The 71,467-nt window shown below is 43.7% G+C and overlaps 2 protein-coding genes and 1 non-coding gene across 3 annotated transcripts; 1 reads left to right on the top strand and 2 right to left on the bottom strand.

Annotated features, from left to right (window-relative positions):
• Nucleotides 1–5,782: 5,782 nt before the first annotated feature.
• Nucleotides 5,783–5,844, top strand: LOC115934444 (U7 small nuclear RNA). The gene has a single exon (XR_004070239.1). It is a non-coding gene; the product is annotated as a U7 small nuclear RNA (small nuclear RNA).
• A 24,108-nt stretch (nt 5,845–29,952) lies between these two features.
• CHRNA9 (cholinergic receptor nicotinic alpha 9 subunit) lies at nt 29,953–44,720 on the bottom strand. Its single transcript, XM_004038593.4, has 5 exons — nt 44,522–44,720; nt 44,081–44,226; nt 42,678–42,832; nt 35,762–36,294; nt 29,953–31,191 (listed from the first exon to the last, which is right to left on the bottom strand). Exons 1-5 carry the CDS (start codon nt 44,583–44,585, stop codon nt 30,650–30,652), a joined length of 1,440 nt encoding a protein of 479 aa, XP_004038641.4. The 5' UTR covers nt 44,586–44,720; the 3' UTR covers nt 29,953–30,649.
• A 4,188-nt stretch (nt 44,721–48,908) lies between these two features.
• On the bottom strand, nt 48,909–52,522 carry LOC101145662 (uncharacterized). Its single transcript, XM_055384819.1, has 2 exons — nt 52,412–52,522; nt 48,909–49,168 (listed from the first exon to the last, which is right to left on the bottom strand). The coding sequence occupies exons 1-2, from the start codon at nt 52,520–52,522 to the stop codon at nt 48,935–48,937; spliced, it is 345 nt and encodes a 114-aa protein (XP_055240794.1). The 3' UTR covers nt 48,909–48,934.
• Nucleotides 52,523–71,467: the final 18,945 nt, after the last annotated feature.

Genomic DNA, 71,467 nt, shown 5'->3' with positions numbered 1-71,467 from the left:
CAAAAAATTAACCAGGCATGGTGGCAGGCACCTGTAGTCCCAGCTACTCGGGAGGTTGAGGCAGGAGAATGGTGTGAACCTGGGAGGCAGAGCTTGCAGTGAGCTGATATTGCGCTACTGCATTCCAGCCTGGGCGACAGAGCGAGACTCCGTCTCAAAAAAAAAAATTTTTTTTAGAGATGGGGATTTTGTTATGTTCCTCAGGCTGCTCTTGAACTCATGGCCTCAGGTGATTCCCCCACCTTGGCCTCCCAAAGTACTGGGATTACAGGTATGAGCCACTGCACCCAGTCTTACTTGGGTTTTTATTCTGTATATGTGAGTATTTAAAAATTATTTTTAATTTTAATTTTTTTATTTTTGTGGGTACATAGCAGGCATATATATTTATGAGAGTACATGAAATATTTTGATACAGGCATGCAATTTATAATAATCACATCAGGGTAAATGGGATATCCATCACCTCAAGCATTTATCCTTTCTTTGTGTTACAAGCAATCCAATTATACTCTTTTGGCTGTTTTTAAATGTACAATAAATTGATGTATTATCAAATACTAGATCTTATTAATTCTATGTAACTATATTTGTGTATCCATTAACCACCCCACTTCCCTCTTCCCTCTATCCCCACTACCCTTCCCAGCCTCTGGGAATCATCACTCTATTCTCTATCTCCCTGAGTTCAATTGTTTTAATTTTTTTTTTTTTAAACAGAGTCTCGCTCTGTTGCCCAGGCTGGAGTGCAGTGGCGTGATCTTGGCTCGCTGCAACTCTACCTCCCAGGTTCAAGCAATTCTCCTGCCTCAGCCTCCCAAGTAGCCGGGATTACAGGTGCCTGCCAACACGCCTGGTTAATTTTTTGTATTTTTAGGAGAGATGGGGTTTCACCATGTTAGCCAGGATGGTCTTGATCTCCTGACCTTGTGATCCGCCCACCTTGGCCTCCCACAGTGCTGGGATTACAGGCGTGAGCCACTGTGCTCAGCCCTGATGTTTCTTTGTGGATTTTTCTGTCTGAATGATCTGTCCAATGCTGAAGGTGGAGTGCTGAAGTCTCCAGCTATTATTATATTGGGACCTATTTCTCTCTTTAGGTCTGATAATAATTTGCTTTATATCTGAGTGCTCCAGTTTTGGGTGCATATATATTTGTAATTATTATATCCTCTTGCTGAACTGACCCTTTAATCATTGTATAACAAACTTCTTTGTCTCTTTGAATAGTTTTGTCTTGAAATCTATTTTGTCTGGTGTAAGTGTAGACACTCCTGCTCTTTTTGGTTTTCATTTGCTTGGAATATCTTTTTCCATTCCTTTATTTTCAGTCTACATGTGTCATTATAGGTGAAGTGTGTTTCTTATAGGCAACACATCCTTGGGTCATATTTTTGTTTTAATCTCTGCAGCCACTCTATGTCTTTTGATTAAAGAGTTTAGTCCATTTACTGTCAATGTTATTATTGATAAGTAAGGACTTACTCTTGTCATTTTGTTGTTTTCTGGTTGTTTTGTGGTATCTTTTCTTCCTTCCTTCCATTCTTCCTGTCTACTTTTTGGTGAAGGTGATTTTCTTAAGTGGTATGTTTTAATTTATTGGGTTTTTGTTGTTTTTTTTTTTCTGTTTGTTTTTGTTTTTGAGACTGAGTCTCACTTTGTTGCTCAGGCTGGAGTGCAGTGGCACAATCTCGGCTCACTGCAACCTCCACCTCCCAGGTTCAAGCAATTCTTGTGCCTCAGCCTCCCAAGTAGCTGGGATTACAGGCACCTACCACCACACCTGGCTAATTTTTGTATTTTTAGAAGAGACAGGGTTTCACCATGTTGGCCAGGCTGGTCTTGAACTTCTGACCTCAAGTGACCCACCTGTCTCAGCCTCCCAAAGTGCTGGAATTACAGGCATGAGCCAACGCTCCAGGCCTATTGTTTTTTATTGTATGTTTTTTGATTTGAGGTTACCGGGAGGCTCGCAAATAAATAATATCTTATAACCCATTATTTTAAACTGATGACAACTTAACACTGATTGCATAAACAAACTAACAAACAAAAACTAATACAAATGTTATACTCTAACTTTATCCCCCACTTTTTAACTTTTTGTTGCTTCTATTTATATCTTGTTATACTGTCTAATTCTTGAAAAGTTGTTGTTATTATTTTTGACGGGTTCACCTTTCAGTCTTTCTACTCAAGATAGGAGTAGTTTTTACCCACCACAGTTACAGTGTTATACTGTGTTTTTCTGTGTACTTACTATTACCAGTGAGTTTTCTACTTTTAGATGATTTCTTATTCTCATTAACATCGTCCTTTTCTTTCATATAGAAGAATTCCTTGTAGCATGTCTTGTAGGACAGGTTTGGTGTTGATGAAATTCCTCAGCTTTTGTTTGTCTAGGAAAATCTTTATTTGTCCTTCATGTTTAAAGGATATTTTTTCCGGATATACTATTCTAGGATAAAAGTTTTTGTTTTTGTTTTTTCCTTCAGCACTTTATTTATTTATTTATTTATTTACTTTTTTTTTTTTTTTTTTTTTTTTTTTGAGACAGAGTCTTGCTCTGTCACCCAGGCTGGAGTGCAGTGGCACGATCTCAGGTCACTGCAATCTCTGCTTCCTGGGTTCAAGTGGTTCTCCTGCCTCAGCCTTCCAAGTATCTGGTATTACAAGTATGCACACCACATCTGGCTAATTTTTGTATTTTTAGTAGAGATGGGGTTTCACCATGTTAGCCAGGCTAGCCTCGAACTCCTGATCTCGAGTGTTCCACGGGCCTCAGCCTCCCAAAGTGCTGGGATTACAGGCGTGAACCACTGCACCTGGCCCTCCTTCAGCACTTTAAATGTGTCATGCCACTCTCTCCTGGCCTATGAAGCTTCCACTGAGAGTCTACAGCCAGATGTATTGGAGTTCCTTTGTATATTATTATTTATTTTCTCTTGCTGCATTTAGGATCCTTTCTTTATCCTTGACCTTCAGGAATTTGATTATTAAATGCCTTGAGGTAGTCCTCTTGTCGTTAAATCTTCTTGGTGTTGGCCAGGCTGGTCTCGAACACCCGACCTCAGGTGATTTGCCCGCCTCAGCCTCCCAAAGTGCTGGTATTACAGGCATGAGCCACCATGCCCGGCTGGCCCAAGGGTTCTTTAGGCAGCTTGTGGTGAATGCTGCCAGTCCTGAGTCTCTTCTTTCAGTTCAGTGGGTTCCCCTTTGGCCCAAGGCAGGTCTGTAAGTGCTACCCAGGAGCCAAGGCCTGGAACTGGGGCCTAGAAGCACCTACTTGGTGCTCTATTCTACTGTGGCTGAGCTGGTACTTAAGCTTCAAGACAAAGTCACTTTTACATTTCCCTCTCCTTTCCTGAAGCAGAAGGGGTCTCTCCCTGTGGCCACCACACGTTGGGAATGAGCTGGGTCTCACCTGAAGCCAGAATGTCTCTGAGTCTCCCCCCAGGCCTGTGATGAGTCTTGTCTGGCTACCATTACTGATTACTCAGGGCCCAAGGGCTCTGTAGCCAGTAGGTGATAAATTCTGCCAGAACTGAGTCCTTCCATTCAAGGTAGTGGCTTCCCTTTTGGCCAGGGTCTGTCTAGAAATGTTGTCCGGGGGCTAGGGCCTGGAATGGGGGCCTCAGGACTCTGCCTGGTGTCCTCCTGGACTGTGGCTGAGTTGGTATCCAACTGGCAAGATGAGGTCCTCTTTACTCTCCCCTCTCCTCAAGCAAGGGGAAGGATCCCTCTTGAATCTGTGAGCTGTGCTACTGGGGTTGGGGGAGGGGTGATGGAAGCGCTACCTTGGCTGCCCCAGCTGATGTCTCACTAGGTTATGTGCATCCCAATTTCACTGGCTCCAAGCCCTGCACAGCAGGAGAAGTTGCCCAGGAATTGCAGTCCCTGTGGCCTGCACTGCAAGTTTATTTAGGACCCCAGGGCACTTTAGCCCAGGGTGGCAGGGTTTGCTGGAGCTCAGGTTCCTACCACTGGGATAGATGATTTCCCTCTGCCTAGGGCTGGTGTAAATGCTCCCCTGTGGGCACCAGCAGAGTTCTGCCCCTTGTTTCTTTTTGCTGTGACAGGGCAGCAGTGAGTGCCAATGCAACATCCCATAATCACTGCACTGTCCTCCCCCAAGCACAGATTCTCTGCACCAAGCAGCTGCTGCCAGCGGATGGGAGTGGGTGGTGTAAGTGATTCAAGAATGTCTTTCCTACCCTTTTCAGTGCCTCTTTCCTTAACATGATGTGATTTCCTTAACATATGATTACTCACCTGATTTTTCGTCCTTATGAAGGTAGTTTTTTGTGTGGATAGCTGTTCAATTTGGTGTTCCTGCCAAGGGGATGATCACTGGAAGCTTCTTTTTGGCCACCTTGCTGCAAGGTTCATTTTGTGAGTACATCTTTAGGCACTTAAGAATGCTTCAGAGATCATGATGATGATAATGACGGTAGTGATGTCATTGCTCTGTGCAGCAGTGCCCAACATCGACTGAACATTCCATTCACTGTGCCCAGCCACTGGACACACATGTTACTCTTGTTAGCCCTCACAGCTAGCCTATGGGAGTAGACACCACTATTATACCCATTGCACAGATTAAGGAGATTTATGGGAGGAGGCTTGATTTGGGTCACCTAATTTGTAAATGTCAGAGCCACACCTAGAGGTCTGTCTGACTCTGAAGATGATGTTCTTAAACCTTCCCCAGTCTTTTCAATGTGTGTGTGCTAAGCATTCCTAACATTTTACTCTTCCAGGCTCACCCATTCCTTTAATAACACGATAATAATGATAATATCTTGAAACCACATTCTATATATTTGCCGGAAATCTATTCCCCTAACAAAGATTTCTCAAGCTCTTGGGGAATGCTGCATTACTGTGACTCCTTGTATAAATGGTGGTTCCCGGTTGCTTCGTGGATTGGTCTTGCCTTCTGATAACTTTTCTCCAGGTGGCAGATTACCCTAAATGCCCCTAACACTGCATCTTTTCATTGTGTGCCCAGCTTCGCTCTTCCCTCTCACCTTCATGACTCTGCTATACACAGAGGTGAGTATCAACCTTTCAACCTGTGGTGAGTCATTTATTTCAGCTTTGCTGAAGGCTTAGGAGGAACAGGAAGAGGTTCCTCAATGGCACAGGAGAGTTTGAAATTGGCTATCAGGCTTCTCTGCTGTGAAGTCTAGTGATGAGACAGTATAGGGGGATGCATTCAAGAATAGAGGCTGCCAGGCTCCTGGAATAAAGCCTGTTCTTGGTAGTGAGACCATACTGGTCATTCACAGCTGGCCTCTGTTCTGACTGGTTAGAGTTCATACTGGTGTCTGTTCTGACTGGTCAGGCTTTTTTCTTTTTGCTGTGTGTATGTGTGTGTCTCTATTCTGTTTCCTAGCAATATCTTGCTAGTTTTAAATGTTTTGAATATTGCTCTCTTACTCAGTATGTAAATTTTAGAACGTTGCTTAAACATTTTTGTGCCTGAGTTTCCTCATCTTGTTGCCAGAGGCCTGGAGGCCCTGTGGGATTGGAGTAGAGGAGGCTACTAATTTGGTGACTGGCATAGGAGGATGGATGGGAGGCGCATGGGAAATTAGACAGCCCTGTACGTTGCTGCTGCGATAGACCATCAGCCATGTAACCCAAGGCCAATCCAGTGGGACTGGGCCCCGGATGGCACCAGTAAAAAAATCCTAAACGCACATGACTGTTTGCTGACAATTACAATTTCATGAGGGTAAAATCCATGTGTGGTTACCACTATAAAAACTCACACTCTTTGTGTTACAGCTGTTTTAGAATTTGTCTAGCAGGCTTTCCTGTTTTTACCAGAAAGCCCCCCAAAAATTCTTTAAAAATAAATAAAGAAATAAATTGCACTCTGTATAGAAAAACAGCTTACTGTTGCCTGTCCCAAGTGAGTGAGTTTCAGATGAATGAGCATCAGAGGAGTCTCTGGAAATAAAATACCAGGAGATTTCTTGGGAAATTGACACAATTATTAAAAGCTGCTGTTTTAAGACCAACCTCACCTCAGAAAAAGTACTCGCAGTAAATTTAACTACATAAAAAATATAAATTATTTTGTTGTAAAAAATCATGAAAAGGCTAACCACAGACTGGAAATATTATGTTATAAAATATGGCAGAGAGAGGGTTTAATCTTTTTAATACATAACTCGTACTAGTTAGTAATGTTCTAAGGAGAGGCAGTAGCAATATAGAGAAAGCATTATCTTTGGACCCTAACTTTTTTTTTTTTTTAAGAGACAGGGTCTTGCTCTGCTGCCCAGGCTTGAGTGCAGTGGCACAACTGAACTCCTGGACTCAAGCAATGCTCCTGCCTCAGCCTCCCAAAGAGGATTAACAGGCACGTGCCACCACGCTTGGCCGATTTTCTACATTTTTTGTAGAGATGGGGTCTCACTAGGCTGCCCAGGCTAATCTCTGACTGTTGGCCTCAAGCGATCCTCCCACCTCAGTCTCCCAAAATGCTGGGATTACAGGCGTGAACCACCATGCCTGGCCTGGACCCTAACTTTTAAAATAACTGAAGAACATGAATAGACAAAACCTAGAGTAAAATTACTAAAACATTTTTGGAAGAAATGGTCTGCATCGTTGATAACTAAATAAATTTACATTTGCCTGTCAAATCATGTATTCATTTATGCAAAAAAAAAGTTCAAAGAATGTATTAAAGAACTTAAGCATTAACAAGGAGAGAAGTGGGAAGCCACGGAGGGTTTTGAGAGACGATGGTGTAATCTAATGTATTGGTTCACTCTGGCATTAACAAGGAGTGAAGTGGGAAGCCACGGAGGGTTTTTGAGAGACGATGGTGTAATCTAATGTATTGGTTCGCTCTGGCTACCATAACAAAATACCACCTGCTGGCTGGCTTAAACAACAGATATTTGTTTTTTCGCAGTTCTGAAATCAAGGTTTCAGAAGGGTCCATTTCTCTGAGGCCTCTCTCTTTGACTTGCAGACTTTATGTACTTTGTGCAAGACACTGTTCAGACCCTAGGACATCTGCAGTGAAAAAGCAGACACAAATCCCACCCTCTTGGAAAAGTCATTCTAGTGCAAGAGGCAGACAGTGAAAAATAAATAGCAAAATACATTGTATGTTAGATGGGTGATAAGTGCTAAAAAAAAAAAAAGATAATAATAACCAGCCTAGGCAACATAGTGAAACCCCACCTCTACAAAAAAAAATTATTCGGGCATGGTGACACAGGCCTGTAGTCTCAGCTACTTGGGGGCTGAGGTGGGAAGATCACTTGAGCCCAAAAGGTCAAGGCTGCAGTGAGCCATGATTGTGCCACTGGGCACAATCCAGCCTGGGCAACAAAGTGAGATCCTGCCTCAAAAAAAAAAAAAAGAAAGCCAGAGAGAGGAAGGCATTAGGGTTGGGGAGTGGGGGTGCTCTTTTAGATAGGGTGTCCAGGAATGAGTGAGTGCCTGAAAGAGGTGAAAGAGTGAGCCAGGTGGGTATTTGGGAAAAGGGCTTCTCAGCAGAGACACCAGTGCAAAGGCCCTGAGGCAAACATGTGGAGGTTGTGTAAACCAAAAAGTATCTGAGACGGGTCTCAGTCCATTTAGAAATTTATTTTGCCAGGATTAAGGACACGCCTGAAAAACAGGAACACAAAATCACAGGCACAGTCTGTGGTCCATGCCTTTTTCCAGAGATGATTTTGAGGGCTTCATATTTAAAGGGAATAAGTGGGCTGGAGGGGAAAGAGGATGAGTATGGTCACGTTGCTGAATCCACCTGTTGCAAGAGGAAAGGAGAAGGCAGGGGAATGGCCAATTGTGTATTCATCTCGCCCTCAGTAAATTGGCACTTCAAGGTAAAGTGAGCATACCTGTGGAGATACCTGGCCTTTCATCTGTCGCTATCTGCTTAGGAACAACAGCAAAGGCAGCTTCTTGCATGATTCAACTTTCAGTTTAATTTTTTTCTTTTGGTAGAGTGAGTTGGCATCCTAAGTTTTATTTTCCTTTCACAGTTGCACGACTAGCACCGAATGATCCAGAGCAGCAGGAGATAAGGTTAGGGGAAGAGAGTGGGGCTAGATGGCCTAGCGCCCTGAAGGTCATTCAACTTTGACTTCAGAGAACTGATTAAAGAACTTCAGGTTTAGCAAGGAATAGAATGGGAAGCCACGGAGGGTTTTTGAGAGACGATGGTGTAATCTAATGTATTAGTTCCCTCTGGCTGCCATAGCAAAATACCACATGCTGGGTGGCTTAGACAGCAGAAATGTATTTTCTCGCAGTTCTGAAGTCTAAGATCAAGATGTCAGAAGGGTCCATTTCTTCTGAGGCCTCTCTCTTTGACTTGCAGACTTTATTTGCCTCCTTGCTGTTCCCTCAAATGGCCTGGTGTCCCTTCCTCTTCTTATAAGGACACAAGTCCTGTTGGATTAGGGTCCAACTGCTAGGACCTCATTTAATTTTTTTTTTTTTTTTTTTTTGAGACAGAATCTCACTCTCACCCAGACTGGAGTGCAGTGGCGCGATCTCGGCTCATTGCTACTTCCACTTCCAGGGTTCAAGCGATTCTCCTGCCTCAGCCTCCTGAGTAGCTGGGACTACAGGTGCCCGCCACCACACCTGGCTATTTGTTTTGTTTTGTTTTTTGTTTTCTAGTAGAGACAGGGTTTCGCCATGTTGGCCAGGCTGGTCTCAAACTCCTGACCTCAAGTGATCCACCTGCCTCTGCCTCCCAAACTGCTGGTATTACAGGCACGAGCCCATGCCAGGCCTTCATTTAATCTTAATTACCTCTTTAAAGTTCTTATCTCCAACTATAGTCACATTCTGAGGTACTGGGAGTTAGGGCTTCAACACATGAATTTGGGGAAGGGGGTCACAATTTGGTCTCTAACACCTGGTTTACATTTAACAGCATCTCTGGGTTGAGAATAGATTCTAGATTTGCAACATCAGAAGCCAGGAGACCAGTAACCCTGTAAAGACTTCCAGGTAACAAGAAGCTGAAGGAAGCCTCCAGCCAACAGATAGCAAGGAACTGAGGTCCTCAGTCCAACAACCGTGAGGCAAGTGAGCTTGGAGTAGCTCCTCTTCTAATTGAGTCTTCAAATTAGACCATGACCCATGGTGCCTACAGCCTCCTGAGAGCTCAAAAATCAGAGGCATCCAAGCAAGCTGTGCCTGACCCACAGAAACTGTAAGATGATAAATGTTTGTTGATTTAAGCTGCTAAGTTTTAGGATAATTTGTTACTCAGCGATAGAAAACGAACATCACCCAGAACCCAGAATGGTTCTCTGTAAATACTGGTTGAATAAATGAGTGAATAACAAATACATAGAGATATGCAGAGGAAAAAAGAAAGAAGATACTCAAAATCATTGATAGTGATTCTCTCTGGATAGATTCATAGGCACATAACTGATTATTTTTAAGTGTTTATCATTCCCAAATACGGTTCCAGCTTCTTATTGTGAAATATAACGGAGACATAAAATTGCATAAATGAAGAACCTAATGGAATATTACAAAATCAACACCTACGTAACCACCATCCGGGTCAAGGAGTAGAATATTGCCTGCACCCCAGAATTACGAGATTCTTTATAAAAACACTTTCTTCATATTCTATGCTTCCAAACCCAGGTATTATCTTTCTATTAATTACTACTTTTTTCATTTTTTATTGTGCTAAAATATACATTGCATAAAATTTACCATTTTAACCTTTTTTTTTTTTTTAAGATGCAGTCTTGCTCTGTTTCCCAGGCTGGAGTGAGATGGTGCAATCTCGGCTCACTACAAGCTCCACCTCCCGGGTTCAAGCAATTCTCCTGCCTCGGCCTCCCAAGTAGCTGGGATTGCAGGTGCGTGCCACTATACCTAGTTAATTTTTGTATTTTTAGTAGAGACAGGGTTTCACCTTGTTGGCCAGGCTGTCTCAAACCCCTGACCTCAGGTGGTCCGCCCACCTCAGCCTCCCAAAGTGCTGGGATTACAGGCGTGAGCCACCACACCTGGCCCATTTTAACCATTTTTAAGTGTACAAATGAGTAGCATTAGGTACATCCACGTGGTTGTGCAGCTGTCACCACCATCCATCTCCAGAACTGTTTTCATCTTGTCAAGCTGAAACTCTGCACCCATTAAGCACTAACTCCCCATCTTCCATTCCCCCAAACCCCAGCAACAACCATTTTACTTTCTGTCTCTATGAAGTTTACTCTAGGTACCACACATAAGTGGAATCATGCAGTATTTATCCTTTCAATGAATTACCTCTTAAATTAAAAAAAATAGTATTTAAAAAATAAGATTAAACTAATGAGAACCAGTTCAGCCTTGTTAAATCCCATGATGCCCAACAATAAACAGTTCAGACGTGATTTAAGCAGCTCACTGGATGTCTCAACATGACAAGACTTAGCAATGTCTTGGCAAAGACTTACTTTTTCACTTCTTACCATTCCCAAGTTTCCTCAAACCAGTTTGGGTGGGAGTAGAGCAGAAGCTAGAGAACAGGAGGAAGGTTTAGGGATGTCAAAACATCATTCCAGGTGTGCCTGCCACCTCACCCCACTAGCCTTTGCCTGGGAAATGTTTATAGCAGAACAAGAACAACAATGAAACTACTAACGATTAATTATACCAGCTGTCATCTATTAAACACCTTCTGTGGGCTAGGTCCCATTTAAAGTCCACTATGTGTATTATCTCATTCAATCCTCATAGCAGCTCTATGAGTTAGATATAACTATTATCCTCATTGGGCAGATGGGGAAATTGAGGCACGGGGAAGTTGGATAACTTGCTCAAGTTCACACAGAGAGTGGGAAGGCAAGATAATTTGAACCCTTGGCGGTCTGGTTTATTGCCCATGTTCCTCACCAGTAATTCTCAAACCTGAGTACATGTCAGAATCCCAGGAGGGCCTGTGAAAGCTCTCCCCTCCAGGGTCTCTGATGCAGTGGTCTGGGGTGGAGCCCCAGAATGTGCAGCAGAGCATTCTCGCTGTGCCGATGTTGCTGGTCCGGCGACCACACATTCAAAACCACTGCTCCTAACAAACTTAAAGGTAACTGCCATGTCTTGAGGACTTACTACAAATCAAGAACAGAAGGACTCTGAGAGAGGTTGCTTCCATTTTGCAGCTGAGGATTTGAGCACTAACAAGACTGAGGACTCGTTCAAGTTCACAGCCTGTATTCCAGGCCAGCTTCCTGAATGCCAAAGCCCCTGTCTCTTGCATCCCACTGCCACACTGATAGAACGAGGATAGGTGCTGTAGGCAGGGTAGTAATAGGGCACCTCTTTAAAGCAATGTTCAGTAAATATTTGTTGTTTATTTTAGTGGAGGCAAGAGAAATTGAATTTCTGTTAAGAAAATTATACATCTCCGCGAAGGCCCGCGGCGGGTGTTGACGCGATGTGATTTCTGCCCAGTGCTCTGAATGTCAAAGTGAAGAAATTCAATGAAGCGCGGGTAAACGGCGGGAGTAACTATGACTCTCTTAAGGTAGCCAAATGCCTCGTCATCTAATTAGTGACGCGCATGAATGGATGAACGAGATTCCCACTGTCCCTACCTACTATCCAGCGAAACCACAGCCAAGGGAACGGGCTTGGCGGAATCAGCGGGGAAAGAAGACCCTGTTGAGCTTGACTCTAGTCTGGCACGGTGAAGAGACATGAGAGGTGTAGAATAAGTGGGAGGCCCCCGGCGCCCCCCCGGTGTCCCCGCGAGGGGTCCGGGGCGGGGTCCGCCGGCCCTGCTACCATCAGAGTGAACAGGCAACCTACAACATGGGAGAAAATTTTCGCAACCTACTCATCTGACAAAGGGCTAATATCCAGAATCTACAATGAACTCAAACAAATTTACAAGAAAAAAACAAACAACCCCATCAAAAAGTGGGCGAAGGATATGAACAGACACTTCTCAAAAGAAGACATTTATGCAGCCAAAAAACACATGAAAAAATGCTCATCATCACTGGCCATCAGAGAAATGCAAATCAAAACCACTATGAGATATCATCTCACACCAGTTAGAATGGCAATCATTAAAAAGTCAGGAAACAACAGGTGCTGGAGAGGATGTGGAGAAATAGGAACACTTTTACACTGTTGGTGGGACTGTAAACTAGTTCAACCATTGTGGAAGTCAGTGTGGCGATTCCTCAGGGATCTAGAACTAGAAATACCATTTGACCCAGCCATCCCATTACTGGGTATATACCCAAAGGACTATAAATCATGCTGCTATAAAGACACATGCACACGTATGTTTATTGCGGCATTATTCACAATAGCAAAGACTTGGAACCAACCCAAATGTCCAACAATGATAGACTGGATTAAGAAAATGTGGCACATATACACCATGGAATACTATGCAGCCATAAAAAATGATGAGTTCATGTCCTTTGTAGGGACATGGATGAAATTGGAAACCATCATTCTCAGTAAACTATCGCAAGAACAAAAAACCAAACACCGCATATTCTCACTCATAGGTGGGAATTGAACAATGAGATCACATGGACACAGGAAGGGGAATATCACACTCTGGGGACTGTTGTGGGGTGGGGGGAGGGGGGAGGGATAGCATGGGGAGATATACCTAATGCTAGATGACGAGTTAGTGGGTGCAGCGCACCAGCATGGCACATGTAAGCATATGTAACTAACCTGCACAATGTGCACATGTACCCTAAAACTTAAAGTATAATAAAAGAAAAAAAAAAAAGAAAAAAAGAAAAAAATAATAATAATAATACGTGACTCCCTGGGTTGTTGTGAAGATTAGAAATCACACATGTACTTTTTGCCACATAGTAGGAATCTAGTGACAGCTGTAATCATGATGATGATATTTTCTGCTAAAGGGAATAGATTAGCAATTTCCTGATTTGAAACTGACATGTTGTTAACTGGCTCTTAAATTAATGGTGCCTGGAGTTAATAGCTATACAACAAGGATGATGAGCTTAAAAGGAAGTAAAGATTTGGAAATTCCACAGTTATTTGATTTCTCATAGATAATCCAGATAATTTCAGCACCCAAACTGCAAATAAAAACCCACTTTGGAGACAAAAAAAAAAAAAAAAAAAGAAAGAAAATTATACATCTCACACATGTATCTTTATGTTCAAAAATAGAATTAGCTGGGAGCAGTGGCACATGCTTGTAGTCCCAGCTACTCAGGAGGCTGAGCCAGGGAGGAATGCTTGAGCCCAGGAGTTTGAGGCCAGCCTGGGCAACATAGTGAGACCCCGTCTGTTAAAAAAAAAAAAAGAAAATAGAACTACTCACCATAGCCTAACTTTTTAACCTCTGTAGCAGTGTCTTTTGCTTTATTTTATTTCTGTCACTCGTAGTTGAGTAGCATTTGGCCATTCACAGTCATTAAGTTTCAAAGTTTTGTTCAAAATTTACTAAGTTTGCTTTGTCCTTTTTGATTCTGATGTTGGCATAATAGCTCCTTGCCTTTTTTTTTTTTTTTTCTTTTAGACAGAGTCTCTCTCTGCTTCCCAGGCTCGAGTGTAGTGGCTGGATCTCGGCTCATTGCAACATCTGCCTCCTGGGTTCAAGAAATTCTCATGCCTCAGCCTCCCAAGAAGCTGGGATTACAGGCGCCCACCACCATGCCCAGCTAATTTTTGTATTTTTTTTAAAGGCGGAGGTTCGCCATGTTTGCCAGGCAGATCTCAAACTCCTGGCCTCAAGCAATCTGCCTACCTCAGCTTCCCAAAGTGCTGGGATTACAGGCGTGAGCCACTGTACTGGCCAACATCTCCTTAATTTCTAAAGTTCTTTTTCTGCTTTCTGTGCTGTTTTACAGTTTATCAAGCCAGACAAATTCTGAGAAAAACTAGTAAAGGATTTAAGTTGGAGACTTTCAGCCAGCTCTAGGAACCAACCTTATGTTACTGTTGGCCGCTTGACCTCAGAGTTGATGATGGGGCCTATAATTGTGCTACTTGCAGCATACATGGACCTAGAGAAGAGTTTTTACTCCCCATTCAAGGTTGATGTCTACTTTGGCAAGATAGGGACAAATTTGTATTTGTCCTGTTACATAAAGAGTCAGGTACAGAGACCTGAATTAAATGGTCCCCTATTTTTTGCTTTTTTTTTTTTTCAGTGTTGTTGAGGTCCATTCTGTTGCTACCCATCCAAAGTCTTCCTTGCCTACAGAGCCCTGCTGTTATTCAGGTATTGGGAGTGCAGCAATGTGATAAAGGAAAGCAGAACCCTTCCCCAACTCCAGGGAATCAATTTGATTGTTCTCAAGCGAGTCATGGTAGTCTACACCTTTGTCAGTGATTGAGCTAGGAGTGCACATGTGACCAAACTCTGGCCAATGAGATATAGAAGGAATACTGCTGGGGCCTCTGGGGAAGATTTTGCACCCTGATAAAAGTAACAAAAGTTATTCTACTTCTTTTTTTTTTTTTTTTTTTTGAGATGGAGTCTCGCTCTGTCGCCCAGGCTGGAGTGCAGTGGCACAATCTCGGCTCACTGCAAGCTCCGCCTCTGGGGTTCATGCCATTCTCCTGCCTCAGCCTCCCGAGTAGCTGGGACTACAGGCGCCTGCCACCACGCCCGGCTAATTTTTTGTATTTTTAATAAAGATGGGGTTTCACCGTGTTAGCCAGGATGGTCTCAATCTCCTGACCTCGTGATTCGCCAGTCTCGGCCTCCCAAAGTGCTGGGATTACAGGCGTGAGCCACCGCGCCCTGCCCTATTCTACTTCTTAATTCTTCCTTATTGCTGATCTTTTTTTATAGCACTTGTTTCTTTTGCAGAACATTTTTCAGGATACTATAAGTTGCTATCTACTTCTCCTAGAAAGGATTGAAAAAAATGTTAGAACTGGTTCCCATGAAAAGAAAAAACTCCTGTAGCTTTGACCCTATAGCAGTTGCCCAAGATGGGGCTAGAATTGGAATGCTCAGAGTCCATTCTTGGGGACAAAGAACACCTGGATGTCAGCCATCTCTCTCCTACAAGCTGGTCTCTGGACTTTGGCCCAGTTATCTAATGTGAGAATCTCAATTGCTATATGTTTTACAGCTATATTACTTATGAAGGCTCAGATAGTCTTACAGCTTAAATTACTTCCTGCAAAACCACCCATTCAGAATTCAATATAGCTGGTGCAGAACAAGACAAATCCCTTTCTGTAGGTAGGGATTTTCTGGGTTACAGGGACACCTGTGGGCTGTATCTGAGCCTTTGCAACTGCCCAATTATTACCAGTCATGTACCACTTATTAATTGAATTAATTAACAAAACATGGATGATGGCATCAACTTTGGTTTGGAATTCATTTCAACCTGGCCCAAGACTCTCAGGGTTAGAGATAGACAGCCCTGCTTCAAATCTCCAAGATCAGAAACCAAGGCCATTTACTCACTTTGGGTTTCTGTATCAACCTTCGAACCTTGGGGCCTGCAAGTAGAGTCACTATTCTGTAAATGACTAAACCCAGAAGGCTCTAACCATAGTCTTTGGGCCAGAGACGGAGTAAAGAAAATCCTTCTTTGGTTTGTAGCCAGAAAGGGGGCCCTCCCACCTCCCAGCCAGTATTTGTCAAAATGCTGTTTTTCCAGACCCAAAGAAGAATCAGGCTTTCATTCTTTCTATGAAAATATTGAATTGTTTTACAGTTCACATGTCTGAATTACACCATTGTCTCTTCTTCTTGACTAGAATTTCTCAATTTTTTAAAAACTCAAGTCTCCTTGAAAGCTTTCTCATACCAAAGTCTATATATTCCTGACAGTCAAGATTGACACAGCTTCATTTCCTGCGGTTTGGTTAATGAAAACAATCACTATGTAGAATTTATTTTTTGAACCAAAGGCACTTCTCTGGTCTCCGGGGTCCCCTAGACATAGTGACCTTTCCGTGATTTGAGAATGTGTGTTCTAGTCCTGAATAATCCTAATCTTTGCACTTTCAACCTGTGGTGAGTCATTTATTTCTAAATGTAATTAAGGTACAAACCGTGTAAAGCAGGAATTTATTTTATTTGAGCTTCTGTAACCTGGATAAGGAAATGTAAAAAGGAATGAGATCTTCTATTACATCTCTCACAACCCCCATATTTACTTATTTTATTTATTTATTTATTTGTTTGTTTGTTTATTTATTTTGAGACAGAGTCTCAGTCTGTCACCCAGGCTGGAGTGCAATGGCGCGATCTCGGCTCACCTCAACCTCCGCCTCCCGGGTTCAAGCGATTCTCCTGCCTCAGCCTCCCAAGTAGCTGGGATTACAAGTGCCTGCCACCATGCCCAGCTAATTTTTTGTATTTTTAGTAGAGACGGGGTTTCACCATGTTGTCCAGGCTGGTCACAAACCCCTAACCTCAGGTGATCCACCCACCTCGGCCTCCCAAAGTGCTAGGATTACAGGCGTGAGCCACCGGGCCCAGCCTACTTATTTTATTATGATTACTTCACTCCCTGCAATTGACATGAATTGTTGGCTACGTATCAGTGTACATTTTGCTTTTAGTATACTTTCTGTTAGATCACTAAAATTTTATAGCTTGTTACAAGTTCTATAAATTTTTCTTTTTTCTTTTCTTTTTTTTTTTTTTTTTTTGATACAGGGTCTCCCTCTGTCACTCAGGCTGAGTGCAGTGGCACAATCGTGGCACAGTCATGGCTCATTGCAGCCTCAACCTCCCCAGACTCAGGGGATCCTCCCACCTCAGCGTCCCAAGTGGCTGGGACTACAGGCTCGCGCCATCACATCCCACTGATTTTTGTATTTTTTGTAGAGACAAGGCTTTGCCATGTTGCCTAGACTGGTCTCACACCCCTGAGCTCAAGCAATCCGCCCACCTTGGCCTCTCAAAGTGCTGGAATTACAGGCATGAGCCACCGTGCCTGACCTTAAATTTGCAGGTGTATTCAAGTTAAAATGAGATCATGCTGTATTAGGGTGGGCCTTATTCAATCCTAATTAGGATTATTCAGGATTAGAACACACATTCTCAAATCAGGGAAAAGGCACTACATCTAGGGTACCCGGCAGACCAGAGAAGCACCTTTGGTACAAAAAGTAATATTCCACATGGCGATTGTTTTCATTAGCCAAACGGCAGGAAATAAAGCTTAGTCAATCTTGACTGGTAGAAATATACAGACTTATGAGAAGAGAGAAATTTGAACACATAGAGAGATGCACGCATAGGGAAACCCCATGTGGAGACAGAAGCAGAGATTAGAATGTGGAGGAACATCAAGGATTTCAGGGGTTCCCTAGAAGCTGGAAAAGGCAAGGAGGGATTCTCCCCTAGAATCTTTAGAGAGAACACGTCCCTCCCAACAACTTCATTTTGGATTTCTAGCCTCTAGAACTGTGAGGCAATATGCTTCGGTTGTTTCAAGCCACCTTGTTTGCGGTACTTGGTTGCTACGGCCCTTGGACAATGTCCACCGTGATGATGGAATGTGAAGATAAATGAGACACAATTCCTGTCATCACAGTGGCCACAATCTAGAAGGCACAGCTGTGGACATTTTTAAATTACAGATTTTTAGTGTGTCATAAGTGTGAATATAAAACTCTGTCCACACTATAGAGACAATGCAAAAAAGGGGGTAACTAACACACTGGAAGTACACAGGAGAAGCTTTGTGAAAAAAGATAATTTTTTTTTTTTGACGGAGTCTCGCTGTCACCCAGGCTGGACTGCAATAACCCAATCTTGGCTCACTGCAACCTCTGACTCCCGGGTTCAAGAGATTCTCCTGCCTCAGCCTCCTGAGTAGCTGGGACTACAGGAGTACTCCACCATGCCCGGCTAATTTTTGTATTTTTAGTAGCCTGGGGTTTCGCCATGTTGGCCGGGCTGGTCTCGAACTGCTGACCTCAGCTGATCCACCTACCTCAGCCTCCCAAAGTGTTGGAATTATAGGCATGAGCCAACGCGCCTGGTCAAAAGATGAATTTTTCCAATTATTTAATTTTTTTTCTTTTATTTTTTTTTTTAAGAAACAGGGTCTCGCTCTGTCACCCAGGCTGGAGTGCAGTAGTGCCATCATAGCTCACTGTAATCTTGAACTCCTGGGCTCAAGTGATTGGAACCACAGGCATGTGCCGTCATGCCCAGCTAACTTTTTAAAAGTTTTTTGTAGAGATGAGGTCTCGCTATGCTGCCCAGACTGGTCTTGAACTACTGGCCTCAAGTGATTCTTCCACCTCAGCCTCCCGAAGTGCCAGGATTACAGGCATGAAACTTTGTCTCATTGTGAACTACCTTTTTATACTGTTTGCTAATTATTCTTGATGGGGTTGTTTACTCTTTTGGATCAGTTTGTAAGAGTGTTTTGAATATTAGCAGTATTTATGGTATGTTTAAGTCTATCAATTTTCATTTGGCTTTTTCATTGACTTTTTATTTTTTTTTAAAGAGACAGGGTCTCACCATGTTGGCCAGGCTGGTCTCAAACTCCTGGCCTCAAATGATCCTCCCACCTCAGCCTCCCAAATTGCTGGGATTACAGGCGTGAGCCACCAGACCCAACTGACCATTTTTAATTATATCTTTTGTCACATGACATTTTGGGGTTTTATGCAGTCAAATATGTCTATCTCTTTTTTTAATAGTGTCTGGTTTCCAGTATTTGATAAGGGAATCTCCTCTGCCTCTTACATGTAGTTTCCTAGATTTTCTCATAGAATTTATATATTATTATTTTGTTTTTTACATTTAAGTTTTGATCTATCTTAAATTAATTTTTATATCTTATATAAAACAGGGGCCTGAAATTATTTTATTTTTTAATAGATAGCCTTTCCTCACTGATTTCAGCTACTCTCATGACCATATATTAAATTCTCACATGCACTATGAGCCATTTCTGGATTCTCTGTTTTCTCTATTCATTTCCACTGGTTTTTTTTCTCTTTTTTTCGTTTCTTTCTTTCTTTCTTTTTTTTTCTTTTGATGGTAATGGTGAGTCTATTCCTAGCCCAGTCCCAACTTGATTTGCTTACCATGACCTCCAATTTCCTCTCAAGCAAGAACCCCTCACAGCCTTCTTTTGCATATTTTTTTTTTGGCTATTGGCATTTGGTATTCATCTTTCCATATAAACCATATAAGGCTTAGGGTCTCAGGTGAAGGTCCATGTCTAGCTCAGCAGTTGAGTCACATGCTCAGAGAGGCAAGTCAGCTTTGCTTCTCCTTTTTAAACCACTAAACACCAAAGTTCTTATTTCCATACCCCCTTCCATGCTGAAGACCCTGACTGCTCTCAGGGCGTCTCAGACCCTCGCGACAGAACAGGTCTGATTACTTTGCCTGAAAGAGATTGAAGGGTGATTACTCTCTAAGCCAAGAACGTGATTTACACTCCTGGGGTGAACAGGGAGTGAAATATGCAAAGGCATCCTAGAACAGCAGAAAAGAAAACACACACACACACACATTTTTAATCTCTGCTGTATCATATTAAGGAAGTTGGATTTTATCCTGTAGGTATTTAGCCATTTTAAAAGTTTTAGGCAAAGGAGTCACAAGATCAGTTTGACTAGGATGGAGTCAAGGGGGAAGCAGCTGGAGGCCCAGTTAGGCTGGCGCTGCAACGGGCCAGGCAAAGAGGATAAAGATCTAGAATAACACAATTGTCAGAGAGAAAAGCGGACAGATTTGAAAACCTCCTAGCAAGTAAAATTGTCAGGATTGGTGAGAGGTTTGATTTTAGGTTAGATAATAATCTAGGAAGACTACCCGATTTCTAGGCTGGTTGATGGAGGTGACGGTAATACAGCTAAATGACACGGAAAACACAGGAGGAGGAGGAGACCTGGGTGGCAATATAGATAATAAACTTAGTTTGGGATGTGTTGAGTTTGAAGGCCTGTGAGAAGTGGAGATACTCAGAGGACATGAGGATTCTATTGGGTTTGGAGCTAAGGGGAGCTCAAGATTGGACAAGCGGTTTTGAGAACCTTCGGGACATACATAATCATCAGGAGAGCTGAGGATGTAACATGGAGGGACACCAACCTTGACCAGAAGAGGAGGAGTCGGAGCCAGCCAGGGGTTCTGAGAACGTGCCGCTTAAGAAGCAGAAAGGGGTAACACAGGCCGGGTGAGTGGCTCCTGCCTATGCCTCTGCGGTGGCAGAGGTGGGTGGAACACTGGAGGTCAGGAGTTCGAGACCATCCTGGCCAACGTGGTGAAACCGCATCTTTACTAAAAATACAAAAATTAGCCAGACGTGGTGGCAGGCACCTGTAATCCCAGCTACTCGGGAGGCTGAGGCAGGAGAATTGCTTGAACCCAGGAGACGGAGATTGCAGTGAGCCAAGATCACGTCACTGTATTCCAGCCTGGGCGACAGAGTGAGACTCTGTCTCAAACAAAAAAAAAAAGTGGGGAGGGGGTAACAGAAGATAAGACAGAACTGTTTGAGGAAAGAGAAAGCAGCCAACTGTGCTGAAGGCAGCAGAGAGGCCTCAGAGGTATCCAGTGGATTTGCAGTTACCAAGTCCATGGTGAGCTTGGTCAGAGCAGTTCCAGTTGACTGTGGAGAAAATAAATCAGGTTTTAAACACAGAGTGAGGACAAAGAATGAGGGAATGTGCCAGACGTCTCCCTTTGTCCTTCCAGATTCACACTCAGTGCTTTGCCACTCTGCTGTCTGTCCTGGGCACACAGGCAGCACCAACAGATTCCCATGACTATTGAGTTTGGCCAACGGTGAGCCCTAGGAGGAGACTGGAGGGAAGGAGGGTGAGATGGGGATATATATATATATCCCCCAACTCCTTCCCTAAGGCTTCTGCCACATTTGCTCAACCAGAAGTCATGGCTTTCCTCCTGGGTCCAGGTAACCACTCCTTCCCACCTCCTCTCAGGCCTAGAGTGGTAACAGCTCTGCTTTTCTAGGCCTGGGATTTTCTACTGCCCCTGGTGTTTCTCTGCAACCTGCCTACACCTTTGCAGACACTCCTTTATTACACCTTCCTCAAATTATCTTTATATGAACACACCATCTGTGTCCTGCTGGAACCCTGAATGATCCAGGAGGGAAATTTGACTGACAAGAGTAAAGAGACAGAAATACACAAAGGCAAAAGAGGTTTTGTCATGGGGTTTTATTTTTTAAGGGTTGGAGTGGCTTGGAGATATTGATAAGCTCATGAAGTTTTAACAGTCAGGTCTTATTTCAAAGGCGTAATCTGAGAGGAAGGAAGAAAAGGCAGAGAGCTCTTTGCTCTCTGGAGTTGGTGACATGTCAAGTGGCCTCACCACAATTGCTTCAGATGTTCTAGAACTTGTGTTTCCAGTTTGTCCAAGACAGTCCAGTTGCCAGGTTTGCCCCGGCTGCATTGGTAAAGCGTTGGTCTGAGCCCTAAGCTGACGGAAAAGGAGACACAGAGGCTAAAGAAGGAGAAAGAACAAAGGTCAGGACCTCAACAAAGCTGGACACACCTCAGCGCACTGAGGCAGTCAGACAATAAACAAAGTAGTTGGTGTTTTCTTAAACTTTGCAAGGCTCTGGATCACCCAGCCCTGCTCACCTTGCCAATCTCAACTCTTATGTCTCTTGGGTCATTGATCTGATTTCACTGCTCTGCCTCAGGGGCCTCCTCTCCCTTTCTCCAACGTCAGGAGCCCTGTTTTGCCCTTGAGCCTGAGCTCCTACCTGGAACCTGGCACTTTTCCCACCTCTAACCCCGGCCAGCTCTTTCTCACCCTCAGGTCTCATCTGAAACACCACTTTCTCCGCAGGCTGCCCACCCAACCCAAAGCAGTCCCTAGCTTTATCTCCAGAGCACCCTAGCTCCTCTTCCATAGTGGCTACCACTTCTTAAAATGCATGGAGATGAAGAATTTTATTTAGAAAGTCTAATTTTTGGCCGGACGTGGTGGCTCACACCTGTAATTCCAGCACTCTGGGAGGCTGAGGCAGGCAGATCACCTGAGGTCGAGAGTTCAAGACCAGCCTGACCAACATGGAGAAACCCCCTCTCTACTAAAAATACAAAATTAGCCAGGCGTGGTGGCACATGTCTGTAATCCCAGCTACTTGGGAGGCTGAGGCAGGAGAATTGCTTGAACCCGACGGGAGGCGGAGGTGGCTGTGAGCTGAGATCACGCCATTGCACTCCAGCCTGGGCAACAAGAGCGAAACTCCATCTCAAAAAAAAGAAAGTCTAATTTTCTTACAAGCTTTTTTTGTTTGTTTGTTTCTTTTTGTTTTGACATCTATGTCTTTAATCTGTCTGAAACTTATTTTTGTATACAGTAGTCTGATTGTCTCAATAGCTATACAACATTTACCTTCCCACTTTGCTGTAGTATTTTGTATTTTGTTTGTATTTTTACTTGCATTGCTTATCCAGGGAACTCTGTACCAAAGCATGGCTAAGAGCAGTTGAATGAAGCATCTCTTCTATTTTTCCCCTTTTCTGTCTTCTTTTGTGTTGGAAATAGTTTACCTTTCCTCGTGTTTCCTTTTTCAATTTAGAAGACACAACTAATATTTCTATACTTTTAAGGCCGTTCCTTAAATTTTTGGCATCTATTCAAATATGATATATTTTACTAATATTAAAAGTAATTTGTGGCTGGGCACAATGGCTCATGCCTGTAATCCCAGCACTTTGGGAGGCTGAGGCAGGCAGATCACTTGAGGTCAGGAGCTCGAGACCAGCCTGGCCAACATGCCAAAACCCCATCTCTAGGAAAAATACAAAAATTAGCCAGGCATAATGGCGGGCGCCTATAACCCCAGCTACTAAGGAGGCTGAGGCACGAGAATTTCTTAAATCCAAGCGGCAGAGGTTGCAGTGAGCCAAGATTGCAGCACTGCACTCCAGCCTGGGTGACAGAGTAAGACCCTATCTCAAAAAAAAAAAAAAAAGTAATTTGTTATCTAGACAAAGACCTTAGTGTGGTTTAGGTTCCATCTTACCTTCCCCTTCTTAATTTCCACATCATTACATAGAGTTTTTGTTCTACCTTATATGAAACATATCTTTGTATTATTAATAATACTATTGCAATAATTACACTATACACAATCTAGGCTCATTGCAGCCTCCACCTCCCGGGTTCAAGCAATTCTCCCACCTCAGCCTCTAGGGTAGCTGGGATTACAGGGGCACTCCACCATGCCTGGTTATTTTTTGCATTTTTAGTAGAGCAAGGTTTCATCATGTTGGCCAGGCTGGTCTCAAACACCTGACCTCAGGTGATCCACCCGCCTTGGCCTCCCAAAGTGCTGGGATTACAGGCATAAGCCACCGCGCCCTGCCACAAATTATATTTTATTGATGTTTTTCTCATTGTTGCTTTCTGTATTTTTCTTCCTTCCATTAAGTTCACTTTTGTTCTTGTTGAAGTTATTTAAATTAAGGGTCAAGGGTAAGGGCAAGGTAAGTATTGTTATTTTTTTGTACGTCTACATTTTTTTCTGCAACTGTGAATAGTTCAGCTGAGTGTTCAAATTTTATGTTGACAGTCAGTTTTCTTTGGCATTTTGAAGATATTACTCCATGTTTCTTGGCTTCTATAGTTGCAGATGAGAAGTCTGTTGCCAACTCAATTGCTGTTATTTTGAAGGCAGTCTGTTGCATAATATAGGAGGCTTTTCATGGTCAGCATTTCTGTAGTGATTTGTTGGACTCTCTAACAGCTCTTCCTTTCACCCGGTCATTCATTTAACAATTGTTTACTGGTTAATGATTGTGTACTAGGCCTGTTATTGTGCACAATGACGGAGAGAATAATGACAGAGCTTCTGGGCCCCAGGCCTGGAGAGGGTCTGAATATATTTGGGGAAGTAGACATGAAAATGAAGAAATGACCACATAACAAGATAAAGCTTTAATGATGCAGGCTGATTGTGAGTTTCTAGAATTCTGGCAAGGAATGTGTTTTTATTCTATTGAGTTTCTCACAGTTTGTAGCACCATGTCTTACCCACTGAAATCACTTAAAAATACTTTAACAATTAACCTGAGTATAACATCTCTTTAATATTTTTCTTTTTCTTTTTTTTTAAATTGAGACAGGGTCTTGCTCTGTCACCCAGGCTGGAGTGTAGTGGCGCGATCTTGGCTCACTGCAAGCTCTGCTTTCTGGGTTCATGCCATTCTCCTGCCTCAGCCTCCAGAGTAGCTGGGACTATAGTTGCCTGCCACCACGCCTGGCTAATTTTTTGCATTTTTAGTAGAGATGGGGTTTCACCATGTTAGCCAGGATGGTCTTGATCTCCCGACATCGTGATCCGCCTGCCTCAGCCTCCCAAAGTGCTCAGATTACAGGCATGAGCCACCGCACCCCGCCTAATATTTTTCATTTTAAAATTATTTTAGCTTTCACTTTTCTCCAGTTTCAAATGCATGGTCGACTACTTACTAGCTATCTCTGCCAGGATTTCCTATGAGAATTTCCAACTCAAGATGCCCTACAAAGAATTCTTTCCTCCAATACCTGGTTCTCTTTTACTCTTCACCTTGATTGTCTGCATTATTCTCAATGCCATCCTCTCCCTAAGCCCGTATCCAACTAGCCTGTCTATTCCAGGTCATAAATATTTTGTGATCTGTAATCTTATCCATTTTCTTATTCCCACCATCTTGGGTCAAACCTTCATTATCACTTCCCTAAACGGGTAAAAAAAAAAAAAAAAAAAAAATCCCAATAGATCTCCCTGCCTTTTACCACTTTTCTCTACAGTCTTTTAATTGCCACCACAGTCTTATTTCTTAAACGTTGGATACTGAATTGGTTTTCTATTGCTGCTATAACAAATTACCATAAATTTCGTGTCTTAACCCACGTTTGTTATCTTAGAGTTTGGGAGGGTCAAAAGTCTGGAATGGATCTCACTGGGCTAAAATTAAGATATCAGCAGGGCTGCTTTCCTTTTGGAGGCTCTAAGGGACGACAATCTGTTGCTTTGACTTTTCCGATTTCTAGAGGCTGCTTCTCACACTGTTGGTTCATAGCTCTTTTCCTCAATTTTTCGAAGTCAGCAACATTGGCTGAGTCCTTCTCATGATACCATCTCTTTGGTTCTGTCTCTTCTGCCTCCCTTTTCTACTTAAAAGGATCTTTATCCAGCTGGATAATTTAAAATTATCTCCCCACCTCTAGGTCAGTTGATTAGCGACCTTAACTTCTCATTGTGGGGTAACTTAGCACACTCACCAGTCCTTCACATTAGCACTTGAACATCTTTGGTGGACCATTATTGTGCCTACCACAGATTCAGTACAAATTGAAGAATGCATACCTATAATTCCAGAGTCTTTGGGAGGCTGAGGTGGGAGGATCACTTGAGGCCAGGAGTTCAAGACCAGCCAGGGCAACAAAATGAAACCCCGTCTCTACAAAAAATTATTTAAAAATTTAATGCTGGCTGGGCAGGTGGCTCACACCTGTAATCCCAGCACTTTGGGAGACTGAGTGGGAGGATTGCTTGAGCCCAGGAGTTTGAGACCAACCTGAGCAACATAGTAAAACCCCATCTCTATAAAAAATAAAAAAATTAGCTGGGCTTGGTGATGCATGCATGTAGTCCCAGCTACTCAAGAGACTGAGATGGGAGGATGGCGTGAGCCCAGGAAGTCCAGGCTTCAGTGAGCCATGATTGCATTACTGCACTCCAGCCTGGATGACAGAGCAAGACCCCGTCTCAAAAATGAAAATAAGGCCAGGTGCGGTGGCTCATGTCTGTAATCCCAGCACTTTGAGAGGCCAAAGCAACCAGATCACCTGAGGTCAGGAGTTCAAGACCAGCCTGACCAACATGGAGAAACCCCATCTCTACTAAAAATAGAAAATTAGCCGGGCATGGTGGTGCATGCCTGTAATCCCAGCTACTCAGGAGGCTGAGGCAGGAGAGTCGCTTGAACCCGGGAGGCAGATATTGCAGTAAGCCGAGAGAGAGCCACTGCACTCCAGCCTGGGCAACAGAGCAAGACTCTGTCTCAATAAATAAATAAATAAATATAGCAGGACAAAATAGTAAATACATAATGATTATAATTATAGCAAAGAAACTAGACACATAAATATGATTGAAGGAAAATAATAGTAAATGAATAGTTGTTATTGCTATGATTGTGGAACTTGAGTAATTGTTATTCTTTTTTTTTTTTTTTTTTTTTGAGACAGAATTTTGCTCTTGTTGCCCAGGCTGGAGTGCAAGGGCGCAATCTCGGCTCACCACAACCTCTGTCTCCTGGGTTCAAGCGATCCTCCTGCCTCAGCCTCCCGAGTAGCTGGGATTACAGGCATGTGCCACCACACCCAGCTAATTTTGTATTTTTAAGTAGAGATTGGGTTTCTCCATGTTGGTCAGGCTGGTTTCGAACTCCTGACCTCAGGTGATCCACCCACCTCGACTCCCCAAAGTGCTGGGATTACAAGCATGAGCCACCGTGCCTGGCCTGTTATTCTTTTATATCCTGCCCTTACTATAGTGTGGCTGTATAACTGAGGCAGGAACTGCTTGTTATCTACCCAACATCTACTCTCTCTTTCCTTCTTATAAAGATAACATTGATTGTCTTTGGGAAGGTAAAACTATTCCAAGATTTTCTTGCATGTGATTCATTTCTAGCTAATGAGCTACAGAAGAAAGTCATGGATGTGCTTCTGCTTCTAGGATTTTTTTCTTTTCTTTTCTTTTCTTTTTGATACAGAGTCTTGCTGTGTCATAGAGGCTGGAGGGGAGTGCAGTGGAGTGATCTCAGCTCACTGCAACCTCTGCCTCCTGGGTTCAAGCAATTCTCGTGTCTCAGCCTCCCAAGTAGCTGGAATTACAGGCGCCCACCACCACGCCTGGCTAATTTTTGTATTTTTAGTAGAGCCAGGGTTTTGCCATGTTGGCCAGGCTGGTGTCGAATTCCCAACCTCAAGTTGATCTGCCCACCTCAGCCTCCCGAAGTGCTGCTGGGATTATAGGCATGAGCCACTGCGCCCAGCCTAGAATTTTTAAAAATTTTTATTATTATTATTATTTTTTTTTAAGAGGGAAGTTCGGCTGGTATGTCTCTTTGGCCTTCCATTCTTTTTTCTTCCCATTTGGAATGTGGCTGCAAAGCCTACAGATGCAACCGCCTTTCTGTGAAAGCCTCAGGCTGTTGGGCTTCACTTCCAAATGGAGGAGAGGAAAGATGGAAAGATCCCTGGGCTTTGCGGCTCTGGATTTATTTTTGTGTGAGATGAATAACCTCTGTTTGCTTAAGTTATGGCTCACTGGGTTTTCTGTTATTCACAGCCAAATACAACTCTAACTGATAAAATTACTTCTGTAATTAAAATAAAATTAAAGAAGAAAAGTTGTCTGATTCCATTCCGTGACTAAACAAGGTTTTTGTTCTTCCTTTTTTGTTTTTGTTTGTTTGTTTGTTTGTTTGTTTTGAGGTGGAGTTTAGCTCTTGTTGCCCAGGCTGGAGTGCAATGAGGCGATCTTGGCCACTGCAACCTCCGCCTCCCAGGTTCAAGCGATTCTCCCAGCTAATTTTGTATTTTTAGTACATACAGGGTTTCTCCATGTTGGTCAGGCTGGTCTCAAACTCCTGACCTCAGGTGATCCACCCGCCTCAGCCTTCCAAAGGGCTGGGATTACAGGTGTGAGCCACCGCACCCAGCCTGGTTTCTGTTCTTCTAAGCTCTGCCCACACTCTTCTTTCACCAATCCCTTCTAATCCTTACCCTCATTTCTTTCTTTGTCTAGCAAACTCCTACTCAACCTTCAAAACTCATCTGAAGACCAGAAACAGAGGCTCACGCCTGTAATCCCAGTGCTTTGGGAGGCCGAGGCGGGCAGAACATCTGAGGTCAGGAGTTCGAGACCAGCCTGGGCAACAGGGGGAAACCTCATCTCTACAAAAATACAAAAATTGGCCAGGCGAGGTGGCGCATGCCTGTAGTCCCAGCTACTCAGGAGGCTGAGGCAGAAGAATTGCTTGAACCCAAGAGGTGGAGGTTGCAGTGAGCCGAGATTACACAGCCTGGGTGATAGAGTGAGATTCCATCTCAAAAGCAAAAGACAACAACAAAAAACCTCAACTCAAATGTTAATGTTATACCCTGCAAAGTCTTTCCTAAGCTTTCCCTCAAACAGATTCATCATCATTGTGCCCATGGTGTTTTGTCCGTGATTCTGTGATAGCCCGTTTTACACTTGACTATGTTTGCCTATTTCCTTGGTATCTCCTCCACTGAACTGTGAGCAACATGTGAGCAACTGGAGGGTAGAAGCCACATTTCATACTTGTTCCCTCCAAGGCAGCTGGCATACATACCACTAAGTATATAGTAGGTGCACAACAAATGTTTTCTGGAATGAGTAAACACAAGAATTAAAAAACAATGCCGGCCAGGTGCTTTGGCTCACACCTGTAATCCCAGCACTTTGGGAGGCTGAGGCGGGTGGATCACGAGGTCAGGAGTTCTAGGCCAGCCTGGCCAAAATGGTGAAACCCCATCTCTACTAAAAGTACAAAAAATTAGCCAGGCATGGTGGCACGCATCTGTAGTCTCAGCTACTCAGGAGGCTGAAGCAGGAGAATCACTTGAAACCAGGAAGCAGAGGTTGTCGTGAGCCAAGATCAGGCCACTGAACTCCAGCCTGGGTGACAGAGTGAAACTCCGTCTAAAAAAAAAAAAAAACAAACAAACAAAAAAAGCAACGTCTATATGTTTAAACCAAACATCATCCTCCCCTTCCTAGGTTGACTCCTGTTTTCTCTCCACCTCTGTTTAACTGGAAAAAGAATAGTTAATGAGTTGGCAGTTAGGGAATGTTTCACACTGTCACCTAGGCTAGTGTAGTGGTGCAATCACAGCTCACTGCAGCCTCAGTCTCCTGGGTTCAAGTGATCCTCCCACCTCAGCCTCCCAAGTAGCTGGGACCACAGTTGTCTGTCACCATGCCCGGCTAATTTTTAACTTTTTTGTAGAGACAGGTTCTCTGCATGTTGCCCAGGCTGCTCTGGAACTCCTGGGCTCAGGCAATCTTCCACCTCAGTCTCCCAAAATATTGAGACTATAGGGCTGGGCACGGTGTCATGCCTGTAATCCCAGCACTTTGGGAGGCCAAGGCGGGCAGATCGCTTGAGGCCGGGAGTTCCATACCAGCCTGGCCAACATGGCAAAACCCCGTCTCTACAAAAAATACCAACAAAATTAGCTGGGTGTGGTGGCACACACCTGTAGTCCCAGCTACTAGGGAGGCTGAGGTGGGAGGATCACTTGAACCCAGGAGACTGAGGCTGCAGTGAGCTGTGATAAGATAATTGCTTAAACCTGGGAGGCAGAGATTGCAGTGAGCCAAGATCGTGCCACTGCACTCCAGCCTGAGTGACAGAGTGAGACTCCCTCTCAAACAAACAAACAAACAAAACAAAAAAACAGGATTATAGATGTGAGCCACTGCACCCAGCCTTGGATCATTTTAATCTAGGTGGGAATGGGGGGTGGATTTGAAGTCACATTTTATTGAAAGTAGGAAAGAAGTTGAGACATACAGGAAGTAAATTAGGGCAGAAAGTTCAGAATTAAGAATAAGAATCTCTCAGTCTCTCCTGTGCTAAATCATCATTTGTCATGGCCAAAAGCAGGGTGACTTTAGCAGATGTAGCCCAACTCTGAGTCCCAGTGCTGAGGGGTGAGTCCCAGTTCCACTTACACCGTGTTGGATGTTGAGGAGGCAGGTCACTTACATCCTCCTTTTAAGCCACGGTTTCTTTCTCTGAGAAAGAATAGTAACACTCGCCTTCCCAACTCACAGAGTTGTTGTGAGGATCAAAGCGATCAGGCTTGTGCATAAGAATTGCTGTGACATCCCATGCAAATGTGAATCATGTCGCTTTTATTACATGTAGGAAAAAACGTGATCCGTGTTTGGTGAAAAGTTCAATGAATGAATGGATGAGCCCAGCTTGCTAATCACCTTATTTTAATACAAGACTAAATGCAGGAACAACTTCATCTATCATATTTTAATCAAAGGGTAAATGCAGGAATGACTTCACCTTTTGGGTTTATATAAAACATAACCAACATATACGACATCACCATTATGAAGAAAGTTCTTTTCCCCATTAAACAGCTGATGCTTAGACTTTCTTTACATGGGACAAAACCTTTTATTCCACTATTTGAGATATGACTTCAAATGCACTATGCCTGAATAAGGTACCATTGAGACTTAAATCACACTAATATATATATGACTATTTCATTTTTCAAAAGCATATTTTAATGGGAACTAAGGGGAAAATGAGTTTGGTTTGTTTTGCCTTTTTTATTTTAAATTTTACCAGTAAAGTGTATTTTGTTATCTGTACTGCCAAAGAGGTAAATAATTATATAAACTAGAGGCCAGTCACCCACCACTACAGTGGGCTATAAAATGGCTCTTTCCCTATTTCTTCCATCTTCCTACCCTTGAAATTTTGGATCTTCTGCTTAATTTAACAGAGCAGATAGCTTCGACATTGATTTGAAGCTAAAAATAAAAAGCACAGACAACATAACCCCTAAATTGTAGATGAACAAAAATCTTGGAAGAACATTGGAATAGATCACAGGGAATTGTATTAATTTCTACCCAGATAGCAAAGCCAATATCTGTGACTAATCCGCTCTTGCTATGATCAAAATAGTCATCACAAACACCATAATGAAAAAAATCCACATGAAGAATCGGTCTATGACTTTCGCCACCTTCTTCCATTCACTCCCCTTGGAATTGGTGGCCTTGTGGTCTTTGAGGCACTTGGCGATGTACTCAATATTCCTCGTCAGCACTTTGTACTGTGCACAGTAACTCTCGGCCTCCTGAGGGTTCTTACCCTGGCAGCCCAGGTCGTTCTTTAAGCGTTTGTTCATGTCCTTCTTTCTGGAAAGGTCTTTGTTCCTGGCTGTTTTCAGGTTAGACTCTGGGAGTTTGCTATAAACTTTCGTGAGGTGGTCCCGCTGTCTACTGTGGTGCGGGCTGAGGCAGCTTTCACCCACATCATAGACAAACAAGACCCTGGACATGTATTTCAGGATGACCACCCTGGCCCAGTGTGGCACCGGCCGGGCCTCGGCCCCACAGAAGTGGATATTCATCACCATGATGGTCAACGCAGTGGAGGCTGTGATCAGGGCCATCGTGGCTATGTAGTATTTACCTGGAATTAAAATAACAACAGTAACTGAATTTGCTTTAAAATGGTCCTCATACAGCCATGAGTCACTTAACAACAGGGATACATTCTGAGAAAGGTATTAGTCATTAGGTGATTTTGCTGTTGTGTGAACATCATAAGAGTGTATGTACACAAACCTAGATGGTCTAGCCTTCTATACACCTAGGTTGAATGGTGTAGCCTGTTGCTTCTAGGCTACAAACCTGTGCAGCATGTTACTGTATTGAATACAGCAGGCAATTGTACACATGATTATCAAACGGTCAATATTTGTGTATCTAAACATAGAAAAGATAAAGTAAAAATTGACATTATAATCTTATGGGACCATTGTTGCATACACGGTCTGTCATTTACCAAAACATTGTTATGAGGCACACGACAGTATTTGGCTTAAAAAGAAACAAACACCCTTTCTAAGGAGGTGTTATACCCTAGTGGTTACTAGTATAGATTTTTTTTTTTTTTTTGAGACAGAGTCTCACTCTGTCGCCCACACTGGAGTGCAGTGGTGCAATCTCAGCTCACTGCAACCTCCGGCTCCCAGGTTCAAGTGATTCTCCTGCCTCAGCCTCCGAAGTAGCTGGGATTACAGGCGCCCATCACTACGCCCGGCTAATTTTTGTATTTTTAGTAGAGAGGGGGTTTCGCCATCTTGGCCAGGCTGGTCTCGAACTCCTGACCTTGAGTTATCTGCCTACCCCGGCCTCCCAAAATGCTAGGATTACAGGCGTGAGCCACCGTGCCAGGCTATAGGATAGACTTTTGAATCTGACTTCCTGGATTGAAATCCCAGCTTTATCACTCCCTAGACTTTCAGCCTTCAGCAAGGCATATAATCCTGGACTTTCGGCCTTCAGCAAGGCATATAATCCTGCTAAGCCTCAGTTTCCTACTCTGTAAAGTGGTGGGTGTAATAATAATATCTAACTCGCAGGAATATGAGGAGGCGTAATTGAGATGATACATGTGAAGTTCTCAGCACTGTTCCTGGCTCGAAATTAAAAAGTTTGGAAATGTTTGCTGAGATCATGAGGTGAAAAATTTTTCCACACTCAACGAACAATTAATGAATTTGACCAGTTCTCAGAATTGTCTTCAGACTTCATTAATATGAAAGCCAATTCTATTAGGTAAGAAAGGAGACTGTATCACTATTAGTCTTCAAAATGTGATTATATAAAGCACATGTTGATGAAAAAGTGAAATTAAGGAAGGAAACAATTAAGATAAGGCTACAAATTTATGAAATATAGAAAAAAAGCCAAGAAGATGAATAAAACCAAAAGCAGACTTTTGAAAAAAGTAATAAAATTGATAAACTTTTCATAATACCACTTACAGGATAGAGAGAGAAATAGAGAAAGGGAAAGAGAGAGAGAGAAGATGGAAAAGACTTATAAAATAGTACCATATTATAAATAACTGTATAGTCGGGCACGGTGGCTCACACCTGTAATCCCAGCACTTTGGGAGGCCAAGGTGGGTGGATCACTTGAGGTCAGGAGTTGGAGACCAGCCTGGCCAACATGGTGAAACCCCGTCTCTACTAAAAATATAAAACACATTAGCCGGGTGTGGTGGCACGTGCCTGTAATCCCAGCTACTCAGGAGGCTGAGGCAGGAGAATCACTTGAATCCAGGAGGCGGAGGTTGCAGTGAGCTGAGATTATGCCACTGCACTCCAGTCTGGGCAACAGAGCTAGACTATCTCTTAAAAAATAAAAATAGCTGTATAATAACATATTTGATAATCTAGATGAAACTGCTGGGAAAATGTTAGATGTCAAAATTAGTGCAAGAATAAAGAACACTTTAATAGAACTGGGAATCAATCAAATACCATCCCCCTACCAAAGGTTCCAGGCCCAAAAATAATTTATAGGTGAGTTTTACCAAACTTTCAAGGAACAAATAGTTCCCATCTTATGCAACTTGTTCCAGAAATAGAAAAAGAGGGAAAACTGCCCAGTTCATTTTGTGAAGTCAATTTGACCTTGATTCCAAAAGTGACAAGAAAAGAAATATTAAAGCCATTTCACTAATCGACATATTTGAGAAAGCTCTACAAAATATTAGCTAACTGAATCCAACAGTGTCTTAAAAGGATAATGTATCATAAGAAAGGAGTTTGGTCCAGTTATACAAAAGAGTTCAACATCAGAAAACTTATTGATGTAATTCACGACATTGACGAGTAAAAGAAAACTCACATGATTATCTTAATAGATGAAGACAAAGTATTTGATAATGTTTATCATCTTTTTCATTTGTCTGAGTTAATATATGAGACCTTTCTTAAAATGGTAAAGGCCATGGGCCAGAAACCGATATCAAGGGCTACATTTGATGCAGAAAACTTAAACATATTTCTATAATATTGTGAGCACACTCCACGGGTGCTATGAATAACAAATTTTAATTGTTAAATAAATGTTCTCAAGATCTGTGTGCACTTTTCCTAAAAAGATAAATTTCAGCCAGTTGTGGTGGCTCACACCTGTAATCCCAGCACTTTGGGAGGCTGAAGTGGGAGGATCACTTGAGCCCAGGAGTTCAAGACCAGCCTAGCCAACATAGTGAGACCCTATCTTTCTTATTTTTTTTCAATTTTTTTTTTTTTTTTGAGACGAAGTCTCACACTGTCCCCCAGGTTGGAGTGCAGTGGTGCAATCTTGGCTCACTGCAATCTTCACTTCCTGGGTTCAAGTGATTCTCCTGTCTCAGCCTCCCAAGTAGCTGGGATTACAGGCACACACCACCATGCCCAGCTAATTCTTTTTATAGAGATGGGGTCTCACCATGTTGGCCAGGCTGGTCTTGAACTCCTGACCTCAGGTGATCTGCCTGCCTCAGCCTCCCAAAGTGCTAGGATTACAGGCGTGAGCTACCAAGCCCGGCCTTCATTTTTAAATAATAAAAATAAATTAAAATAAAATTTAAAAATACAAATTTAATTTTTAAAAGATAAGTTTCATATTATCATAAAAACAGAACAAGCAATTCCTGTGAGACATCTGTCTTTAGAAATTGTGCCAGCTTGCTGTATAATGTCACAACCCAAGAAGAGAGTGGGACCGCCCCATGATCTTTCCTCAAACAGGGCTATGATTGGATGTCATCACTGCCAATCATTTCTGCCTCAGGAGAGGTAATAAAATGCCAATACATCTCCTTATTATTAGAGGGGGAAAAGCCTTCTGTGTTTAATTCTGAAAAAGAGAGGTGAGTATGTGTGTGTGTGTGTGTGTGTGTGTGTGTGTGTGTGTGTATTTTGCAAAGAGAGACATAAAAAGGAAGATATCTCCAAATGGAGAAGCCACTGTAGTATCATCTCAATATTGCGTAATTGGACTCAGTAAAGAGTAAAAGGGCAAGGCAACATCTCCTGATATTGGACTCTAAGTTCGTTGGTGTTCTAAAATTTCTCCTTATTGCTTACTTTAAGGAACTCAAACTTAGATCTAGCTTGATTCTGGTAAGCATCTGTTACCACAGCAACTCCTCGAGATGGAGGTGTTGGATCTCAAGGGTATCCTTGGAGGCAGAAAGTAAATGTTAAAGGGGATAGGAAAGCCCTCAGAACAAGCTAGGCAAGGATAGGGGAGGCAGGGGTGGTACCCTCAGTCTGCACTCCAACCCTTGGAGGGACATTTCATTATTGCAGATTTTTGAAAATGTAGTCTGCTTTGGAATCACTTCAGATTCCCAAATCTCGGCCAAGTTGCTAAATCAAACTCTCTGGGTGTAGGAACTTGTATTTTAATACACTCTCCCACTGCTATTATACCCAGTGAAGATGAGATTTTTCTGTTAAGGGTAGATGTCAGGCTTAAAAAGCACATCTTTCTGCCATGTTTGCCACTTTTCCCAAGAAGAAAAGCCCTTGTCGCGTGAAATGATAACAGTAGTCACTGTTTACTCAGTACTTACCATATGCCAGGGTGTGCACTAAGCAATGACACAGAAGGAAGCAATCACACAAATTTTCCAGATGATGAAGCAGAGACTAAGAGAACAAGTAACTTGCCTAAGTTTGATCAAGGAGTGAACAGTGAAGTCAGCGTTCAAATGCAAGTTTCTTTGACTTCAGAATCAGGTCTTAACCTCTGGGTCAGTGGATTTCAGACTTCAACAGAAAATGCATCAGAATCACCCATAAGCCTTGTTAAAACAGGATGCCAGGGCCTTATCTCCAGAATGTCTGATTCAGTAGGCTTCCGGTGGGCCCTGAGGTTTTGTGTTTCTATAAGTTCCCAGGGGATGCCGATGCTGTGCATCTGGGGACCACCACTTTGAGAACTACTGCTCTAAAGTATAATGTCTTTCATTGCTCTTTTGTGTAAACCCAGAGACCATAAGACCAGTTTTGATTGCAAAGGCTCATCTATATTGAAAGATGCTAACTGCAACCACCAGAAAAATTTGAGACAGTCTGTATTGAGTCGAAATTGGCTCCATTTTTTCAAGTTTAAAGGCACACACACAACCTTAAAGGCATGACCCCAGGCACTACAAAGCTAGGCTTGAAGTGGAAGACACTTGAACTCACCTATCAGGGGCACATTTTCTGAGGCCGGCATGATTTCTGCCACCATTAGCTGAAATACAGTCATGGCCAACAGGATGGTCACTCCCAGGGAGACCTTTTCTCCGGAGGCTGCTGGGAGATAAAAACTCAGAGGAGCCAGAAAAGATATGAGGATGCATGGGATGAGGAGGTTGACTATATAGAACGAGGACCTCCTCTTCAGAAGGAGGGTGAATGTGACATCCGGGTAAGGCTCAGAGCAGCAGCCATAGGAGATTACATTCTTCACAGCGGGCATGCCATGGACCTCCCATTCCACATCTTCAATGAAGTCAGAGAGATCTCCGCTGTCCAAGGCGTTGAATATGTCCACCTGATTGCCATTGTAGGTCCAGGAACCAAAAGTCAGGTTGCACTGCTGGTTGTCAAAAGGGAAGTAGGTGACATCCACCACACAGGAGCTTTTGGTGATGGCCGGTGCATCCCAGGTGATCAGCCCATCATACCGCAGGACCACATTGGTGTTCACAGGCTCTGAAGATTCATCATCAGCCCTGAAGGTCAGATGAGGAAAATGAAAGCCGCATGCTAGGAGAACTTGCCACCTTCCTTACCCCAGACAGCTCACTGTGCCCATCACTTCAGTGTTTTGGCAATGGACCACCATTTTGCCTGTCACTGTGGCTCGGGAGTCTGGAATCAACTCTAATTTGTCCTTCTCCTCCATCTCCTGTAACTAGTCAGGGCCAAGTTCCCTTGGATTCTTCCTTTAAAGCATCTCTTGTCTCTATCCCTTCCTGTCCATTCCCAGTGTCACTTTCTTGGTCCAGGTGTAAGGATTTGAACATGCAGACAAAAAGTAAGCCTGTCGATACTAAAATCTGCTTACTTGATTTGTTAACTTTAGGCACTAGAATATTAAAATAAGGTTTTTATTGCTATTATAAAAGCTGTACATGTTTATTTGTAACATTTGGAAAACTCAGAGAAAAAAAGTTGTTCACCCATAACTTTAGAGATAGTCACTTATTCCAGATATATCTTCTTTTGCTTTATCAATATTTATGCCTTGTATTTTGGGGTACAGAATTTCTATTTTTATCTAGGGAATTACTCTTTCTCCCATTACTTCCTCTTTCTCCCATTACTTCCTCTCCCATTGCAAGGCAGAGGAAGTGTTGGTCAAGGTGCCCCAGTGTCCCTGGCCAAAGGCCGGCTGGGTGGCCCAGGCTTGGTCCAACAGATTCACCCTCTCCAGAGTTTAGATCTTAAGCAGAGTGATCCAGAGACCAAAAGCATCACCCTAGTGATGGCTCCCTATTCAGAAAAAAAACAGACAGTCCCTCCTGTCTTGAACACTAGAGCAGCCTTGGTTCTGTCCTTTCCAAGAGCTGGTTGTTTACTTTTTCCTTTAATTCAATGAGATGTGCCACATCCTTCTAACAAATTCCTATTTCACGAGGTTGCCAAAGTCAGTTTCTGATGCTTACAACCAAAGAGCCTTAATTGGTACATTTCTGTTAACATTTGGATGCATATTTTTGAAGTCTTCCTTACAAGTTTTTCCCCGAAAAGTATATTTTGGCTAAATATAATGTGGTATTCTGGATTGGATCCTGGAACAGAAAAAGTACATTCATGGAAAAGCTGGTGAAATCTTAATAAAGTAGTTTAGTCAATAACATTGTATTAATTTTGGTAAGTATATTATGGTTATGTAAGAGGTAACATTAGGGGAAACTGGGTGAAGGGTATAAGGGAATTCTGCACTATCTTTGCAACTTTTCTATAAATCTAAAAATTATCCCCAAATGTAAAGTTAACTTGCAAAAAAATAAAAGGGAAAAAAAAGATGAGACAAAATTTTTAAAAATACGTGGTCATCTGTTCATACTCTTCTACAACATTCTTTTCATGTCTAAATAGCATTTTATTATATTCCATTTTATTAGATACACCATAGTTATTTAACCAATCTACTGAGGCTTCACATTATGGTTGGTTCCAGTTCCCCAAACTGAACATCAAATTCATCCTCTTTTTTTCCAAACCTGTTTCTCCTCGCCCTCCTTTATTTCCAGTCTCTTCTGGAAGTCTTGCCATTCTCTAAATCATCTTATATGGCTAAGGATAGATACATAAGCTGGCCTTAAAGCTAAATTCTAGACAAATTCTTTTGAATACAATAGGGCACCCAGTTCCTCACCAGGTCTAAAATCCAACCATTAAAACTGCTCATTAAAATCCAACCACTGGGGCCAGGCATGGTGGCTCATGCCTGTAATCCCAGCACTTTAGAAGGCCAAGGCAGGAGGATTGCTTGAGCCCAGGAATTCAAGACCAGCCTAGGCAACGGGCAATATAGTGAGACCTCATCTCTATAAAAATGTTTGTAAAAATTAGCTGGGTGTGGTAGTGCATACCTGTAGTCCCAGCTACTCAGGAGACTGAAGTGAGAGGATCACTTTGTTACACATGGAGGGTCTTGACTACAGGTCGTCCACGTTCTTGACATTTTGAACAAAGAATTGGACAAAATGCACAAATAAAGCAATGAAAGTACAGAACAATGAAAGAAACAATAAATGCTCAGATTTATTGAAACGAAACCACACTCCACAGAGTGGGTGTGGGCTTGAGTAGGCAGCTTAAGACCACCAGTTACAAAATCTTCTGGGGTTTAAGTACCCTCTAGACATTTCCCATTGGTTGCACCCTATGTAAATAAAAACTTGGCCCACAACCAATTGGAGGCTGAAGTGAAGTCATACCCTATGCAAATGAAGATGTGACCTACAACCAATCAGAGGCTGAAGTGAAGTTACACCTCATGCAATGAAGACTTGGTCTGTGACCAGTTGGAAGCTGAAGTGAAGGCTCCCTGTCTCCAGACCCTATTGAGGAGAATACTGTCTCAACTGTAGTCCAGGAGGTCAAGGCTGCAGTAAGCTACGATCACACCAGGGCACTCTAGCCTAGGTGACAGAGCAAACTACCGCCACCACCCCCGCCAAAAAAAAAAAGAACAAAAACAAACAAACAAACAAAACCTGACCATGAAAACCCTGCCAAAATGAATTCAAATTTAAAATTTCTGTAATCTGCATTTTACCTAATCTAAAAATGTCAGGAATCCTTGTAGCCTCTTATACCAGCCACTATACTAACCATATACTAATACTAAACATTCCCACCAGAACTTTGAGCCCCAATTCATTTATTTCTCTACTGATTTACTGAAAGAGCCAGTATCTACTTGAACTGTTACATTGCTAAAAAGCTCACTATTTCTTGCGACAATTCATTGCCGAAGTTATTAGGGAAATGTTCTTTTTTTTTTTTTTTTTGGAGAGCTTATCTTCCCTTTGGCTTCTACTGATTATCTTGGGTTTTGTCTTCTGGAACATTGTTTGTTCTCTTTTTTCCACCTTACTTTCTCTCTGATTACCTAAGGTAACCATCATCGAGTCTTCAAGGTCTTCTCTCTTCCAAACTAAGCATCAGCAAATTCAACTGTTCTGTGAAGTGGCATCCAGGCCCATCTCCTTCCTGATCACTCCCTAACCAGTCTAGCCCCATGGATTTGGGCACCAATGGTGACTCTAGATGCTAAGCATCTTCCTGCCTGAGTGTCTTTATCACACTGGACTGACTCACCTACCCCCTACCCCCTACCCCTATTTCTCCTTCTTGCCACAACTCAGGAAGCCCATTGTGTTGCCTGTGATGTTCTGTACCTGCTTCTGAGAAGCAATGATATTGTATCTGGCATCAGAAGATTCTACAGAGTCAGGAATTCAGCTAGAAGGACTGAGCTCAGGGAAATAGCCATGACTAAGGGCCCTTCTTTGCCTGATCCTGTAACACTCCTCCATTTTCATTTCAATTTGTTAAAGGCATGAAGATGTCATCCAACCATAGCTCCATTTAGAGGTTCCTCTACACAGCAAAACTCTGGGAAGTTTTACTGAGAAGGAGAAGGCAAAAGAGAAGAGAGGAGCAGAAACAGAATTGTCCATGACAAGAGCACAGAGATGACTAAAGAGTCAACCAGAGGAACAAAAAGGAGATGATAAATCAGTGTGGTGAAAGGCTCTGTGTAAAGGGGTGGAGAGTGGGGAAGGGACAATGTGGACAGAACTGACCAAAGCCACAGTAGGCTTGTGTGAACTCATGAGTACATAACTGGCTTCTCTAATAAGGGAGCAGTGGGGTCAGCTTAACTTAGGGTGTCTTGTAAGCTTGCAAAGAAGCATTTCAGTAAGACAAGGTCACCGCCTCAGCCAATCAAAACAAGAGGGAGAGGGGGACCACCGTTCTGTTTGACTTCTGCAGAGAATTTTTAGAACTTACAGAATGCTGGCCGGGCACAGCAGCTCATGCCTGTAATCTCAGCACTTTGGGAGGCTGAGCTGGGTGGATTGCTTGAGCCCAGGAGTTCGAAACCAGCCTGGGCAACATGATGAGACTCTGTCTCTACTAAAAATTAAAAAAAACAATAGCTGGGTGTGGTGGCATGCACCTGTAGTCCCAGCTACTCAGGAGGCAGAGGTGGGAGAATAACCTGAGCCCGGGAAGTTGAGGCTGTAGTGAGCCATGATCACACCACTGCACTCTAGCATGGGCGATAGGAGTGAGACCCCGCCTTTTTTTTTTTTTTTTTTTTGAGATAGAGTCTAGCTCTGTCACCCAGGCTGGACTGGAGCGTGATCCCGGCTCACTGCAAGCTCCGCCTCCCGGGTTCACAGCATTCTCCTGCCTCAGCCTCCTGGTGCCCGCCACCACACCCAGCTAATTTTTTTGTATTTTTTGTAGAGACGGGGTTTCACCATGTTAGCCAGGATGGTCTCGATCTCCTGACCTCATGATCCGCCCCCCGGGCCTCCCAAAGTGCTGGGATTACAGGCGTGAGCGACCATGCCTGGCCCCCAGACCCTGTCTTAAAATAAAAAAAAAAGAACTTACAGAATGCTGTAAGAGATCATCTGTGTCAATGAAATTATCTTTCTTTTTCTTTTTTCTTTTTCTTTTTTTTTTTTTTTTGAGATGGAGTCTCGCTCTTGTCGCCCAGGCTGGAGTACAGTGTGCAATCTTGGCTCACTGCAACCCCTGCCTCCTGGGTTTGAGTTTCCTGCCTCAGCCTCCCAAGTAGCTGGGATTACAGGTGCACGCCACCACACCCAGCTGATTTTTGTATTTTTAATAAAGACCGGATTTCACCATGTTAGCAAGGCTGGTCTCGAACTCCTGACCTCAGGTGATCCACCTGCCTTGGCCTCCCAAAGTGCTGGGATTACAGGGGTGAGTCCTCACGCCCTGCCTGTGTCAATGAAATTATCAGATATTACTCTCCCGCACTCTGCAGACGAGAGTGTGGTAATGGACAACGTGGCTTGTTTTCTTGCTCTGTGTGTGTGTGTGTGTGTGTGTGTGTGAGAGAGAGAGAGAGAGAGACAGAGACAGAGAGAGCGAGCACCGGGAGGGAGGGTAAACTGGAGGAATAAAGCCCAGTATTTGAATGTTATCTTCCTGTTATATTCCTTGGGAAGGGATACAGATGATTCCTCTGGCCACTCAGAGTGGGGAATGGACAGAAAGAACAGGGCTATGATTCCACAGGTCATGACCCTTAGATGAGCTCTCTGAGTAAGGAGTGAGACTAAAATCCAGGCTGCAACCCACCCGTGTTGCTTCCTTAAAGGAAATCCATGCCCACTGGAAGCCTCCACCCAGGGGAGCCCCCTGAGCTGCCCCTCATTCACATAGTTCTGAGCCACAGAGAAACTTTTCCCACTCCACAGAAACTTGGGTTCCAGAATAAAAAGAGAGAGAAGCTCTTTCAACAACAGGCGGGGCCACTGAGCTTGAACTGTGACCAGAGATCTGGTATTTTTCTCAAAATGCAGCCCATGGACCCACAGTGCCCACGTCTTCCGGAGCTTGTAGAAATGCAGAATCACAGGCCCGCCCCACACCCATGGAATCACAATCTGTATTTTAACAAACTCCCTGGGCGATTCATATGCACCTTACAGCTTGCGAAACATAAACCTTACCTACCCGTTATACAAGGCCCCTTGCTCTGAGACCGGGAAAAGGTCACTTTGTATCCCGTAAACTGGTTCATCCTCCACTCCACACAAAGCCCCAAATCCACAGGTCAGTTTCTAGATGGCCCATTCCGGTTTAATTAATTATTGATACATGATCTTGGATGGTGAGTGTCACTGTTAAGAGTTGAATTGTGTCCCTGAAAAATTCACATATTGAAGTCTTAGCCCCCAACACTCAGAATGTGACTTGATTTGAGAATAGCATCATGAAGATGTAATTAGTTAGGTTAAGATGAAGTCACGCTGGAGTAGGGTGGACATCTAATCCAATATGGCTGGTGTCCTTATAGAAAGGGGAAATTTGGACACAGGGAACACACAGGAGAATGCCATGTGAAGATGAAGGCAGAGCTCAGAGTGACGCTTCTATAATGCCAGGAACACCAAAGACTGCCAGCAAACCACCATTAGCTAGAAGAGAGGCCTGGTACAGATCCTCCCTCACAGCCCTCAGAGGAAACCACGCTGTCAACCCCTTCATCTCAGGCGTCTCAACTCCAGAACTGTGAGATAACACATTTTTGTTAAGTCATCTAATCTGTGCTACTCTGTTATGGCAAAGTTAGCCCTAGCAAACTAATGCAGCCTCCACTTTCCCACCTGAAAAAGGGGCATGTAGATGGATGGTTTCCTTCCAGCTCTAAGCTTTTATGACATATTATTTCCTGATCTAAGATTCTATGTCTCTTATTTCAGTAAGTCCTAGGAACATGGATTAATATTTAATTTCATGCATGTTTTAAACGTTCCTTTTTCATTATGTTTAAATTCTATGAAATCAACACGTTCATGCCTGAAAAGCCTCAGTTCTGAGCTGCACTTACTTGTTATATAAGACGATGTCCGGCCTCCACACGAGGTCACTGGGGATCCTGATGGAGTCTAGGCCATCGTACTGATCTCGGTCCCACGTGAGATAGGCATCGTGCCAGATTTGGCGGATCCACAAATAGGCAGTCAGAATTTGGTTTCTTTCATCCTACACAATGAATCCAGATGTCACTTTACCTAGCAGACACTTGAAATGTCTTCCACTGATAGGACACTTGTTCTTCACAATAGGAATTTCACAAACACTCATCAATTTTCAATAAGTAAAGTGAGAGCTTTATTCTTTATTTATTCTATCCCCTTGATTGACTGCCAATATCATATTTTTTTTCCTCCTAGACTTAGTGTTCAGAATGTAAAGTGGACAAATATTTTAGTCTTGATATCTTTGCATGGATCAACTGCCTATATTTCCTGAAAATTGATCAATGAATGATGTACTTGAAAGCAAAAGTCAGGAAATAACAATGTGCAGAAGGCAAGTCTTTCAAGTTTCATAACATTGTGTAATTAAACATAGATAAGCACTAATAAGCTATGCCATCTTAAAACACTACCTTTTTTAAAAAATTGAGATTGGCCGGGCGCGGTGGCTCATGCCTGTAATCCCAGCACTTTGGGAGGCCGAGGTGGGCGAATCATGAGGTCAGGAGATTGAGACCATCCTGACTAACACGGTAAAACCCTGTCTCTACTAAAAATACCAAAAAATAATTTTTTTTTGCCGCCAGGTGTGGTGGCAGGTGCCTGTAGTCTAAGCTACTCAGGAGGCTGAGGCAGGAGAATGGCATGAACCCAGGAGGCAGAGCTTACAGTGAGCGGAGATCGTGCCACTGCACTCCAGCCTGGGTGACAGCAAGACTCCGTCTCAAAAAAAAAAAATTAAGATCAAATTCACATTAAAACTCACCATTTTAATCATTTTCGAAGGGAACAATGCACTGGCTTCCAATATAGTCACAACGTTGTGCAACCATCACCACTGCCTAATTCAAGATCATTTCTTCCCCCCCCAAAGAAACGCTGTAATCATTACGAACTCACTGGCCATTTTCCCCTTCCTCCCCACAGACCCTGGCAACCTCTATGCCGTTTTCTGTCTCTAAGGATTTACCTATTTTGGACATTTTATATAAATGGCTGCATACAGTATGTAACCCCATCTTTCTTTAGATTATCTAAGACTGTTACAGTTAATGACCAGGATTAGGTAACGTTTCTTGAAATTAATTAGTTTTGTAGAAAGCTTCCTTTTCCCGACATTCTCTTCTCCCACCAGCTTGCTTAAGGAGCTATCATTCCCTCTCAAATTCCCAGTTAAGACATTCTCTTCAGAAAGCATGGTTGTTTATCCTCTAAGAATCATTCCACAGAGTCAGCACCATGTGTTACTCACCATATCCTTAATCTGAGAGAGCGTAATCTGCAGGGTCACATTCAGGACTTTATCTGTATCTTCCACTGGACGAAGAGCATTGGAATAATCTTCAAAAAGGTCATTAAACAACTTCTGAGCATATTTTCCATCTGCCGTCTCTGCAGCTACTCAACAAGAGGGATCTGGATTAACATTCAGAGTGTTGTGTGTATTTCAAGACAAACAACACAAGACTGAGGTCTAAAATGGGGGATGGCCCAACACTGGCGAGGAACAAGCTTTGGGTGGATGGATGAGCTGTTTTTCTGGCATGCCCTACCAAGATCAGAGTCAGTAGGAAGCACGGAACACTTCCATGTGGTTGAATCATCTGTTTTGTCTTCCCTGTCCTGCCCCACCTCCCACCAAAGCAATAGCCCCAGATGAGACAAGATAGGTTACATGTCACCAGCCTCTCACCTCTCAGTCTGGAAGCAGCAAAGTAAATCCAGCAAAAGGAGAAGCAGGAATGGGACCAGTTCATCTTTTTCCTGACCCTCTATAATAAAGTCTCAGTCAGGCAGCGTGGTCTTCCACTTCCCCCTATGAATACAAAGGATCTGGGCACAAGGAGCCCACACCGCTGCAGCCTTATGGCGGGAGAGCTCAGGCTTGCATTGCATGCAGGACCGAGATCCTGAGATCCAGGCCTGCCCTCCCTCCCCTCCGGTAATTTGAGACTGGCAGCTCCAGTGGCTGAGATGCCGGGAACCCAGGGTGTGTTAGGTCCAACAGTGCTGTTGTGGGGGGCCATCTCAGTTGAGGGACCCTCAGCAGAAACAACCAGACAGAAAAGGAGGTAGATGCAGGCAGCAGGGGTATGCCTGACACCCCAGAGACTCCATCTAAGCAGAATGGGAGATTTCTACACCCACCATGAGCAGAGTCAGCCTGAGTCCAGGGACTAAGGGAAGCCTAAAAGACTGAGCCATGGGACAGCTGTCCAGAAAGACTCTACGTGCTTTTAGCAGCATTTGAAGAGGGAAAGAGACGTGGTTCTATGATCTCCAGAATATATTGGCATTTTGGTTTTTTCTCTGCCTCAGCTTCTGATCCCTCCTGCAGCTGTCCCACTGGGCATGGATCTTGCATAGTAAATGTTTGTGAGTATATATGTGAGGGGGTGTGCTGGATGGGCGGATATTCACTTGCTTAAGAAGTAGCAACACTGTGAGTTGGATTTGGACTTGACCACCTGGGTTTGACTGCCAGCCCAAACCCTGACGAGCTCTATTATTCTGTATAAGTCACCTAACCTCTCTGAGTCTTCCAGAACTACAGACTGGGGAAAATAATATGTTCTCTCTCTAGAGCTACTGAGATAACTGTATGTGAAAGCACTTTCTAAATATCAGTAATTTTCATCTTTGATCAGCTTTGCATACCCAGAATTTCTATACTCACCAAGTCACCCAGGATTTACCAGCTCGAAAAAAAAAAGAAAAACTGGTTCAAAGGCTGACCAAATCAGCATGAGAATAATAACCAATGGTGACATTACTAATGATGACACCCTTTGCATTTGAATGCTACTTCATATAAAGTTTCAGTCATTTCTCGTATGTGATATAATTTTACTCCTATAAAAAAAAATGTCAATTTTCAATTGCTGCTTAGTCTGGAAACTCATGTCTGTCTCTCCTCTTGCCTGGGGAAACTGCTTTGGAAAACCATATTAAGATAATTTGGTTGCCTGGAATTGGAGCGAGGAAATTGGATAGCTCTGTTTCATCAGGTTACAGCCGCCTGATGAGTCAACCCATCCCTCTTCGGGAATGTATCCTCTGAGTGGAACAGACACTCAAGCCATCGGCAAAGTGTTTCTTAATTGCCTATCCCATTGTGTTGATTGTGAAGACATTATTTTTCTGACGCCCCTAGTCTGACTCATTCATCAAATGACACAATTCCGGGTGCCCACGCTCAGTCCTCCTTCAACAAACCATCCACTCCAGAATCTCAGAGGCAGAAGGTACTTTTGAAATTGAGTTTAATGCCTCACTTCTACATGAGGAAACTGAGGCCCAGGGATGCAAAGTGGCTTCCCTCCAGCAGTGATTGGCCAGAGACAGGATCCAGGCCACCTGCCCCAATCCACTGTGCTCCCTGCAACACTAACAATGCATCTCTTCCTTCTCGTTGTCTTTCATCAATATGGCTTTTGATGCCAGCTGGGTGGTGACTTCCTTGTGTGTAGAGGATCTTTACCTCATATGTCTTGGATTCCTTACAGCACTCACAGGGTTGAATTGTAGTTGACACAGGGCCTACCTTGAATGGTCCCCCTTCCCTTCCTATCCCACTCCCCTCCCTTCAGGGTCCCTTCTCCCCTCAGGGGCCTCTTTTAGGTTGAAGCTGCTGAGAACCTTTGCCCATTGGGGTCCAGTGTCCTGGGGGGCATCCCTGACTCCATTCCAGGAGGATGATGGCAGTGCTCCCATTCCTTAGAATAGAGTCCTGTCTGACAGAGGATCCTAGTGAATTCTATGGCTAAAATATCCTCTGCCCAGCAGCAGAGTGGGGATGGGAAGAACAAATACCTTCATTCTGCTACATGTGTTTTTTAAAACAAAAATTACAAGAGTCAAACATCATGTTTTGCAAAGGATTTTTTCCCTGCAAATGAATATGGCATGAATATTTTCTCCATTTCATTAAATACAGGATCAGAGCACTTCTAACCTGTAAAGAGCTCTTTGAGGACCATCTAGCTAAGGTCACTCATGTTACAGATAAAGAAACTGAGGACTAGAGAGGTCAGAAGCCTTCGCAAGGACATAACCCATCGTCCTGACTCTCAATACAGTGCTCCTTACACAACACCAGTTCATCTGGTGAGGAAGCTCAGAGGAAATCAAGGTCAAGTGTGCCTTTAGGAGGCTTGGGAATGCACTTCCTTTCAGCCAAGGGCAGGTGGGACCTCGATCTGCCCCACAGGAGGGTGGGTAAAGGATGCTGACTCTCCACCGAGAACCATGCCAGAGACCCTCAACCTCTCCAGGAGGCTGGGCTCTTCACCGAGGAGTGCTGTCCTAGATACTCAGAGCCATGACGCCTGCTAACCAATGCTTCACAACTCACTGAAATGGCAGTAAATAAAGTTTTATTGGAACACAGCCACACCTTCATTTTGCCATAGGCTCTTTTCCCTGCAGGCTTTGCCCCTTCTTCATCTGGAACACTGTTTCCTATTGCAATTTTCATGAGCAAAGTGGATTTATGGATCTGTTTATCTATGTCAGGGGTCAACAAACTATGCCCTGCCACCTATTTTCGTAAATAAAGTTTTATTGGAACACAGCCACACCTTCATTTTGCCATAGGCTGCTTTCATAGTACAATGGCAGAGAAGAGTAGTTGGTACAGAGACCATATGGCCTGCCAAGATGAAAATATTTACTATCTAGCTCTTTGCAGAGAGTTTGCCAATCTCTGTGACGGAGTTAGATTGGGTAACTCTCACAAAATGGATAAGAGGATTAAAAAGACTACTGCAGAAATAAGTAAGTAAATAAATAAATCCACGGTGGACTGAGAATAATATTAACATCACAATAAAAAAGGACAACAAGAAAATAGTAGGACTCATATTCTTCCACCCACAGTACAAATTGCTTGTCACATAAAACAATTATCCTCTAACCAGGTCTGTCAAGAAGTTGGGAGAGAGATTGGGTGAGTGAGAGAGATGGAAGGGGGAGAGGAAGAGGGGACATGCTTAGCGTGTCATTTTCCCTTTTAATGATCATTTATCCTGCAATTTTACGGTCAAGCACTATTTTTAGGGTTCCACCGTGGATTTATTTATTTACTTACTTATTTCTGCAGTAGTCTTTTTAATCCTCTTATCCATTTATGAAAATAGGTGACAGTGTTCCAGATGAAGAAGGGGCAAAGCCTGCAGGGAAAAGAGCTTGACGTGCGCAGATGCATGGCAGGGCCAGGGCTGACTCCGACTGCAGCTCAGCCAGTGAGACTCAAACTGCCTTCCAGCGGAGGCTCTGGGCATGGAAGAACCCTTTCTAATAAGGAGTCAGAAATGTAAGAGAACTGGAAAGAGTAGGCAGCAACCCTGTTGGATGTCTGGAGGCTGGGCAGGCCTCCTCACTTCCACAGGGTGACCATGATAGTGTCGTGGATGAGGAATTAGAGTTTCCAGATATAGGTGATGGTGGGAACTGTGGCTACAGCCAGGCCAGGTGCTGGCAGGGTGAGCAGCAGGGGAATGGGTCAGAAGTTCAAGTGAGTCTCTCTGGGGTCCCCATGAATAAGGACAGGCCTGGAGGGCGGAACTCTGGCAGTTTCACTGAGAAGTACAGAGTCCCAGAACACAGTTTTGTTTCTAGATTGCTAGAAATCCTAGCAACTCCCTTCCCCAGCTGTACTCAAATCCATTGGCCTGGGGGAGTGCAGGTTAGATCAGAACAAAAGCGATTCAGGAAGGGGAGGAAGGAGGACTTCTGGGCCAACAGGAACGTCGGCCCGGAGCTCATTATGGTGTGGGCACCAGAAGGTGATCACACTGGGCGTGGAGCCGATTCTCCTTTTGTGACTGCACATGCCTGTGTCTCACTCTTGTCCCACTGTCCTCTGGCTCTGTCAGTGGTGTGTAGTGGACTGGAAAACTCTTCTGAGTGAAACCCAGCAGGACAATCTCTCTTGGTGCTTCTGGGCATCGAGAAGGAAATGAACTTTCCTAACCTAACTTCAAACAGATCCAACTCCTGTGCATCATCCTCGCTTCTTCTCTCTCAAACGCCATGTATTAGTCTACTTGGACTCCCACAACAAAATACCATAGACCAAGTGAATTAAAAACAGAAATTTATTTTTTCACAGTCCTGCCTCCGCGCCTAAGGACCAGCTCATCCAAGAATCAGCTGGAAGTCCAGACCAAGGTGTGGGCAGAGCTGGTTTCTCACAAGGCCTTTCTTCTTGGCTTGCAGATGGCTGTCTTCTCTTTGTGTCCTTACAGGGTCTCCTCTGTGCATGTCTGGGTCCTAATCTCTTCTTCTCAGATCCCCATGAATAAGGACAGGCCTGGAGGGCAGGGCTCTGGCAATTTCCCTAAGAGATACAGAGTCCCAGAGTTCTGTTTTGTTTCTAGGTTGTGACCCTATTCCCCGATTGTACCCAAACCCGTTGTCTCCTCAGATGAAATTAGTCCCACCCCAGTGACCTCACTTAACCTTAATTACCTCTTTAAAGACCATATCTCCAAATATGGTCACATTCTTCAGTACTGGGGGTTAGGACTTCAGCGTGTGAATTCTGTAGGATGCAATTCAACCTGGAACACCCCACATCCAATCTGTGAATGAATCCCGGCAGTTCCACCTTCATAACATATCAGGAACCCAGCCGCCTCTCCCCACCTTCCCTACTGTCTTCCTGGTCCAACCCGTTGCTGACTGCCATCTGCACCAACCGCACTTGCCTCCTAGCAGCCAACGGTGCCCTTGAATTCCCTTCTCCAGGTAAGAGCCAGACGGTCATTTTATTTCATTTCATCTATTTTTTATTTCTATTTTTATTTTTTTAATTTTACTTTTTTTTTTTTTTTTTGAGACGGAGTCTCACTCTGTCACCCAGGCTGGAGTGCAGTGGCACGATCTCAGCTCACCGCCTCCTGGGTTCAAGCAATTCTCCTGCCTCAGCCTCCCGAGTAGCTGGGATTACAGGCACCTGCCACCACGCCTGGCTAATTTTTGTATTTTCAGTAGGGACAGGGTTTCACCATGTTGGCCAAGCTAGTCACAAACTCCTGACCTCAGGCGATCCACCTGCCTCAGAGTCCCAAAGTGCTGGGATTACAGGCATGAGCCACCGTGACCAGCCTATTTTTAAATAATTTATAAGATGGGGGTCTCACTGTGTTGCCCAGGTTGGGGTGCAGCGGCTGGCTATTCACTGCACTCCCTCATTATCACTGTGCACTGTGGCCTCCAGTTCCCAGGCTCAAGAGATCCTCCCGTCTCAGCCTCCCAGATAGCTGGGACTACAAGTGCATGTCACCAAGCCCAGCCAGGTGGTCATCTTAATACACAAATCTGATCATGTCACCCCTCTGCCCAGTGGATTCTCACCTTATTTGGAATAAAAGCCAAAATCCTTACTGGCAACTACAAGGCTGTACGTGATGTCTCCCCCGACTTTCCTTCTCCAACACTCTCCCCCTTGCTCACGTAGCTCCAGCCGTGCTGGCCTCCTTGCATTCCACACGCACACTGCGCCCCTCCTTCTGTTCCTTCTGCCTGGGGCACCATTAGCATCTCCTCCTGACTCCCCTTCTTCTTCCTGGGTTCTGCCCAGTGCCTCCTTATCAGAAGCCCTTCCCTGATGACGCTACATAGAGTAACATCCCAGCCCTCTCTCCATCTCTGGGATCCACCCTTCCTCGCACTTAGGACAAGCTGACTTGCATGTATGCATTGCACTTGGTAGTTATCGTCTGTCTCCCTACTAAAATTAAGTTCCACAAAAGTGGGGGCTTTGTCATGTTCTGTGCTGTTCTCCCAGATACAGAGATGATATTAGAGGATATTTGTTGATTGCATAAATGAGTATTATCTAGAATGAGTAATCTAAGGAATTAAGAAGAAAGGGAAAGGCCAGCTTTCAGACAAAGAATGGTGGGTATATTTCCTATGATTCATAAGCTTACCTGATTTTTTTAGCACTCATGGCCAGGGTGTTATTTACAGCCTTACATTGTCAGTCTACTGCTGTGTTATATTTTAACCTACGTCAAAGCAAAATTCCTTGAGAACACGGACCATAATTTTTCCCTTATACATAGTCCTAGCTCAAGGGAAACAACCACCAAGTCCAGTTAGCAGCATCTGCCACGGATGCAGGGGGAGGGTGTGGAGGCATCTCCCCATGTCTCTGCTGACCTAATGCAACAGAAAGGACCTAAGGACACAGGAGGAGTCTTATGGCCCCGGTTCAAGTCCTAGGACCACCACTTACTAGTCATGTGAGTAGTAATTATTTCTCAGAGTCTGATTTTCTCATTCGTATAAATGAAGATTATAATATTTTACCCAAAAGGGTTATTGTGAGAATTCAAGAGAAAGCAGATAAAGTACCAAGCACACACCTGGCACAAAGCAAGACTCTCAGCGAATGCCACTATGATTCCCCTTGCCAAACCACACAGGCTACGGTAGTCAGAAAGCACCCACTGGTAAAAAGAAACTCATAAAGTTGCCAACAGAAGAGCCAAGTTCATGAAGAGACATGAGTGGGTGATAAGAGACATGCAGTTTTCTGGGTCAGGAGAGCAACTGATATATGATCCAGGGTATCCGGTATGTCCAAGTGAGCGATCTGGGGACTGTAGCGGGCTCTGATGTCTGTGTTTTGTCAGAGGGTGCATACTATTCTCCCTGAAATCCCCTGAGGGAATATATTTGAAAGTTATAAAACTGTACAGTGTGGTATAGGGTGAGTATCTCCTGGCTTCCTCCTGTTTCTGGGGTCTTTCTTTGCTGTGCAGAGGAGACCTCATCCATGGGAAATTTCTGTCCTCAACGGTAGCCCACTTGCTCCTTGGGACTTCTCAGACATTTTCCTTTGTTCTTGAGTTTCCGACCCCTTCTCATCCCAGGAGGTTCTCACCCCACTGGCTCTGCTTCCTCTTCTCATAGCAGACCCTGCAGTCACAATTGTGCAATATTTCCCTGCTCGTTGCAAACACTGTCTCTCTGCTAACATTGTAAGAGTTAGGCAAATGACAAGCATGGGAAAAAGCAGAAGGGGCACGCTGTGCTCTTCTGTTAACAGTAGCACGCTACTTCAAGGATGCTAATCATAGAGAAGGGGAGCTGGGAGATTTGGAGACAACACTGTGCAAACCCAGCTGATACCCTTCCCAGGCTATTCTGAGAGCTACCAGCCCCCAATCTCTCTCACAGCTTCTGCCCTCTTAGAAGCAGCATGGCCCCATGGCCCCAAGACCTCACTCATCTCCCGCTCCCCCATCCTCTGCCCTGTCCTGGAAAGTGGGCACTAAAGGGACATGTTAAAACTGAAAAGAGGCAAGGAGGTGCTTTCTCCCAGGCAGCAACGCGCTGCTCCATCTCCCACCCCACCTGCCCACCTGCCCTCAGCGTCTCTTCGGCTAGGCCTACTTAGCCGAGAGCAGCCCCATGGGTATGAATGGCCTAGGTGCCTGCTTCTGGAAGCATGTTTGGAAGGAAGCAGGGAGGGTACTGAAAGGTAAAGCAGGAGAACTGGAAGATTTTATTCCCAAGTGTTTTTCTCGAAGACACTTTTTAACTTTCTCCGTTTCTTCTTCTCACTTACCTCACCATTGCCATTGACATAGGCTCTGTACACCAAGGAGCTGAACGAGAGGAATCCAGGAGAGCCACAGAAAGGACAAGGGGAACCAGTGCAGGGGGGATGGACGCACATCCGCTGACCACGTAAAAGCCAGGCCAGAAGCTAGGCTCTTAGCCTAGCTAAGGCTAGGTTTTCTCAGTGCCTTTCCGAGCCATATTGGAGCCTGAAAAAAAAAAAAAAGAGAGAGAGAGAATATTGGCAATACTAATCTTGTTTTGTTGTTGTTGTTGTTAATGGTTTTTTGTTTGTTTGTTTGTTTTGACAGAATTTCTCTCTGTCGCCCAGGCTGGAGTGCAATGGCATCATCTCAGCTCACTGCAACCTCCACCTCTCGGGTTCAAGCAATTCTCCTCCCTTAGCCTCCCAAGTAGCTGGGACTACAAGCATGCATCACCACACCCAGCTAATTTTTACATTTTTAGTAGAGATGGGGTTTCACCATGTTGACCAGGCTGGTCTCGAACTCCTGACCCCAGGCGATCCACCTGCCTCAGCCTCCCAAAGTGCTGGGATTACAGGCATGAGCCACCATGCCCAGCCACTAATCCTGTTTTTAAACTTTGGTATTTTTATTTATAATGAAATATTTTGCATTAATTTTGATGTTTAGAAATATTGTATTAAGGCCAAGCATGGTGGCTTACGCTTGTAATCCCAACACTTTGAGAGGTCGAGGTGGGAGGATCACTTGAGGCCAGGACTTCAAGACCAGCCTGGGCAACAAAATGAGACCCCCATCTCTACCAAAAAAAAAAAAAAGAAAAGTTCTGTTAAATTAGCCGGGCATGGTGATGCGTACCTGCAGTCCCTCCTACATGGGGGAGGCTGAGGTGGGAGGATCACTTGAGCCCAGGAGTTTAAAGCTGTGGTAAGCTATGATCACACCACTGCACTCTGGTCTGGGTGACAGATAGAGATCCTGCTTCAAAAAAAGTTATCTATATTCATTACTAATATTTTTGGCTCCCCCTTAAATGTGCACTGGAAGCAAGTGCCTCTCCTGCCTCACTCTGGCCCTGATGAGATTCAGCCCAGCTGATGGAACAGGTCAATTCACCTGGTTGATGATTTTTTTCAGAAAGAAAGAGTGAAAGCTCTAAACATAATCTTTAAAAATCAAAGTCTATTTTTTTAAATGTGCAATTCTACTAAAATAATTAAGAAAGGAGTGAAATTCTCAGCCACAAAAAGAAACCAAATTTAGACACAATTCAAATCCTTCGTCTTCTGACAAAGCCAAGGTACTTCACCTTCTCAGCCACCAGGTGTCTCTGTAAACTCCCTGCAGGCCTCTGCACAGGGCACTGCAGATAACGTCATATGTGAAATCTGCTGTTTTTAACCAGCTCTAAAGAGACAGCACATACAAAGAAAAAAAAAACAGTTTGAAATATAACAGCTTCAAATACCAAATTTACAGTGATCCGTCCATTTATCCAGGATTTCTGGCTAATAGCCCAGTGCTTATGATAATAAAATCTATTAACAGATTTAAGCTAAGAAATAGATTATTAAAGTCAAGTTGTCCTAATCAATACACTTTCTAGAATGTTCCTGCTTTATTGTTTTCTCGTATCTTATCTGGATTAATTTCTAACAGAGTATAATTCTGCAAGATCAAAATAGAGTATTCCAGGAACTAACTCTTCCCCTGGTTTGGAGGACTGGATTTTACCCAGTTCTTTAGGGTAGAGAATTTTTTGTTGTTTTTGTTTTCGTTGAGGCAGAGTCTCACTCTGTCTCCCAGGCTGGAGTGCAGTGGCACGATCTCGGCTCACTGCAACCTCCACCTCCCAGGTTCAAGCGATTCTCCTGCTTCAGCCTCTCGAGTAGCCGGGACTGCAGGCGTGCACCACCACGCCAGGCTAATTTTTTTTATTTTTTGTATTTTTAGTAGAGACAAGGTTTCACCATGTTGGCCAGGCTGGTTTTGAACTCCTGACCTCAAGTGATCCGTCCGCCTTGGCCTCCCAAAGTGCTGGGATTACAGGCGTGAGCCACCATGCCCAGCCCTGGGTAGGGAATTTTGAAAACAATATTTAAACCTTTTGTTTATGTTTAAAAAAAATCAGTGCATGAAGTGCTATGGGAGGCCCAGAAAACAAAGTAGTGGGAAGTTTGTACTATTCTTTCAAAGTAAGTTTACCTCGGCTTGTTGTCATCCTTTCCCTTCACATCCTCACCTCACCCCTCAGAAGAAAATGTAACACTTCAGTGAACAGACCATTTCCTCTGAATTTAACATTTTTGTGAGTTAATTCTGCAAATAAGCACTTCGTTCAACACCGTGGGGGACCATGGATCCTTCTTCCAAAGGTCCGGGAAAATGACTCTTGGGAGAGACCTCTGTGATGAGACTCCATGAGCTTCTCTAGCTCGTCTAAGATAGCATTTGTTCTTCATTTTAAAATTGCTACTCGTAACAATCACAATAGGAACATGGCTAATGTTCACAATGAGGTGCTCACTACTTATTTTAATACAGTCATTTCTCTGGGTTTCCACGGCAGGAAAACTCCAGCTTTTCTCTTAACTTCCTACGCAATTCCTCCTCATCTGCTTCTTCCCTCAATGTTGGATTTCTCAGGATTCAGTCCCAAGCCTGCTTCTCTTGGTCAAGGTAGAAGAAAATCTTAGCAGTTATAATGAAACCTCAAACTATAAGAAAAGAGGGAGTAATAGTGGGTTCCATGATGCCAAATTAGTTGCATGTCCTGAAGAGGATTGCCAGCCACAGGCTCCATCCCTCATATCTAGGTAGCTGCATCCTTTCTATGAGTCATCTGGGCTTTAAATGGCCATCAGATCACAGAAGGTTTTGTTCAAATGCAGATTCTGAGTCAGGAGGCCTGACTGAGGCTGAGATTCTGCATCCCACGTGATATAGATGCTGCTGGCCCATGGACCACACTTTGAGTAGCAAGGTTTAGATGTTCATATAATTATAATGAGATATTGATAAAACATACCTAAATTATCAATCACACCAACAGATCAAATCAATATATAATAATGGCTGAACTGGGATAGGGAAGCTGATTTTGAAAAATTTAAAGAATATATGCTTCTGGTTTCCAAAACTCAAAATCTATTCGAAGAGAAAAGGGACCTAAAAGTTCCATGAAATCAGAAACAAGATTCTGTTTTTTTCAAAGGGCCCAACCTAAAGATTGATTTTGGCCGGGCGCGATGGCTCACGCCTGTAATCCCAGCACTTTGGGAGGCCGAGGCAGGCGGATCACCTGAGGTCAGGAGTTCGAGACCAGCCTCAACATGGAGAAACCCTGTCTCTACTAAAAATACAAAATTAACCAGGCGTGGTGGTGCATGCCCGTAATCCCAGCTACTCAGGAGGCTGAGGCAGGAGAATTGCTTGAACCCAGGAGGCAGAAGCTGCAGTGAGCCGAGATTGCCCCACTGCACTCCAGCCTGGGCAACAGAGCAAGACTCTGCCTGAAAAAAAAAAAAAAAAAGCAATGTTATGTCATAATTTCTGTAATCTTTGTGATAACTAGTATGTTTTGCCAGTTTTTAAAGGCTTTTAAGGTATTTAAGATCCAATGGATTTGTGTTGTGATTTTAATTAAGCAAAAAACCAAAAAAACGAACTTAATTTAGGCATGCAATTAACACTTAAATGTTTGGGAAAAAATATTTTCTTAAAAGCATAAGTTTTACTTTATTAGTTATAAATATACTACACACATAGAGAAATGCTGACTGTTGACTAAAAGAATGCTAATTGCTTCACAAATTTATGAGAAGGTCTTGCCGACCTTGTAGCATATCAGACGTGTCAAGTTCCTGCCAACGCAAGATTTCTGGAGTTCCTTTCTCCTAGAATGTGCTTCTCCAACCTTTGCTTGCCTATTTGTGTGTCTGTGTGCTTAGTGACTCTTTTATCTTGGATTGTGAATTCTGTGACCATGGGAACAGTTTACCATGGTAATCTTTATACCTCTGCAAAGGTTGCTGGTATTATCCCATTTACAGAAGGCAGGCTTGGAGAGTTTTAAGTAGCATGTCCAAGTTGCAGTGCTGGGATAGAACCGAGGTCTTTCCTACTTGTGAGTCCATGAACATTATTGTGACACTGAGTTCAATAAACAGTGATCGCTGATTAAATGCTGCTCAGGTCATCTGCTGTGTTCTGCAAACGCAAAGTCACAGAATTATGGGACCTCCCAGAGCTCTCCTTGAAAAGAACATTTGGGGCAAAACTTTAAACACTACTCCCTTGAAGAGCCAATTATAGAAAACACAATGAAAATATACATCTGTCATTTAGGCCTTAATATGAATTATGCCCCTTGCTGTTTACAAAAATCCGTGGACTGATAAGAAAATGAAGGCTGTGCAAAGTGATATTTCCTAGCTTTTTGCATGGAAAGGCAGCATAGCATAGTTAGGAGTAGTGAAGAGTCCCTGAAAGGATTCTGGGTTCAGGCTGTCTGGGTTCAAATCATCGAACTGCCACGTTTTAGCTGGTGGCCTGGGGAAAGTCGTTTAAACTCTCTGTGTTCAGTTTACTCATCTCTAAAGGGGGCAGAACAAAGACTCTCCCATGAGGTTGTTCTGAGGATTGAATGAGGTGATACACATAAAAAGCTTACAACACTGACGACATCTCTAAAAGTAGATAGCAAACATTTGCTTCATGTCTGATACTCTGTGACAGACGCTCAACTCATACTTGAACCCAGGACATTAGACTTGCATTTCTTTTCCACCGGATCAGACTATACTTCACCATCCATTTTGGCTAGAATGTGCTAACATTTTTGCCCTGCAGGCACGATCTGCCCTCTGCGTAGCTCTCTTCCTCGTTTCCATGGCTGCATTTCTTTTTCCTGCGTAATTGAAAACCCCAACTGCAGAGGCAGGTTTATTTATAGCTGAAAAATTAGTGTTATTTAGCTTGAGCTTTTCTGCAACCATCAGTCCATTACTGTAAGAGCATCCACATTTACACTGCAACATCCTTCTGTTTTCCCAGTGCCCTGTAATTCTTAATTAGCTACTCAAAACAATGTTTATTGAATGTCTATAGAGAGAGAAACCTGATCCAGTCTTTTTACATCCGAAACCAGTATCTACCCAAAGCTCAGACTCTCACATACCAACCACTTCCTAGACAGCTCTGCTTGGAGATTCCATAGCATTTCAGATGTGGTCAAGTGGAACTCACTATCTTCCCCTGGCCTGCCATGGGTTCCTGGCTTTGATGAAGGAAGTCACCATTTCCCAGTCCCCCATGCCAGATACTGGGAGTTGTCCCAGATTCCCCTCACATACTGCTACATCCCATCCGCCACCGGGCTCCATCAATCCTGTCTGCTAAACCCACGCCATCCCTCTCATCACCCCAAACCCCTACAAGGTAGTATTTCCTGGACTATTGAAAACCATCTTGGGGCTGGTCCTTCTTCCTTCAGTCTCCTTTTCCTCTAGTCCCCACTCACACTGCTGTTACTTCAATGTTTTGGACTCTGACCATGTTACACTCCCCTGCCTGTATGAAATCCTCCCATGTCCCCCATCACCCACAGAATGAAGGCCCTGCTCTAAATCATGGCATAGGAGACCCTTCAAACTCTCTGTCCTGCCTTCCTCACCAGATGCATCGCCTGCCATCCCACATAGCTTTTTTTCTTTTTTCTTTTCTTTTTTTCCCCCCTATTTATTTATTTATTTATTTAAGATGGAGTCTGGCTCTGTCGCCCAAGCTGGAGTATAGTGGCACGATCTCGGCTCACTGCAACCTCCACTTCCCGGGTTCAAGTGATTCTCCTGCCTCCTCCTCCTGAGTAGCTGGGATTACAGGCATGCATCACCACACCCGGCTAATTTTTCTATTTTCAGTAGAGACGGGGTTTCCCTATGTTGGCCAGGCTAGTCTCAAACTCCTGACCTCAAGTGATCCGCCCACCTAGGCCTCCCAAAGTGCTGGGATTACAGGCATGAGCCACTGCACCCAGCCCCACATAGCTCTAATAGCAAGGTGATTTGCTGCACTCTCTCAGGCCTCCATGCTGTTTCCATGTTGTCCCTCAGCCTGGAATAGTTGTCCCCTCCATGCCCAACCAGTGAACAGCTTCTCTTTCAAGTCTCATCTTGAAAATCACCTAATCGAGAAAGCCCTTTCCAACCTCCCAGGCAGAATTCTGTGCTTCCTCTCCTATGTTCTTGTGGTTTCTGGTACATACTTCTATCACAGTGCCCATCCTGTTACTCAACTGTTTACCTATTGTCTCCCCGGCCAGACTGAGCATCTCTCAGATGCTCCATTTGTCTTGGTATCCCCAGTATTTGATATACAAGAGGTGTCCAATAAATGCTCATGAAATACATGATTGTAGTGGTGAGAGCCAGGCCTGACAGAGATCTCTTGATTGGCAGTCACCCTCCTGCCATGCCACAATTCCCCAGGCAGTCTTGGCTGGCCTTCCCTGGGCAGTGACGCTTCTGGTGTCCGCAGTGAGAGGATGGTGGCAGCTGAGTGTCTTAACCTTACTGTGCACACACCTGTGCCAAGCATGGCTTCCTAAAGGGCAGCCTTAAGAGCAAGATGAAACAACCTTGGATGTAAATGCGCCTGGCAGAGAAACTAGCCCCACTGTGACCCAGCGTGTCAGAGTGGATCCCCATTGCGGAACGGATGTGCTGTGTTTGGGAGCTGACAGATTCCAGTCAAAATGGAAGGACCTAAATGAATTTAGATTCCACGTTTGACCTAGCCTGGATGCAGACGCTCATGCCTGTAATCCCAGCACTTTGGGAGGCCGAGGCAGGCAGATCACTTGAGATCAGGAGTTCGAGACCAGCCTGGCCAACATGGCAAAACCCCACCTCTACTAAAAATATAAAAGTTAGCTGGGCGTGGTGGCAGGCGCCTGTAATCCCAGATTCTCGGGAAGCTGAGGCAGAAGAATCACTTGAACCCAGGAGGTGGAGGTTGCAGTGAGCTGAGATCGCACCACCGCACTCCAGCCTGGGTGACAGAGTGAGACTCTGTTTCAAAAAAAAAAAAAAATTCTACCTTTGACCTAAATCCAGTGTAGTAATAGCCAAGATAAGTAAGATAAGTACAAGCTCAAGAGTTAAGCTTCGGGAGAAAAGAGAACTGTATTTAACTTAACTTAGGTTGTAAGCCCCTCAGCAGAGGGGAGTGGATCACCTTTTTGATGAGAATACATGTTTTAAGATAAATATTAAAACCACTTTCAGCTGGGCATGGTGGCTCACGCCTGTAATCCCAGCACTTTGGGAGGCTAAGGTGGGTGGATCACAAGGTCAGGAGTTCGAGACCAGCCTGGCCAATATGGTGAAACCCCATCTCTACTAAAAATACAAACATCAGCCTGGCATGGTGGTGGGCGCCTGTAGTCCCGGCTACTTGGGAAGCTGAGGCAGGAAAATCGCTTGAACCTGGGACGCAGAGGTTGCAGTGAGCCAAGATCTGGCCACTGCACTCCAGCCTGGGCGACAGAGCGAGACTCCGTCTCAAACAACACAAAACAAAACAAAAAAAAAAAACATTTCCTAGTTTCCCAGTAGAAACAGGCACTGAGAGGTGAGTTTTGATCAGAATGGTGCTGCAAAATCCACTCATACTGCAAATATTTACTGAATGCTGGGCAGAGAGTTCACAAGAATTAACTACACATCATCTCATCCTTCAAGGTGATTATGGAATATTTAGAGGAAAAAGACAAATTTCTAAGAAAAGCTGAATAACAATAAAAGTTAAATAAGTAATGCAAGCAAGAAAACTATATATATATATTTTTTTTTTTGAGAGAAGTCTCGCTCTTGTTCCCCAGGCTGGAGTTCAATGGCACAATCTCGGCTCACTGCAACCTCCATCTCCCGGGTTCAAAAGATTCTCCTGCCTCAGCCTCCCAAGTAGCTGGGATTACAGGCGCCTGCCACCAGGTCCGGCTAATTTTTTTGTATTTTTAGTAGAGACGGGGTTTCACCATGTTGGCCAGGCTGGTCTCAAATTCCTGACCTCAGGAGATCCACCTGCCTCAGCCTCCCAAAGTGCTGGGATTACAGGCATGAGCCACTGCACCTGACTCTTTTTTTTTTTTTTTTGACAGGGTCTTGCTTTGTCACCCACTGGAGTGCAATGGTGCAATCTCAGCTCATTGCAACCTCTGCCTCCTGGACTCAAGCGATCCTCCCACCTCGGCCTCCAGAGAGCTAGGACCACAGGCACCGCCACCACATCCAGCTACCTTTTTTTAAAATTTTTAGTGGAGACAGGGATTTCACCATGTTGCCCGGGCTAGTCCCGAACTCCTAAGCTCAAGCGATTTGCCCACATCAGCCTCCCACAGTGCTGGGATTATAGGCGTGAGCCACTGCACCCTGCCAACTATTCCTTAAAGGCGTGACTCGCTGCCAAATGAGAGGTCTGAACCAGAAGTTCAGAGAAGGGAAAGAAGGTTGCGCCTCCAGGGTGGACTGATCCATAGGAGGCAGAGACCAAAAACGAGGCTCTCACTTGACGGACTGGACCAGCAAGATGGAGTGCATGATGGAGGCGTGGGGGTGCATCTTGGTAGAAAAAAAGCCTTTGGGATTTGGGACTGGAGTTTCTGTTCTGTCATTTATTAGTGAGAGATCTCAGGCATTTTTAAAAAATCTTCTTTGCACCTCAGTTTCCTCATGGGTGAAAGGAATAATATTATCTACCCCACTGGGCTCCACATATCATTCAGACCACAAGCATCTGTGGAGTCTACTTATACTAAGCCCTTTTGATAAGCCCTGGAGTACAAGATGAAAAGAGAAGGGCCTGCCCTCAAGAGCTGCCAGAGAAGGAGGGGCAGTCACTGTTGGTCCCTCTCTTCATTTACCTTCCAGGGGTCTGTCTTTTTGTTTGTTTGTTTGTTTTGTTTTGTTTTTTGTGTGTGTGGGAGATGGAGTCTCACTCTGTCATCCAGGCTGGAGTGCAGTGGCACGATCTCGGCTCACTGCAAGCTTCACCTCCTGGGTTCAAGCAATTCTACTGCCTCAGCCTCCGGAGTAGCTGGGACTGGAACTACAGGCGCCCGCCACCAAGCCCGGCTAATTTTTTTTTTTTTTTTTTTTTTTTTTTAGTAGAGACAGGGGTTTCACCGTGTTAGCCAGGATGGTCTCGATCTCCTGACCTCGTAATCTGCCCGCCTCCGCCTCCCAAAGTGCTGGGATTACAGACAGGCGTGAGCCACCGTGCCCGGCCCAGGGGTCTGTCATTTTAAAGCAGCAGTGGTCAGAACCATGAGCCACATACATGGAATGCAGGACATTGGTTCAGAAGTTTGAAGACAGAACAAGCTCTTCACCATCCACAACGGAAAGTTCCTGCCTTCCTGTCCCGCGTTCTGTGAGGAAATGCGTCTGTCCCTCTGGAGCTCCTGATTTTCAAGGCTTCTCCCCTGAGCTTTGATGAAGTCTGGGGGAGCCAGCGTCAAAGGCAGCACACTCTAGTCACCTGCGATCGTTACCCAAAGAGCCTGCTGTTGACCTCAAGTCACTTCATTTTTTTAATTGCAAAAGACAACCACTAGGGGGCCTAGGAGCGAGACGCTGAGCTCCGATTCCATTTATCAGGCAAATAGCCTTTCCTTCTTGCTGAAAAACGCAGTCAAGGTCAACAAAACACACACCGTGGGCTGAGAACAATACCTTCTGCACCTTCTGCAAACGCTTAGTGAAGAACGCATCTCCCTTGAGGCTAAAAAATATTCTTAACTCAGCCCATCCTCCACAGCCCATCAGGCTGGGCCAAGCGTTTGTTAGCCCTGATTCCATTTTTCAGTGTTTCCTTCTGATTAAAAGCCCTTGGGCACAGCAGGATTGTCTATAATAATGGTAAATGACTCACACGATGATGAGGCAATCTTTTCACATCCTGAGCTACAATCCATCTTGTAAAGCCTTGCAACGGCCTGAATTACAGCCCTGGATTCTCAGCAGAGGCACAGAGTGGGGGTTTTTGCTTGATTCTCTCTCCCCTCTCAGTTTCCCACACCTTATGCAGAGGCTTGAATGTCTAATGTACTGTACCTACCTACAGCAATCCTCATTAAAATCAATCACTCATTTGAAAAAAAAAAAAGCAAGCAAGAAAAAGGAAGGAAGAAAGAAAGAAAAGAAAAGATGGAGGAAAAAAGAAAGAAAAAAAAATGATCAGGCCCCTAGGGGCCTCTGAGGTCACAGTAACTCAAGTCCCCATGACCAAAACTGGGTGGCAAAGCTTATTTTTCCTTAGCAGGAGTCTTTTGCAAAGGTTCGTCTCTTACATTTTCTTTCAGACACTCAGGCACACTCCAGCAACAATGGAAATGAACATAATTTCCCAAGCAGGTTGCCTAGAAACCACTCCTGTGTTTCTGAAACTAATTTAAACATGAAAATTCAGCGCCTGACTCATGCCAGGAATGCACGTCATAATTTTCTCAGTATTTTACTTTCTTTCTCTTTCACATTACAAAATAATGCATGCCTATTGCAGAAAAAAAGTGAAAAGAATATGAAAATACAGAGGTTCAGAAAATAAAGAATCTCCTGTAATCTCACTACCAGAGGCAACTTCTGTTGTCATTTGGGAATATTTTCTTCTAGGCTTTTTATTTTTCTATGCATTTTTAACATCATGGAGATTAACACAGATTTTACATCGAGATTAATACTGAATTTAATTAGCATATTGTCAGTATTTCTCCATCTGGTGAAATTTTCAGAAACTTGATTTTTAAAAGACTGCATTATATTACAGTTCATTTTCCCAATATTAACCATTCTCTAAATGCTAGATGTTTAGGTTATTTCTAATTTTTCACCATTATAATGTCACAATGATCAACTTAATACAAAATAGTTATTATATCTTTATTTCTCCAGGATAACATCATAAAAGGAGTTTCAAAGAGGATAAACATTTCAAAACTTTTTTAATATTGAACAAATACATGTTTATGTTTTTTTTATTAAACAGTACATTAAAAACAAATTTCCTTCTCCACTCTCTACAGGTAGCCCCTGTTTCTGTGAATACACAGCACATGTGTATGATTTGTCTATTTGACACTGTACATTGTTCTATCACTTGCTTTTTTGACTTATTGTATCTCAGACATCTTTCCATATCAATTCAAATTGATCCATTCTTTTTAGAATTTGCAGAATATTCCATTAGATGATGTATTATCACTTATTTGCCCTAGACAAAACCTCTTAATGCACTGGATACATATGCAGTGAGCTGGGGTCCCTAGCAATGGATCTGAATCTATACTGTTCCATCCACACCACACCTTTACTGGGAGGGAACAGATGATGGCAAAGGTAACTGCCTTATCTGGCTGGAATTAGTATTATATTCTAACCCAGAGGTCTCCAAACTTTTCTGATCTCTCCATTTACTGATTCAAATTTTGAGCATGCCCCCCTATTTATGTATTTTTTAAATTTATAGATTACATACATATATATGACTTTATAAAATAGAGTCACGTGCTACAAAACATTTCAGTCAACGCGAAGTGGCCACATATACTGTGATCCCATATACTGTGTAACCATTGTGTTATAACTGCCTACAATATTCAGTAAGATCACATACTGTACAAGTTGATAGCCTAGGAGCAAAGGCTATACCATTTAGGTTTGCGTAAGTACACTTTATGATGTCCACATGATGATGAAATCACCTAACAATGCATTTCTCACAAAATGTCCACATCGTTAAGTGACATGACTAAATTATTGTTCATATCACAGGACAGACACCAAAAAGGATATCTTAGTGAATATCCATTTTGAATTAAAGATGAAATAAATATATTAAATTATTTATTTCTATAATAACAATTGTATACAACATAATAAAAGAATTTTGCTCTTTTTGACAAGCACAATGTGACTGAATATGCTTCACTATATTTTAAAATATTGGTTTAACATCTTGTATTACAGTTACTCTGGGGTCTGATTTTAAATTCAGCATATTTTAATTGTCAATGTAAGGTTGTCGTCACAGGAAGAGACTCCTCACAAATATACATAGATCTAAACAAAGAAGAGTATTGTTCACCAATCTTGCAATCTCACCAACCAAAAATGCAGTATTTTGGAAATTCACCTTCACTTACAGTATTCAGTTTATCTTTGATTTGTGGTTACTTTGTAGAAATCTTTTAAAGATAAGTATCCATTTTATGCACTTTAGCTTAATTAAAATTAAATAATATGTTCCCTGAATCCACTTACCCAGGCCCATGTCCAAAAGCGGACTCTCAATCTCTCACTTCAAATCTGCATTTCCCTCCACTTCATCCCAGTTACTGACAAGTCCAGTCTCCAGTTGCTCGGGCCAGAAAACTTGGGGCTCTCCGTTGCCCCTTCCCTTTCTCTCAACTCCACATGGAATTAATCAAAAAATCCTAATAGCTGTACCTTCAAGACATATCCAGAACCCGAATGCCCCCTGTCACTTTTCCTATCACTGTCCTGGTCTAAGCCACCATCTTCTCTCACCTGAAATACCGAAATGACAGCCTGACCATGTGGCCGGTCCCTGCCCTTCCCCTCCATGGTCTGTGCATCACAGCAGCATGTGTGTATCCTTTAAGAGTTGTATTCTTTTTAATTATTTTTTATTAGGAAAAGATTTAAACTTACAGAAAGTTACAAGAATAAAAATACTACAAAAAATAGCCTGTTCCCTTACACCATAGCCACCTATAGTTAGCATTTTGCATGTCTTTTATCTACCTACCCAGCTCTCTCTCTCTCTCTCCTCTCTAAATACTAATATTTCATGGCCCTTTACTCCTAAACATTTCAGTGTGTATTTCTTAAGAATATTCTCTTCCATAACCATAGTCCAGTTACAAACCTCAGTAAATGTAACATTGATAAGGCCGGGTGTAGTGGCTCATGCCTGTACTCCCAGCACTTTGGGAGGCCAAGGCGGGTGGATCACTTGAGGTCAGGAGTTCGAGACCAGCCTGGCCAGCAGGGTGAAATCCCCTCTCTTTTAAAAATACAAAAATTAGCTGGACGTGGTGGCACATGCCTATAATCCTAGCTACTCGGGAGGCTGAGGCAAGAGAATCGCTTGAATCCAGGAGGTGGAGGTTGGAGTGAGCAGTGATCGTGCCACTGCACTCCAGCCTAGGCAACAGAGAGAGACTCTATATTTAAAAAAAAAAAAAATTGATATAGTAATTTTATCTAGCCTACCATCTGTTTTCTCGTTTTCTGGTTGACCCAATGATGTCTTATATATCATTTTTTCCCTTTTAGTATAGAATACAGTCTAAGATCACGGTTACATACCGTATTTAGCTGCCGCAACTGTTGTCTACTTTAATTTGGAAGATTTTACACTGCCTTTCTTTGTCTTTTACAATACTATCATTTTTGGAGAATACTAGTCCCCTCTTTTCTATTTTTAAATAGAATTTTCTCATTTGGGGTTTTTTGATGTTTCCCATCATTAAATTCAGGTTATGCATTCCTGGACAGAACATTAAATAAGTGATACTGTGTCCTTTTTGGAGCATCACATCTGGAAGCACACAAGGTCCATCTGCCCCTTACTGGTGACATAAATTTTGATCACCCAATCAACGTGTTGTTTGGCTTCTCCACTGTAGAATTACTATTTTTTCTCTTGTAACCAATAAGCAATCTGTGAATAGGTACTTTAAAAATCATGCAAATATCCTGCTCCTCATCAGAATTTCCACTTAAATTTAGCAACTATTAATAATCCTTGCCTGAGCCAGTTTTCACTTGGATGGTGGCAAATGATGATTTTCTAACTCCAGCTCACCCTGCACATTTACCAGTTAGCACTTTGCAGCATTCTACTGTAAGCAAGATCCCCCCACCTCCTCCTTATCTACTTATTATCAGTATGCACATGTAGATTTCCATTTTTCTTCCCCTGCCCCTTTTTTTTTGAGACAGAGTCTCCCTCTGTCACCTAGGCTGGAGTGCAGTGGCACAATCACAGCTCACTGCAGCCTCGACCTCCCGGGCTCAAGTGATCCTCCCACCTCAGCCCCCCAAGTAGCTGGGACTACAAGCATGCGCCACAACACCTGGCTAATTTCTTAAATTTTTTGTAGAGATGGGGTCTAGTGATATAGCCTAGGCTGGGGATTCCTATTTTTCAATAGTTCACATCCCACTGCTGTCCTTAATTACTTTGGTGCTCAAATTGTGTCCGATTTGGCCAGGGGTAGCCCCTTCACACTGGCTCCTGTGTGCTTGCTTTAAAATCAGATCATGTAACTTTCTGGATCCCTTCTCCTTTGATTCAGGCTTGGTCTGCCTGAAGCTGAAAGTCATCCTAGGAAGAGGGAAGATGGTACCCCAGATGCTGCAACCAGGCGTACCTGACCTCCTCGTCACAAGGCCAGTCTCCAGGGAGTCTCTGTCAAAACAGGAGCAAGGCTCAGCTTGGGATGGAGACGTGCCACCCGGTGCCCCATTTCCTAGTTGGATGTTTGATTTGTCCTCTTCCTGCCACCACCCTGCTCAGCCACTGTATCACACAGAACTAGAAAAGTCACATCTTGTAGCCATGGTGACCAACTAGCACGCAGGTTCGCTCTCTGGCCGCAAGAAGCAGACAAGGTAGCTTTTCTGTTTGCAGTTTAGCTCTTTATTAAGGCCCAGATGCTAGGGTTTGCTGGCTATCTGTAAGGAATTGAGCAATTGCAGGTTATGTTTTTCTTTCTTGGGTGTGGTTGGGGGTGTTTTTTCAAACATAGTGTGTCTTAGCAACTGAAAGGAATTGTAAGAGGGCTCCTTTGGTCTGTGGCTAATCCAGGTGCCTTTGGGATCCCCATTTCCTCGAGATTAGTGTGCTCACAGCTGATACCCTCTTTATCAACTGGCTCCATATGCTTCCTGTCCCGCAGTTTGAGATGGGCGAAGGCAGCCGCTACTGCTCGGTATAAACAGAGACTTCACAACTGTGAGGGTCTTTGTCGGTTCCTTCAGACCTTCTGCTTCCAAAGCTCAATAGGAACATAAAGTGGATCTCCCAGCCAAAGACTTCACTTCTAGCCAAAAGGAAGGAGTTTTGCAAGGTTAAAAGGATAACTGGGGGCCAGAAATTGGTTATCTATATTCCTTTTATTTATTTATTTTTTTTGAGATGGAGTTTCACTCTTGTTGCCCAGGCTGGAATGAAGTGGTGCAATCTCAGCTCACTGCAACCTCCAGATTTAAGCAATTCTCCTGCCTCAGCCTCCCGAGTAGCTGGGACTACAGGTGCCTGCCACCACGCCCCCCTAATTTTTTTGTATTTTTAGTAGAGATGGGGTTTCACCGTGTTAGCCAGGATGGTCTCTATCTCCTGACCTTGTAACCCACCCCCGCCCGGCCTCCCAAAGTGCTGGGATTACAGGCGTGAGCCACCTCGCCCAGCCAGTTATGTGTATTCTTAATTATTCACAACATTAAATGTTCACGATTGAAAGGAAGAAAAAATACATTCATTGTCTATTTAACTGCCTGATGCCATGACAAGTATATACAGTCATCATTGTAGAGCAGGAAGTAACCTCATCTGAGAGAAACTGAGCTCTGGAATGTTAGGTAACTCTCTCAAGGCCATGACAGTGGCGAGAGGCAGAGCCAGACTACCATCTCCGCGTCCTGGCCGAGGCTTAGAGTATTAGCCGTTGTTCCAGCAGCATTTCCTCGATGGCAGGAGGGAAATGCTAGAGCTTCTTTTTAGTTCTGGGATCTGATCCTTCTTGGGTCTGAACATCTTTCACAACGCCAGCCATCGGCTTATAGAGGAGATTGCTGATTGTCTCCAAAATCCATTCTCTAATTCTTCAGTAATAAAATGTCAAATGTTACCAAGGCCCATGGTTGCTCTGCCTCATTCCCCAGTATACCTGACAGTGAACTCATGTCTGAGGACTGGTCAGCAGGATGTAAGGGAGAGTGGTGAGCACTTCTCTTTCTTTTCTTTTTTCTTTTCTTTTCTTTTTTTTTTCTTTTTGAGACAGTCTCGCTTTGTTGCTGGGGACTGGAGTGCAGTGGTGCCATCTCAGCTCACCGCAACCTCCATCTTCCAGGTTCAAGTGATTCTCCTGCCTCAGCCTCCTGAGTAGCTGGGACTGCAGGTATGTGTTACCATGCCTGGCTAATTTTTGTATTTTTAGTATAGATGGGGTTTCACTGTGTTGTCCAGGCTGGTCTCGAACTCCTGACCTCTGGTGATCCTCCCACTTTGGCCTCCGAAAGTGCTGAGATTACAGGCATGTGCCACCGCACCTGGCCAGTGAGCACTTTAAAGAACTAGAATGTACCCTTCTCTGTTCCTTTCCTCCTGACCAGTAACTGAAACGCTGAACCAAGCTTGGAGCTGGAGCAGCCATTTTGGGCCACGAGGTAGAAGCCATGTGTTGAAGAGAATGGAACAAGATGGAAGAAACCTGGTGATCAGGGAGCCGCCATAACAGTCTTGGGTTGTCTCTGTTTACATGAGAGGTAAATAAATTTTTATTATTTAGTATTTTTTTTTTTTTTGAGATGCAGTATCGCTCTGTCACCCAGGCTGGAGTGCAGTGGCAGGATCTCAGCTCACTACAACCTCCACCTAAGCAATTCGCTTGCCTCAGCCTCCCGAGTAGCTGGGACTATGGGTACCTGCCACCAGGCCTGGCTAATTTTTGTATTTTTGGTAGAGATGGGCTTTCACCATGTTGACTAGGCTGGTCTCGAACTCCTGGCCTCAAGTGATCCACCCACCTCGGCCTCCCAAAGTGCTGGGATTGCAGGCATGGCCATCGCACCCAGCCTTTATTATATCCAGTGATTTAACAAAAACCACTTATATTTGGGGTTTTCAGTTATAAGTATTATGTTCGAACACAGAAAGTGAAACTATTTGAAAGTTTCTTGTAGAATTGGCTGGGAAGAAAGGCAATTCATTCCCTTCGAAGGATTTCATTCCCGGGATGTGGCTGCCTGCTTAAAGAGCAGGTTCCATTCTGTAGAGGAAGTTTGGGAGACAAGGAAAGACCCTCATTTCAAAAATATAGCCACTTCACTTCCTGCTGACTTGAGTTTTTGTTTTGTTAAACTGGTTTCTCTTTTAAAACAAATGTCCCCTCAGTAAGCTAAGCTCATTGGTTGTTCACACCTGAGAACCAGAGCATCCTCTGCTGATTAGTAAGGAGTTTGGGGGAAGGGGAGTTGCGACTAGGCTGCAGGAGGAAGTGACACCTGGGGGAGGATAGGCCAAGGTGGTGGGATTGATGGGACTCGGAAAGTCCCTGAAAGCAGGGAAACAAAGAAGTGGGAGAAAGGCCAGACAGGGTCGCGCTCACGCTCTAAATCGCGCTGGCTCGGCTTTGACTTGCTCTCAAGACACTGGGAACAGCGCGTGACCACCAGAGGGCAGCAGCGCAAGATGAAATTAACAGGGACTCTTCACAGGGCCCCTGGCTTCAGGTCCCAGGGAGAGCCAGCCTTCCCATCCAACCTGGATCTGCCTGGTTTTCTTTGTCCAAAGTCAACCAGGGTGGAAGACTTCAACCAAAGTGGGCAGGGCCCACTTTCATACACATTCCTTCAGGGATTCCTGGTGATGGTCGTTCCCCCTCTCTAGTCCACTGATGCCATCTCTATCACACATTTAACATTGTATTAAAATAGTCTTTAATGTGGGTTATATATGCTTTTTACCTAGCCACACCCTACGCAATCAGACCTGTGAAATGATGATTTTGGTGTGCTGGTGTGTGTATGTTATAATTATTACATTAGAATATCTATATCACCAGAAAATCATCTATCACCTATAGGATGTATATCACACTTGGAAAAACGTTGCATTACTTCATTAAATTCCCCCCAATGACCCAATGAAGAAAGTGATATTATTCTCCCCATTTTCTAGATGAGGAAACTGAGGCTCGGAGAGGTTAAATATCTTCCTCAAGAATTTTCGCCAGAGCTGGGATTTGAACCAAGGTCTAGTTGACTTAGAAGGCAGTGGTCCTTGCTTTCTCCCAAGGAGAAGGGAGCAGAGATACCTAAAGATGCCTGACTCCCAATCCCATGGGAACATGCCCCCCGCGGGCTCACTTCCTCTCTTCTTTGTCTTCAATTTCTAAGAATGTCTTCTTTTCACTAAAACAAAACACTCCAGAATGCATTCTGCATGAATAAAGACTGCCAACTCCATGGCAGAAATAACATTCCTTTTGGGAATGTTTATCACTTCTAAAATGATGATAAAGAAATTCAACAGTTTGTATTTCTGGAAGAACTAGGGGAGAAGAGGAAATAAAGTATCTACAGAGTATCACAACACACCTACAGGAAGCTGAGCAAAGTAGGCTAATCACACTGGGCCCGGAGGACAGCTGGTAACAGAAACCTCGACGTTTATCTGAAGTGACTGCTCATCCCCGGGCACCACCGTGACAGGTGTGATAGAAAGATAAAACCCTAGACTCTGCTGCTCACCTGCTGTTGGGCCTTGGTCAAGCCACTTCTCTCTGAGCTTCAATTGCCCCATCTGTAAGAGGATAACAATTCCGGCCTCAGGGGGTCATCATAGCAACAAATGAGGAACCTGTAAATTAGTGCGAAAACACCCCACTTACTACTACTGTTTTTAAATGATTGTGAGAGTAAAAAGGGCCTTCATGTTCAGAACCCAATCAGCTTAGAGTGAATTGTAGCACTTGGCAAATACTGCCTTTTCTGCTTGGAAACTTCACTTAAAAAGAAAAAAAAAATGAGGTCAAAGAGTGATTCCTAAAGCAAAAGAAAATTGCTAAACTTTAGACTATTCCTGACCCCAAAGTCCTCCTTCAGACCATGTTTCCCCTTTTTCACTCATATCTAGCCCAACATGCATAAATCCTTGCTTCTACCAGAGGGCCACACAGAGGAATGGACAGACAGGAAGAGTCTTTGCCCAATTAGTTTCACTTCCTCCCTGGCACCCCATGGTCACAGCCCTGGAGAATTGTTTTC

The sequence above is a fragment of the Gorilla gorilla genome, chromosome 3, assembly GCF_029281585.2.
Source record: "Gorilla gorilla gorilla isolate KB3781 chromosome 3, NHGRI_mGorGor1-v2.1_pri, whole genome shotgun sequence".
Lineage (NCBI taxonomy): Eukaryota > Metazoa > Chordata > Mammalia > Primates > Hominidae > Gorilla > Gorilla gorilla.
This window is presented reverse-complemented; position numbering and strand designations above follow the sequence as displayed.

What these genes read in the sequence shown, in the direction of transcription:
- CHRNA9 (XM_004038593.4), bottom strand. Translation starts at nt 44,585, where the DNA reads ATGAACTGGTCCCATTCCTGCTTCTCCTTTTGCTGGATTTACTTTGCT. An exon ending in GACATCGTCTTATATAACAA is followed by an intron (nt 36,295 to 42,677) that starts GTAAGTGCAGCT and finishes TCTGACCTTCAG; the next exon opens with GGCTGATGATGAATCTTCAG. An exon ending in AGAAAATGTGCCCCTGATAG is followed by an intron (nt 31,192 to 35,761) that starts GTGAGTTCAAGT and finishes TTTTAATTCCAG; the next exon opens with GTAAATACTACATAGCCACG.
- LOC101145662 (XM_055384819.1), bottom strand. Translation starts at nt 52,522, where the DNA reads ATGTGCGTCCATCCCCCCTGCACTGGTTCCCCTTGTCCTTTCTGTGGC. An exon ending in ATGTCAATGGCAATGGTGAG is followed by an intron (nt 49,169 to 52,411) that starts GTAAGTGAGAAG and finishes TGTATCTCTTAG; the next exon opens with GGAAATTGCCAGAGCCCTGC.